We start from the raw sequence: 72,089 nt of genomic DNA, 5'->3' as shown, positions 1-72,089 counted from the left end.
TTCTTAGTGTCAGAATCTACCATGATGGCAATATCTAAGAAATCGAGGGCACTCATGCTGTGTTGGTGCGTAAACTGTAGAAATCTGTTTTGCTGATCAATCCAGTCAAAAAAATAGTTCCAAGGAGTGTTCGTTGCCTGTCCAGATGATAAAAATATCATCTATATACCGCCGCCACTTCCTGATGTGGTCGATAAATGGATTGGTTGCGTTCATGATGATGTTTGTCTCAAAACCCTCCATATACAGGTGGGTAACGCTCGGGGCCGGGGTCGCACCCATGGCCGTGCCTTGGACCTGTTTAAAAAATTCCCCATTAAAGTGGAAGTAGCTCTCCTTTAGCGCCATCTCTGTGCACCATAAAATGAACGAAACTGGAGTATTCTTTACCGTGTGGTCTCTTAGTAGTTTCTCCTCCAGCACGTCCAAGGATGCTTGTTGAGGGATGCTCGTATATAAGGCCACTACATCTAGGCCTACCAAGATCTCAGTGGTAGGGTCAAAATGTAAACCTTCTACCTCTGAAATAATCTGCGTGGTATCTAATACAAAAGAGGCCACTTTCTTCACCATTGGTTGGATGAATTTAGCGGCAAAACGCGATAGGGGCTCCAAAACTGAGTTCACCCCTGAGACTATCGGTCTCCCTGGTGGATTAACCATAGCCTTATGCATTTTTGGAAGGGTGTAAAATTGAGGAATCTGAGGTTTGTCTTTAATGAGAAAGTCACATTTATTCTGACTGATCCAGCCTCTTTCCTTGGCTTTCATTACTTTGAGAGTAACTGTCTTCAGTATGCGAAGAGTGGGATCTTCAGTGAGAGGTTGGTAGCAAGTGAGGTCAAGCAATTGTCGATTACATTCTCTTACATAATCAGCATGGTATGACCAGAAAGCTTCCCTCATCAACTTTACACCTGGTCAGAAAGTCCTGATCATGAATCCCATAAGGCCTAGGGCTTTACAGGATAAATGGTCAGGCCCTTACACAGTGGTGGAGTCACTGGGTGAGGTCAACTATTTAGTGGACCTTGGAAGGCCTGGACAGGCTCCAAAAGTGTTCCATGTAAATAGGCTGAAGGCTTTCATACCAAGAGTTGAAATCGCAGCACTGCTATTGGCTTCCGATGTTGAGGAAGAGGAGTGTGAACCTCTTCCTGACCTATTCCAAAGCAGTCCTTCAGATAGCTCCATTGAGGGTGTCCGAGTGGCCCCTCACCTGACTTCTGATGAGCAGGTTGAGGTGAAAAGTTTGCTTAGTCAATTTACCCCCCTGTTTTCACAGTCTCCTGGTATGACACCTTGGTGCAACATAAAATAGACACAGGAGACAGTGTACCTATCAAAAGTATGGGATACAGAATGTCAAACAAAGTACAGTCTTACATTAAGACGGAGGTCAACAAAATGTTGGATCTTGGGGTGATTGAACCCTCTAGTAGTCCTTGGTCCAGCCCTGTGGTTTTGGTTCCAAAAGCAGGTACTTCTGAATTGAGGTTCTGTGTGGATTACAGAGCTCTGAATGCTGTCACCAAGACAGATGCACACCCCTTGCCTAGAACAAACGAGCTGGTGGATACCTTGGGCGCCTCCAAGTACCTCAGCACGTTTGACCTCACTGCAGGCTATTGGCAAATAGCCCTTGCAGAACCTGCCAAGGAGAAGACAGTTTTCTCAACTCCATTGGGCCTTTACCAGTTCCGGGTAATGCCTTTTGGATTGAAGAATGCACCTACCACATTCCAGAGGCTTGTGAATCATGTGCAGAACGGGTTGGACAAATTCTGTCTTGCATATCTGGATGATATAGCAGTTTTCAGTGCCACCCGGGAAGACCATGTGAAACACCTTGGGATTGTGTTACAGGCTCTTCAGAAGGCCCACTTGACCATAAAGGCCAGTAAATGCCAGATTGGACAAGGCTCAGTGGTTTACCTTGGACATAAAGTAGGTGGAGGGAGGACACAGCCTCTACCCAGTAAAGTACAAGCAGTACAAGACTGGCCTACCCCCACTACACAGACCGAAGTGAGAGCCTTCTTAGGACTCAAAGGGTATTACAGAAATTTTCTGGCAGACTATGGCATCATAGCCATGCCTCTGACTGCTCTCACTACTCCAAAGAAACCCAAGAAGGTAACTTGGACTGAAGAGTGTGAGAAGGCCTTCAATGGCTTAAAATACTCCTTGTGCCAGGCCCCTGTGCTCAGGGCCCCTAATTACCAAAGACCTTTTATTGTGCAGACAGATGCCTCTGACACTGGGATAGGAGCTGTACTATCACAAGTAGATGAGAAGGGTAAGGAACACCCTACTGGCTTCATTATTTGCCAGCTTAAGGACAGAGAGCTCAGATGGTCCACAGTAGAGAAAGAATGTTTCTCTGTTGTGTGGGCCCTACGGACGCTGAAGCCCTACCTCTATGGGACCCACTTCACTGTGCAAACTGTCCATAAGCCCTTAAAGTGGCTAATGAACATGAAGGGAGAGAATCCAAAGTTGCTTAAGTGGTCCATAAGTCTTCAAGGCTTTGACTTCACTATTGAGCATAGGCCAGGTGTCCAACATAGGAATGCTGATGGGTTGTCCAGAATGTTTAACCAACCTGAACAAGAAACTCATCCAGGGGTGGATTAGTTCCCCCTGTCCTTAGTCTGGGAAGGGCGAGTGTTAGGAAAGATTTTATATTAGAATGTAGTTTTCCCTCCATGTGTCAACCCCCAAACATTTTGTTGCTGTTTTACACCCTGATCTAACCTTTGCCAGAGAAGCGCAGCCCTCAGCCGCCCTCCTCTGGGCTTTCGCTCACTTCTTATGGGGAAACTGACATGCCCTTAAGACAGTCAGTACTGGGACACTTTGTTTTCCTTAGTCCTTTCCTCATGTTGCAGTTTTTGTGCAACATCTTACAAGTGTGCAATGTAACTTACTTTAACGCACCCTTGGGTCTCTAGTCATTTCAAAGGCCCTAGAAACTCTCGCTGGACTTTTTATGAACTGTGCAGATGTCTCACGGACATGACTGGTGGCAGCTATCGTTTTTCTTATGTTGTGAATCCTTTCTTGCCATGTTATCCGCGCTTACCGTGTTTGGCACGAATAGGTGGCTTGGCTCCTGTCCTTTTGTCATCTTGCCCCTTCACCCTCCCCAGGTCGAGCCGACCCGGGTCAGTCCTTATTTGGTCATGCACTTTCCCGCGAAACCCCAAAGCTTTCGGGGGCTTCTGCATGCCTTGTGTGTGTGCCTCTGGGATGTGGGCTGGGATGTCTATTCCCAATACACAGCAGATCTCCCATTGGGCCCTCTCCGTTTTGGCGCGAAGGGAACTTTGGATAAGAGGAGGCCGAGAACACCACTACCATGTCGATCTCCTGAGTTCACACGAACAAAGGATAAGGAGCCAAGTGTCCTGCAACAAGAAGCTGAGTCGAGGAACCACTGGTGACCCGCTGGAAGATTTGGCACCCTGAGTCCGCTGTTGTCCTGTGAGACCCCTCTGCATCTGATCGTCTTAGAAGGTTTGCGAAGGCCCTTCAACCCATTGGAATAGTGGGACCAACTATTCTCGGCACCTTCATCAAACCCTGCAAGTAAGCCTCTTCGGAAATGTCCCTGGGCCAACCAGTGGGCTGACCATCTTACGCAGGACGTTTGCTCTGTCACCTTTGCGGTTTCGAGGAAGCCCTCCAAACTTGGTATACTGCTTGCTCTGTGTCCACGGCACCCTCACACTGAATTTCCTAAACTTGGCATTCCCAGGTCTGAAGTGAGACGAGTGCGCCCGGACCAGAGTAAACGCGGTTACCATGTTACCCTGCTGTGGCAACGACCTGTGCAAGTTCGCTGCACTTGTGACCCCCTTGACCCTGAAGCCTGCTACCGCGGAAACTACAGTGTCGAGACATCCTGATTGTCGCATTCGAACCTGCCAGCGAATTGGACTGTACTGGCAAAGTCTGGGTCTGCCTGCGTTGGGACCGGTGAGTAGTCCATACCCCAACAGTTGGCCCCTAGCGCAGGAGCCCATTTTTATGCACGAAGTGTCCCCCAAGGGCCCCTTTCCTTTCCACCGCTATTGCAAAATAGTGACTCCATCCCGCACTCTCAACCTGCCTCTGCCCGCAATTGGAGGTCCTGCTTGAAGAGTTGGGACTTGTTCTTCATCGACCTTATCCACCTTCCTGACCTGCTAGTGACCCTTGAAGAGACCCTATTTTGTCCATTGGCGCAAGCGCGTGCATATACTATTGAGCATAAGGCTCCTCTCTTCGTAGGGCTTGGACTGCCTCTTAGTTAGGTGTATTCTTGATGTGGAACTGGGTCTAAGGATTACTTGCACTGCCTGTTTCCCTCCCCATCTAGGTGGTCTACATATTTCGTGCTTCTTAATCCGTTAGACCCCTCTGGTCTTGTATATATATCGTGTTGATTGTGATGTGTTGGTTTACTTTAGTATTATTGTGATTCTTTGCTATGGTCTATATTACAAAGGCCTTGTAATAAATGTGTCTATATTTTTAATATAACACCTGTCTGGAGTAATTTGTAAGTGTCCTTGCTTTGTGTTCTCATTGAGGTCTTTCAGTCACCCTCACCCCTCTTGAGACTTATTCTTGACCGCCTGCCATAGCTACCCTGATTGGTCTGGCTTGTCCAGAGGTTAACCTGTTCAAAGAAACTAGTTTGGCCTTCTGAACCTCTGCCCCTCCAGGTCAGAGTTCAGAAATCCCTCTTAACAGTAACCCATGCTATAATCCAAACATTGGCCAACAGAGGAAACAAAATAAGCCAAATCACCAGTAAACCTCAACAGGCGGCCCATCGTCACAGCAGATTTTCCCCCTGCATTAGAGTCACCTGCAGAGACACCTTCATCGAGTTTTACTGAGAAACCAAGTATTAACTGGCCAACATTGAAAGCCACTTATATCAATAATAGAGAGAAAATGGTTGATCTCTGCTTCAGAGGACTCATGCCCGTGAGGGCTAAAGATCTAAATGAAATGTAGCCCATTCCCCTCGTTTTGCATCCTTGTCTTTAAGATGCTGACCCTTAGTTATCAGCTATATCCTCCCAAACTGATCGCTCCATACAAAAGTAGGCCAATACCTAGCAAAATGTTTCACGTAATGTATAAAACCGCTTTTTTATAGATTGGACCAAAGCCGCAGTTCCATCTTATATGCGGCAAGCGTGGAGGTAAACTACATCATAACTTCCCTAAACCCTACATGGCATTTAATTGTAATGTAGCCAACTTGGTGTATTGCTGTTCCATTATGCGTACCTGAAATGACATTGCCCTATTGAACTGAGCTTTAATTGTTAGAGCTTTAATTACATACACGTTAATAATACCTTTTAAAATGACCTCTTGCATCCTGTAAAGTTTATTTAATAAAAATATAAATGAAACACGTGTTTACTAAATAAAATGTATTGTGCATGGCGTGTTCATCTATATAACGTATCTCTCACAAAACAACAGGTGTAATCACATGTTTAATGCAAACAGTGTTCCTTTAGTGGAGCCATGACCCATAAACTGTATTTTGGAGAGAAAACCCTCCTGTTGTTACATGGAAAAATATATTGGACCAATCAAACTAAAGAGTAGAATGATTGGGTGTGTCAGTAGCTGAAGAGAATGTATCATAATCTCCATTTGAAGAGGAAAACACTGTTTAAAATGATGCTGCATGTATGGAAAGGCCGAACACACAGGAAATAGGAAGCATTCCTGGTAAATCTGCAGAGGAAAGGAGTTTGTCGGACAGGAGAAGTGCTGTTTTGGGGGTTCCAACTTGGAAATAGCTGATGGAAATCCCAATAAAGAAAGCCTTTTCCAGAGGGTGCCTGATGCAGATGTCTTACCCAAAACAGCACCAGATTCCTTGAGAGGGATTATGTAAAGCAGGGGGCAGACTAGGAGCAGACTAGGAGCAAAGCTTTTAATGTCTCCACCGACCACTCCAGTGCCTTTGAAAGACAATCCAAAAGTGAGTACAATAAACCCCTGTGCATTCAGATATATGTTCCAAGAATTAGTTAAATTCCCGATAGAAATGGAAAGTCCTTTAAGGGAATTATTTTCCATTTATGCCACTGAATGGGTCTGGGATGTAAGCAAAACTTTTTGATGGTAAAAGTAGCCAAATAAGTTAATTCCCAGGTTTTCACAAAAACAATTTATTCACTGATGTCTGATATGGTGTTCAGGAAAACAAACAAGGAGGAAGGGTAGAGGTGGGCACCACAGATATGTTGCATATATTTCAATTTTTTTTCTATGTATCAAGTCCTTAGTTATATAGATTGGTACGAGGAGCTATCAGACTGATATGATCCCATGACACTAGGATCAAAACGAACAGTACAAATGCAATAACCAGGTGCAACCACCTAGTTAAGTCTGACGCTCTCACAATGCTCAGCACATGAGCCTTTAATTCTTATTCACTTTGTCCATATAATTTTTCTTTTTTCTCTCTCTTTTCTCTTTTCACTTTTTACTTTCATAGGGTAGTCTTTCCCTTAATTTGGTAGATATACTGCATACTCCATTAATGATAGGATCCTTTATGTGAAATGCCAAAAAGGGTTTTATTCACACATTTATTTAGCCAAGAGTGGTTATTTGCTTCAGGCAGAAAAAAGACTCTGTGGTAACGATTAACCAATGCATTTCGGTGCTTAACACCATTTTCAGGACTGTACATAATGAATATTTACATTTCATACACCAAATCATACATTTTTATCAATATTTCATTATCATATTAAGTGCATACCATTCATTGTCAAGCGTATCCCGCGTCAAGATCAGAGGAAACAAAATAAAATAAAAACTCATCATAAGTTTCCTTTTCATTATTGATCTGGCTATGCAAGCATATTTTTTAGCTTTCCGTGCATGTAAAAGTGGTTTTGATTGTACCTTAGTTAAAGAGTCTATTAATTCAGAATTCAGAATGTACCTAATCATTTCTCAGATCATCCCATGATGGATGTCTCGTGGCAAGCGTAGTTACCTGTAACATATCTTCCTGTCAAAATACATTTTGCATACGATCGATGTCTACTTCTTTCTCTAACTCCACTTACCGAAGCGGCATGCATCTGCTGCAATCTTCACCGAGTGAACCCGTGAGGAACCGCAGCTCTTATATGCTTTTATATGTAACTATGGAAACCCAACTAGGCGTCTCACGACAGCAGCGAAGTGCTGACGCACCTACGCCTCTCGTCCCACCCTCCCATGGAAACGGTGGGCAGGACTTAGTTTCCATGTAAAGTATGTTACTTGTGATTAGTTCACTAAGAAGAAAAAAAGATGACAATAAACAGATAAAAATAAACCTGCTTCACAGCCAGCCCTGCAATTCTCTTTTTTAGTCAGTGCAAAAAAAACACTATTCGAGAGTTATCGATCCCAAGTTGAGCATTTGTGTGTATTTCTCTCTGTCAACTTACGTGTCCCTGAGAGCCACCAAGATTCTTTAATGCTACTCACTGCATTTTTCATTTCCCTCTGTGTTGGCACTACTCTACCATTGAGCATATTAATGTGCAATAATATCTAGTTGCTGCTTCAACATTATAGTATATAGTCTGACCTCAACCAGATCGAATTCAATTTCCTTTACTCTATATCATATCATCGGGGCACATCCCCCCTATTTCTTATGACAATATGCCTCTATTTGTGCCTGACCCATGTTTGATCTATATATTTCCTGTGTTGAATGAACTATATGTTTGTCAGGTACAATGTTCCTTTTATGGCTTTTAGAGGCACACTTACGTTATTGCTCACAATCTTAAACAATGGTATAACAGATAGCTAACAAGAAGTTTTTTTAACAAGAATTCTTTTCCTTTCGTTGAGACCTCTCAGTGTCAATGTTATAATCTGTAGTGCATTGGAATTACAGAAAGCACACACAGTTTATTTCCTTGTTGAGACCTCTCGGTGTCAATGTTCCAAGCTTGTCAATCCAAAGATTCTCTTTGGTCCAGCCTTTTTTGTATATGCTCGTGGGGGCCCCATTTCAAAACCACGTCTAGAACCTGGAACCGCATCTGTGCCAGTTTAGGTTTTTTCTCGTCCCAATGTCTCGCAACCACTGAATTCACATTATGGTTTCGAATACATGACCTATGTTTGTTCCATCTTACTTTCGCTGTTCTCTTTGACTGACTCACATAGTAAAGGCCACACAGGCATTTGATTGCATAAATTATGCTCTGTGTGTCACATGTTGCATAGTTCTGTAGTTTGATCCATTCTCCAGTGTGTGGATGGTTAATTGTGTTTCCTTTCTGTAGTACCCACAATTGCTGAAATTAATGCACTGGAATGTCCCAGTTGGTTCTGTGTCCTTTCTTACTGTGTGCCTGGTTTTTAACAATCTGTTTTTGAAGTTTATACTTCTCTGGTAGGCAAAAGTTGGCAGATCTCTAAATAGGTGTTTGACTCGTTAATCACACACTACCGTTCTGAAGATTTTCTTTATAATATTTTTTAGCATTTTACTTTGTTTGGAATATCTTGACACAAACACCAATGTGGCTCAGTTTTGGTTTTTTCTTTCATCTTAAGAAGCTCTTCTCTATTCAGCATTTCGATTTGTGCTCCTGCACTCTCTATCTCTTTTACAGAGGAGCCTCAGTTCAAACATTTCTTTCCCATTTCAGTCAGTTCTTGTATTTGTATTTGTATTTATTTATTTGTATAGCGCAAACCAGGCCCGGAGGCTACCGGGCGCATATCTTGAAGGCAATGGTTACATAAATTGCATACAGTGATTATATAACAGTCAATAAATATAGCATAGAAGTAGGCATAGGTAAGTAGTGCAGCGATACATGGTTTGTCGAATAGTACATCCATACATAGGTTATTGCATCACGTTTTAGAATGTAGCTTGGGCATTGGTAGTGACTAGCCAGCATTTGGCTTCATGTTTGAATAGGTTGAAGGAGGGGAGGTTTCTGATAGACAAGGGGACAGCGTTCCACAATTTGGCTGCCAGGACTGGGAAGCTAGATCCACCAGCTGTTTGGAGCTTGTATCTAGGTATCAGTAGGCTCTGGTTCAGGGTAGATCTAAGTGAGCGAGCTGGGGTGTAAACGGTGAAACGTGTGGAGAGATAAGTGGGGGCCAGGTTATTCATGCATTTGTAGGTTAGGGCAAGCGATTTTAGTGAGATCCTTTGGGTGACTGACAACCAATGAAGGTTCTTCCTAGTATCCGAAATGTGTGCAGATCTGGGAATGTTGAGGGCTGCCCTGATGGCGCTATTTTGTATGTTCTGGAGCTTGTCTAGGTTACCCTGATTAGTGCCCTGGTACAGTGCATTGCAGTAGTCCAGTTTGGACATGACCAGGGTCCTAGCAAGGGTAGTACAGTTGTGCGTGGAAAGAAAAGGACGACATGCTGTGCTCAGCTTGCAGGTATAGGCGGCGGCGGCCGCAACTGCATTTGTTTGTCTCTGAAGGGAGAGGGTGGAATCGAGGTAGATTCCCAACGTTTTGGTATCTTTGGAGACTTTTATTAGATTTCCATCGATGGTAAAGGAACTGAACATAGGGTTCAGCTTGTTTAGTCTTTGCTGAGTGCCTAGGATGAGGAGCTCTGTCTTGTCATCATTGAGACAGAGCTCATGTTGGCCCATCCATGTTTGAATGACATGGTAAACATCATTTAAGGCTTTCGAATCTACTGTGTAATCACCCGTGATGGGGATGAGTATCTGGGTGTCATCAGCATAGTTTGTGTAGGTGACACCCAGATAGTCAAGCACATCAAATAAGGGTTTAGTAAATACATTATAGAGGATAGGGGATACACACAAACCTTGGGGGACTCCGCAGGGGACTGGTGCGGGGTCGGCTGCGGAGGTGGGCGAGAATACACTCATCTGTCTGTTATCCAAGAAGGATTGAATCCAGTTTGTGGCCATGTCGGAGAAGTGAGCTGCAGTTTTTAGGTGGTGACAGAGGATTTGGTGATTAACCAGATCGAAGGCAGCCGATAAGTCTAAGAGTAGTAAGAGGGCTAGTTTCCCTTTATCTTTGAGATCCTCGATTTGGGTTTTGAGATCGAGGAGGGCAGTCTCCGTGCCGTGCTTCGGTCTGAAGCCGGATTGTCTCGTGCCTAGTAGGTTGTTTGATTCCAGGTAGTTCTGTATCTGGAGGTAGGCTGCTCTATCTAGGATTTTTAGAAGAAATGGGACCGTTGTGATGGGCCTGTAATTGGTTGGAACCTCTGGGTCTAAGGTGGGTTTTTTTAGGAGAGGAATGACCCAAGCATCCTTCAGGTTATTGGGGACCACTCCCGATTGAAAGGAAGCATTAATAAAAGTGGTGATAAAAGGGGCGAGGTCATGAGCCGAATCCTTAATGATCGGGGCTGGACAAGCGTCCCCTTGGCAGTTCGAAGGTTTTAAGTTGCAAATGATTTTTTCAACCTCCAGAACGGAGAGCGGTGTGAAGCTGAACGGCACCGGGGAGTCAGGGGTAGTTATTTTAGGTGGCCTGGTATTGCTAAATATAGGGGTGTGGAGGGTATTTTGTTTGGCATTGATTTTGGATTGCAAGGTGGATATTTTGTTAAGAAAGGCGTTTTGTATATTGTTGCACCAGGTGCTGTCCTTGGTGCACGTGTCCGGGGCGGGTGAGGGAGATTCTAACTCTTTGAGGATTTTGAATAATTCTATAGTGTTAGATTCTGCCTGGGATATTCGTGAATTGTATGTCTCCTTTTTGGCTTGTAGTATGGCCTCCTTATAATTAAGAGAGGTAATCAGAAGGGAGGCTTTATTAGTTGCGCTAGGGTGACTTTTCCAAAGGGCTTCGGCCTTGCGCTTTTCTTTGCGCAGAGCGTTGAGCTGCGGGGTGAACCAGGAGTTCAGGTGGGACTGTTGTTTGGCTTTGCGGATCTTTTGTGGAGCTATGCTCTCAATGGCAAAGGTCATTAGGCTGTTATAAGTGTCTACTAAGGCAGTAGGGTCCTTATCATTGTGCTGTGCAGCAAGAGTGTTCAGACAAGGGAGGATGAGAGGAAGCAATTTCTCCCTGGTGATATCTTTTTTGTTTCTGGTAGGTATAGCGGGGGCTATTGTAGGTGTGGGCTGGGGGTTGGTGGCTGGTAGGAGGAAGGTAATAACATGATGGTCGGACCAGGCGCAGGCATCGTTAGAAGTGACATTGGTATTACAGTTGAGGTCGGCTAGCCAGTCGAGCGTTCTACCTTTGATGTGTGTGGGGTCGCGAATGCGCTGCTGGAAGCCCAGGTTGGAGAGGGTGGTGTCTACTTCAGCGGCCAGGTGGTCCTTGGGATCTGAGAGGCCTAGGTTGAGGTCGCCTAGTAGCAATATCTGAGAGTTGGGCTTAGTGTTAGTTGACAGGGTGGAGGCAACATCATCAATGAAAGAGCCCAGTGGGCCTGGAGGTCTGTATATAAGGTGGAGTGTTGCTGTATTGGTAGGGGAGAGCGATAGTTTCACTGAGAGAGATTCTGCAGAACTAAGTTGTGTGTGGGGAGCAGCTCTCATAACGATTTTGTCACTATGTATAAAAGCGACTCCTCCTCCTTTCGACAAGTTGGAGTGGCGGTCGTTTCTAATAATGGTATAGCCCTTAGGTATGGATAGAGCGAGGAGTGGGCCAGAGGCATCATGTAACCAGGTTTCGGCAATAGCTAGGAAGTCAAGGTTCTGGACAGTGATGAGGTCTGCGATGTCAAGGGCATGAGCCGTGAGGGATCTTGCATTGATAAGGGCTCCCTTTAGTGCTGAGACGGGTGAGGTGGAGAGTGGAGGACTGGGCGTTGCGGTTGAGTTGGGCAGTGGGAGGGCAGAACGATTGTGCAAAGTACAAGGTGGTCTAGGCAGTCTAGTTCTAAGTCTGCTATTCCTTTGTTGTAGAGTACATGGAATGTTTGGAGTGGGTTTGGTAGCAAAGTGCTTGAGCCAAAGGGCTGGGTCATTGAGGTAGGGGTTCGATGGAGGGTCAGGATGGTAGAGCATGGTTGAAGGGAGAGTGGGTTGGCTGTTGTGGAAGGTCTTAGTGGTGCTTGCACGGTAGGTGGCAGCAGTGCAGGCTAATAGTCCTAAGAGGACTGTGAATATAAGGTCAGTGCTGGCACAGGTTCTTAGCTGCATGTCGCAGCTTGTATTTCTCAAGGGACTGAGCAAATCAGGTCAATAGGCACAGAACAGGGGCATCTAGATTCGAATGGTACAATTAGGCAACTAGCAACAGTGATGCAAATCAGGTCAATAGGCAAGGTGTAAAGTCAGCTAGATTTGGAGAGGCATAATTAGGAAGCTAGCAGCAGTGCAAATCAGGTCAATAGGCACAGTACAGAGGCATCTAGATTCGAATGGCACAATTAGGCAACTAGCAACAGTGATGCAAATCAGGTCAATAGGTAAAGTGTAAAGGCATCTAGATTTGGAAAGGCACAATTAGGCAGCTAGCAGCAGTGCAAATCAGGTCAGTCGATGCAGCACAGGGCATCTAGATTCGAAATGTTATTGGGCAGGCATTACAGAATATACTTGTAAGTCATGAGGGATGTAATGAGAAGCCCGAAGGAGCGGGGCAAATAAGAGATGCTCATTGTGCTGCGGCAGGTATAGAGAATGTGGACCATAATAGTAAGATCTGGCACGAACAGCAGTGTACACGGGGTAGTAGTACTTGGGAAAAATACAGCTTTATGCTGGGTGGATGCAGGAAGGGATCAGGTGGTTAATGTCTTCACCCTAGTTATTTAGTAGTTCAGTAATAACATGAGGTGCACCTTGTAGGAGGTTACCCACTGGCTCTCTGCATGTGGCTTCCCGAAGGGCTCAAACCAGTGTACAGAAGCACCGTTAACTCATATGGAACGTCAGCTATGCAGCTCATTCCGATTCCACTTGTTGGAAAAAGATCCCTTCGATAGAACGCGACCTTCTGAGTTTTCTTTATGCGCACAGTTGGGCTCACTGGGGGCAAACAGGGGCCTTTGTATGGGCCTTCGTAGGCGGCCGCCGGCGTTTCCGCCTGCCGGCGGATATGGCCGCTACTAAATGCGGCTAGTAGCTTAGCAACGGGGCACCAGCCTCGTTATGGTGCCGCGTCGCGCCCGACATCACAGGGTCAGGCAAAGGAAGGTCAGGCGGGCGATTACAGCGATGCCTGCTCTGTGCTCTGTGGGGAGTCCGTGCGTGGTGTAGTCTTCAGGATGTAGTCTTCAGGATTACTAACAATTCTTTTAACCCGCAACATCTGACTATACGGTACATTTTTAATAAGACTTGGCTGGTGGAAACTTAGCCGGTGTATAAGATTGTTCCTATCTTGCATCCCGGTAGATATTAGTCTTATATCCTGTGTCCGTTGCTGTAAAATTGACATCTACAAAATGTATTGACTTGTCGGAATGTTCATAGGTAAATTGTATCCTTTGATCTATTGCATTAAGATAGAGAAAGAATTCTTGTAGTTTTTCTTCTGTGTCTGTCCATATGCCGAAGATGTTATCTATATAACAAATCCATATTTCTATATGTTGTTGCCATGTTGGATGATTCAGGACATGGTCCATCTCAAATTTGTGCGTAAATGATTTGGCGTAAAGCAGTGCCATAGTGGCACCCATGGAGGTGCCTGCCACTTGCAAAGAGAACTGTTCTTTGTAGCGAAAGGAGGAATTCTCTCCTATGAATTGTAGGAGTACCAGGACAAATCCTTCTCTCAACAGTAGCCACTCCACAGCTTCTCTTCCCAAATCATGTGGTATAAAGGTATACAGATTTCTAACATTTATCGTGAATAAGATATGGTTCCTGTTGTATTGTATTCCATTCAGATGTTGTAAGAAGTGCGTGGTGTCCTTGAAATATGTACATGTCTTTTGAACCAACGGTTGCAGAAAATAATCAAAGTATTTTCCTAATGGTTGGAGTATACTGTTGATTCCAGCCACTATAGGCCTGCATGGTGGTTTGTTGGGGTCCTTATGTACTTTAGGTAAAGTGTAAAAGTGTGGTGTACGTGGATGATTATTCGTTAAGAATTTCCAGGTTTGTTGATTTATCTAACTCAGTTTTACAGCTTTTGCTAGTAATTCTTCTAAGTCCTTTCTAATTAAGACCGTTGGATCCATATCCAGTTTAGCATACGTATTAACATTGCTCAATTGTCTTCTACATTCACCATCATAGTCCTTTGTATTGAGTACCACAAGCGCTCCCTCTTTGTCTGCCGACCTAATGGTAACACTTTAATTGCTGTGCAAGTTCTTGATCTATTTGAGGTCGTGAGGTTTCATATTCTTATATCCAGAATGTTTTAAACAAACCTTTTCCAGGTCATTCATAGTTTGTTTGTGGAAGATTTCGACTGTAGGAATGTTTATTGTCGGTATGAAGTTGCTTTTGCAACTTTTGCCCCTACATTCTTTCATATGTCCTCCCTCTGGTTGTATGACTGTTGTTTCCTCTAGTTCATCAAAGAATACAGTGAGATTTAACTTTATTACAAGTTAATATAGCTCCACCATTGTGTCGAAGAGAGTACTATTGTATGTGGGTACAAAACGTAATCCTTTCTGTAAAGTGTCTTTCTCTTTTTCTGAAAGTGTACTTGATGATAAGTTAATGACTAAGTTCTCTGTTGTTGCCTCTCCAATGGTCCTTCTCGTAGTCTTTCTCTTCCCCCTCCTCATTCTCCTCGTCCGCTGTCTAAAAAAGGCCCCACTGTGCTAGGTTTAGTGTAGGCCTGCCTGGTGGTTTGTTGGGGTCCGTATGTACTTTAGGTAAAGAGTAAAAGTGTGGTGTACGTGGATGATTATTTGTTAAGAATTTCCGGGTTTGTTGATTTATCTAACTCAGTTTTACAGCTTTTGCTAGTAATTCTTCTAAGTTCTTTTTAATTAAGACCGTTGGATCCATATCCAGTTTAGCATACGTATTAACATTGCTCAATTGTCTTCTACATTCACCATCATAGTCCTTGGTATTGAGTATCACAAGGGCTCCCCTTTGTCTGCCGACCTAATGGTAACACTTTAATTTCTGTGCAAGTTCTTGATCTATTCGAGGTCGTGAGGTTTCATATTCTTATATCAGAATGTTTAAAACAAACGTTTTCCAGGTCTTTCATCATTTGTTTGTGGAAGATTTCGACTGTAGGAATGTTTATTGGCGGTATGAAGTTGCTTTTGCACCTACATTCTTTCATATGTACTCCCTCTGGTTGTATGACTGTTGTTTCCTCCAGTTCATCAAAGAATACAGTGAGCTTTATCTTTCTTACAAGTTTATATAGCTCCACCTTTTGGTCGAAGAGAGTACTATTGTATGTGGGTACAAAACGTAATCCTTTGTGTAAAGTGTCTTTCTCTTTTTCTGAAAGTGTTCTTGATGATGAGTTAATGACTAAGTTCTTCTCTGTTGTTGCCTCTTCAATGGTCCTTCTCGTAGTCTTTCTCTTCCCCCTCCTCATTCTCCTCGTCCGCTGTCTAAAAAAGGCCCCACTGTGCTAGGTTTAGTGGTTCTTGGGGCTCTTAAAGTGTCTGGTAGTTATCACACATTTTCAGAAGTTGGTAGTCTTCTTGACCCGACTTGGGAAACCGTAGTTTACATAAAAGGGAAATCCTGAGTAGAGATACTGCCCTTTAAGTGGAATAGGAAGGAGGTTAGTTTGTCCAGATTATTCCCAAGACAATAATGTCAATTTAAACAACTAATGTCATTTTTCCAAACAACATTGCACAGAAAAGAAAGGATTCGAGGGGACTCCTGATGCTTTGTAAAATGGAGTGTTCATCATTTTGAGTTTGTGTGACACTTTATGTGAATCAGGATTGTGTGGTCTTCAAGCTAAAAGCTTCAATCCTAAATCCAAACCTGTAGATTAAATAGCCCAACATGCCACATCCTCTATTGTATATATGTGCTCAAATAGAAAATAACAGTACCCTATATCTAGAGTAGAATTACCCTGACAATAAGAAAGTCAAACGTGAATCCAATGTTTTTCTCTGATAACACTTGTTAATGGTGTTAAAGAAAATCAAGTGAGATTTATATTGAAAACATGTTTTCTGATTCCAATACGTGTTGATGGTGTTAGAGAAAATGAAGATACATATATATTGTACATTTCCAATGAGAACATTAAAATGTTTCCCTTGAAATGTAATGCTGACAAGCAGTGTGTGACAAATCAACTTCCGGGGCACCAGTAGTCCAAGGATGAATATCGGTTTCTAAACCTTCAACCAGCACCACACCTCTACTACACCAGAAGGGATCCGAACAGATTGAAAACGCAAGTCACTTATAAATCTCTGTGTCCAATTTTGGTAATGTGGACGGGACGACAGGCTTATCTTTGAAAGGTTGTGGATCATTGGTTAGTTACAACACAGCAAAAATCCATTTATTACCCAATTAAAAAAAGGACTTTCCAGTCAACGTTGTATACACATATCAACTTTATTATTATCACAACAGACAGTTATAGCACACTACAAAATACAACCCACCCTGTAAAGGAATACAGAGGATAGACAGTTTCAAAGAAGGAACATGGATGCACTCTGGATACTGACAGGAGGATAGTTGGTATAGTAAACAATATCAACAGTTCAAGGATACTTGGTTTCAGCACAAAGAGAGCATTGAGTCATAAAATGTCATTAGGGGCCTACAGAGAAGGACCAGGGCAAAAGAACCACAATGTACCTTGTGCTGCAGATGTTCTTGGTGCATGACAGGGTCAAGTCTATTTCTGGGTGCTTTGCAGCTTCTGCGACAGAGTTCAAGACGGGAGACAGCTGCGGCATCATGCTGCAACCAGTTTGTGAAGCTGGATGGACAGTTGCAGGCTGCCCTACAAGGCTGCCCAGGGTTGGGAATCATTGACTCAGTAAGGGTCAGCAGTTCTGAAGCACTGGTCAAGGCGTCTCAGATGGCTTCAGCGATTGCAGAATAACAACAGTCAGTGGTGCAGTCGGTTGCAGCTCGAGGGTCTCGACTGGCTCGAAAATGTCCTTTAAGGCAGACAATGGGAGATGCTTGTCGATGCACTTTCTCTAGCATCTTCACTGGGCTTGTGTGATTCTTTAAGGTAGATGGCCCAAAGCTGAAGAGAGTTTTGCAGGCAGCTTTGTTGTCCTTCGTTTGGGTCAGAGACTCTCTGGCACTTCCCACCTAGTAAGCTTGCTTGCAGAGCCTAGCAGGGCATGCTGTGTGCTGGCTGGGTACCTGTTCTGTGGTGGCTGGAGGGTACTCTGGATTCAGTATCTCCCTCTGTTCCCTGGGAGATTTTTAAGAGATTGATCTTGCTTCCCTCTTGGAGGTCCTAGCATTCCTTTGCTGGCAGAAGATGTAAGGCAGACTGTACCTTCAGCCAGGCTCCAATGCTGATTTTGTCTTGTTACTCATTGCAAAGCCTTCAGATGATCTGCCAAAAGAGGTGCTCAGCCCTCTTTTAAAGCCAAATGGATAACAGGGATTGGTGTAGGCTGAGCCTACCTTAATGAACCAATCCTCGATCCCCACCAACAATCTCCTGCATGCGTGAGGTTACAACCAGAGTGCTTTGCAACAGGAAAGTTGAAGGGGTGAAAACATATACTACTAAGCCCAACCCATCTTCCTGTCTGTTGTGGATCAAAGGGTATTTCTGGTTAATGGAGCTCTCAGTGGTTCCTGATTAAAGCGTCAGGTCTCCCTTGAAGCTGTGGTGACACCAGATGCTCTGGCTCTGCCAAACCACATTCTCATACCTTTTGTGGGTATGACAACAGTAAACACACAATCCCAGACATGACATTTCACTGTCAATTGATACGGAGGGCAGGAGCTGGCTTCAGGTGACACAGTGCATGTGTAAGGGTGATGAGGTGTCCTGTCTCCTTTGTTAGTCTCTGCAGCCAGGCCCCATGTGGGCTTGTTTGAATTAAACTCAGAATAGTATGCTACACGGCTCAACAAAAAAACAGGTTGGGACCATGGATTTGTTAGTTAATTAGGCTGGCCATGGCAGGGGGAGGTTTCACCCTCCCCCTTCTGGAGATGCATTGTGTACTCCACCTGTCAGATGCTGACTAAATATGACATGGTGGACAGCACCTGTAGGCTGTGCCCACTCAGAGTACACGGGTCTATGTGTATGTCGCGCGGTTCACCTAACAAAATGTGAGCAGATTAGCTCCACACATTTTCCAGAGGTTGATCTACCATCATTCAATTTAATTTAAAACTTCAAAGAAAGCCCAGGCGAGCACACACCCACTGTGTGGATGGTCAGATTCCTCACACAGTGACCATTTGAATGTTATTTTTTATGCTGTTGTAAATGTTGTCTAGAATAGTTATTCAGACTTGCTTTTATGCAAATGGATGTTTGTGTGTATTATGGCTGTAATTATTAGCAAGACAATAGCAGGAATGTTATTTTTCTTCTGATGACATGCTGCCTCTATGTGTACGGAATATTGTAGGGGACTGCATCAGCATTCAAAGTTGGGGTACCACCATTGATTGTTTTTGTAATAAAGTAGGATCCTTAGGCACTTCAGTTAGGTTTCCAGTAAGATTGCTTTATTCAGTTACTTCAGTTACATAGGATAGCATATAGGAAAACTACTGGTACCCATCACCCAGGCAAGCACACTCTTAACTGCCTGGGTGTGGAAGCTTTACATAGAACGTTCTCTCACTCATTCCACAACATTCTCTCTTACATCACCAGGCTTATGCATCCATCCAAAGCACCATACAACAGTTTGATTTATTATTTTAAAATAAAACATAACATTCAGAATAAAAAAGCCTGTTTCTTGTGCCAGATTTTTGTGGTCAGATTATCAGGGAAGGGATGCTAGATCAGGGGTTTTTATAGAAAACGTCACTTACATTTCCAGACACACCCTTTCTAGGTAGCACCACCAATGTTTTCAGTGGGGCTAACATGTTTATACAACTCTTCTTGCATTAAACATTTCCTGTCAGTAATCCGCCATTTAAGTGTAGGGGGCTTTGATTAACATGATTTACATGATGAAGAGAACAGTAAAGAAGAGTTATCTGAATATATGATCCCTAAATACACACAATCTGAGCAATTCAACTGGTATTGTGCTACTAGTGCAAAATCAATCCATTGGTAATGATGACACAGAGATAAATACAATGCTTAGCCAGCCTCCTTTAGGTAATAAGAAGGCCAACATAAACCAATCGTTAAAGGTGTATCAGCTCATTAAGCTACCTTCATGCTCTGAGTTTAGCCTTTCTGATATATCTTGTAGATCCTCATCAGCAGGATTATTCATAAAGTTGAAAACACCATATATGCACCATTTACTGAACATTGGATTATGATCCATTATCCAACAAGATGTATTGTAGATCTGGCTGCCATCAGTTGATCAGCACAGATAAGAATGGGGAGCCACATGGTAGAAACTGGTTGGAGGCTTCCAAAAGCCGTCATAAAGGCTATTGGATTACTATGATAATAAAGGATAATAGGCCACGATATGGGAGAAGTACTGGAACAGTATTTTATACCAGTAGTGTTATGCTTATATATGCGCCTGAGAGTTGTTATTTTTCTTTTTATTGTAACAGAATATGGATACTGAAATCAGTGCCTACTGGCTGCTGGCAACACTAGCCCATAGGGCTCCATCTGAAATGGACACGTGCTGAAACACTGCCGTGCCAGCACTTTTGAAGCTCTCAGGCGCATTTGGTGAAGGCCACCTGTACCTCCATCTTGGATCATACTGGCCTAAGCCTGATTAGACAATGGGAACATATCCTCGGCCGGATATTTGTTAGGCGTCAGCACCACACCCCTCACCTGAGGAAGACAACAGCAGATATCGTCAGAACAGAGTGACTGTCCCGGAAGCAGAGAACCATATGGTAATGGGAGGGTGCATGTAAACTGAGGATGGACTAAGAATATTAACAATGTATTCAATTGTTGCACCAAGTGGGCGGCAAGACGCAAACAGATATTACCAGTGCCATAAGGTGGACCAAGACCGTGAGGGGATTTAAGGGAAGGCAAACTGGGGCTGGGTTGGGTTATAAGTTTGGCCTGTGGGCTGATAGGATGCTATATGTTTATAATGGTTGCAACCAGGCAATAAAAGTAGTCTTGCTTTGTCCATTTCCAATCCGACTCCTGAGTCCTTTTTGTATGATTTTACATTCATAGATGGTGCCTATGAATCAAAACTGTCACGCAACTCTGCTGACCGCCGGACCCTGAGAGCTTCCATCTGGACACCCCCACAAGCACGCAAAACGAAAAGGTAGGAGACCTACCTGAACATTTCCATAGGGGCTGGTGATTGGGTTGGTGAGAGTGCATGCGAAGTAACATTAGGAACTGAGGGTCCCGCTTGGGACCAGGAAATGGGCATAGCGGATGGGATGTATTTAGGGGATATGATAAAATGGGATGGATATTCTGGGTGGAGTATGGAGCATTGTTAGTAGTATTTGCATGTGTTACAGCTCTGATTATTTTAGTGCTGTCTGTCTTTTATTCAGAGATTAACATAACAGAATATCAAGGTTAGGAACGAAGCCCGGTACAACGCACAGGCGTTGGTTAAAGTAATGGGTCAGGGGAAAGGGCAAAGCCCATCAGTAAATAGGGACAAGAGGACGAGAGCATGGGGAGAGATCTTGTCCCTATCAAGGCCACTCTGTGCTGTCTTCGGTTATTGTTCTGTTTTCCCTCTCTGAACCACAAAGGATTGGAGTAAAAAAACCTGTAGAGTTGAGGCACCCGAGTAACGTGGCAAGTGAGGAGTGAAAGCAGGTTTGAATAGGGAAAGTAAAATGGGAAAGCAGCAGTCAAAAGAGGTGGGGGATCCCCCAAAGAGGTTGCCTGCCTACTATATGTTTAGACAGTTTAACCGTTTGCCTTTTTTGGATTCATGGCATTATTTGATGTGACGAAACAGACAGACTCAATTCCTGATTGAGGGAATGTGTAATTTAGAAAAACTGGGAGCCCTGAGATGGGCACTGGAAAAGGAAGGTACAAAAAAATAGATAGCTGTACAATGGGGAGAGTTCACCATGTGGTTGGAAGGGACCACAGCTAGAAGAGATGATGGGAAAGTTAGGGAATTAAGGGAGCATAATCATCGATTGAGAAGCCAAGTACAACATTTGAGGGGTGAAGAGCGATAGAGGACTGCTGAATGTGCCCACAGATATTCGAGAAGGAGAGAGACCGTTGGGCACGGACCAGCCAAGGGAGGATAAGAGGATTAGGATTGTAAGACACCAGAGCATATACTTGACTTTTTCACCAGCATGAGAAGACGACAGGCACAGGAGGGGCCAGTCATAGAAGAGAGGTCTCTTTTGGTGCCTGCAGGCCGCGAGGCACTGAGGTGGAGCAGAGTGGGGTCCATGGGAGTGCAAACATTCATGGCCCACCGTCCGCATTTGACCTCTTGGTAACAAGAAGTGGTACGATATATGGAAGGGATTCACATTCATTTGAAGCTCCACTCAGAAAAGTACCAACTGGTCAGGAGGATGGAGAGCAACAGCTGGCACTAGTTACAGTCAATGTACCATGGACACCGGTGGACTTTAGGACATTTCCTAAAGAATTCCCCAATATAAGGGAGGAACCACAATGGTTTGTGGAAGAATTATAGACAGTCATGCAGTGATATAACCCATCGTGGGCAGACATGAATCAACTTATGAGACTAGTGATGCCATCTGAGGTAAGACAATGATTAACGGAATGGGCAGCCTGGCCAGCCATTGATCCAGGCTCAGGGGAAGCCCTGATGCAGGCCAGAGATAGGTAAGTGACGATTGTCATGGAAGTATGCGCATCGACAAACTGATTGGGCAAAAATATTTAATTGTAAACAAATTATGGGCGAATCACCCGCTGACTATTTAGCTAGACTGAAGTTGGTGTTCACTCAGCACTCAGGTATTACAACGCCAGAAGACATGGCACAGGAAGCTATAGCGAACTCATTTGTTGCTGGGTTACTCTGGGATGTCAGATACAGCTTAAGAACATATGTATAGGACGGTAGAACAAGCCATTAATAGAGCTGGTTGTGGTGGTGAATCGTTGCATTGCGTCCCAAGATTTGAGAAAGGAGACATTTGATAACAAACCCAAGACATTACAGATGGAAAGCCTTGATGGATAGGTGCAGGGACAACAGCAGGTGGCTGGAAACTTTCAGGGGAATCATATGGGTCAACAGTCATTAGAATCAGCATGGGGGATATGGAGGACAGCAGCAGCAACTGAGGCAGTGGGGACAGTTTGACCAACTACAGGCATGTGAAGGCCAGGGTTCTCAGGTGTAGGGAAATTAGAATTATCAGCAGTCTACTAGAGCTATGGCACCAAATCCATTGATTTGTAACTATTGTAAAAAGGATGGACATTGGAAAAATGAGTTCCCATTCAGATCACCGAGCAGGCCACAGGTGAGCATATGTCCAAACAATGCACATATGCTAACATAGTGAGGGCAGGTCCAGAGACCGACCGCGCCCATGCGCCAGATGCCCCAGTTTCTGAACCCAAATTATTATCCATTCATCCCTGAGAAACAACAACAACAAGAGGGGAGATATGCTTGGATATTGACAACCAGAGGGGGAGGGAACTCTGGAAGCACTCATGATCCCAATTGACCAGGAGTGCCCGTATGTGCAGTGCCAGGTTCAGGGAATACCAGTGCAATGTCTGGTAGATACAGGGACAAACAGATCCCCTTTAGGAATGAATAGTTTTACACATTTCCCATGTCAGGGGAGGTGGTAAGGGTGGTAAGAATATTGAATACTATTGCCATATACCTGGTGATGGAACCACTCTCCATTACGTTGGGCCCAATTACCAATCAACATGCATTTCTTTTAAATCCCACTTCTCCCATGAATGTGTTGGGAAGAGATATGCTGTGCAAGATGACATGCACTATTTACTGCACTCCAGATGGGGTGTTTCTAAGTGTGCCTGTAGATAATGCACTGACTATGATGGCTTCACTAAGGGAAGACACAGAAGGGGGAGTAACAGAAATAGAGGAGCAATGGTCGGAGGACATATGGGAATTAATTGATTCAAAACCATGGTGTTTGTGGGCCACCCACGATAATGAGGTAGGATATATACACACTGTGGAACCAGTAAGGATAAAAGTAGATCTCTTTAAAAGGTTGCCTTGTACACTCCAGTACCCCTTAAAACCTGAAGCAGAGGAAAGAATCACCCCATTGATTGAATCATTTTTGAGTCAGATAATTATTGTTCTAATTAGCAGTATATGTAATACTCCAATTTTTTCCTGTGAAGAAGTCGGGAAGGAGGTTTATAATCTTTTAATTGACCTACATGCTATTGATGCCATGGTGATACCTTCTTTTACCGTGATATCAAATCCAGCGACCATATTGTGTATTCCAACAGAAGCATCACATTTCACGGTGGTCAACATATGTGCAACTTTCTTCTCAGTCCCCATACACAAGGATACCCACTAACTATTTGCACTTTTGCATAAGGGTGTCCAGTACACGTCGACCTGCTTCCTACAGTTATACACAGAGTTGCCAACCCTTTTATCAGAACAATTAAAGAAAGATTTAGGTGGTATAAAATGCCAGGAAAGTCATTATTAATCCAATATGCTGTTGATTTGTTAAAAGCCTCTCCCTCGTATGAGGCCAGTAAAGAATATACCAAAGTATTGCTACCAGCATTGGCAGAGAAAGGACATAGGGCTTTCAAAAAGAAGCTACAGGTATGCGCCCATAGGGTGCACTATTTGGGACATGACATTATGAAGGGATGCCAGATTGTATCTACTTCCCAGGTGATTTACAACATACCAAAGCCGCAGTGCTTAGTGCAGATGCAAGCTTTCCTCAGTGCCTTGGTTACTGTCTGCAATTGATCTCAGAATTTGCTGAGATATCTTAACCACGACAAGATTATACCATACTGAACACTGAACCATTGCAGTAGACACCAGAGGAGTAAGGGACTTTTACAAGAATCAAACGATTACTAGCTGAAGCCCCCACATTGGAATTACCAGATTATTTAAAGGGATTTACTCTGTATTGTCATGAGAGAAAGGGATTTGTTCTAGTTGTCCTCATGCAGAGACATGGGATTAATCACAGACCTGTAGAATATTAAAGTAAACAATTGGATCTAGTTAGGGCAGGAATGCTGCCTTATCTCTGATCGGTGGCAGCAGTATGTCTGGTAGTAGAATAAAGTGAAAATATTCTATTGGGTCCCCGACAAAGGTCAACATCCCACATGCGGTAGTATCAATATTATCGAAAAGCAAAATGCTGCAAATGTCAGTTTCCAGAGCTAGCAAATATTAAATGCTTTTGTTGAATTCTTCCAATATTACTCTGACTAGATGTTTGGTTCTGAATCCAGAATCATTGTTAACAACTCCACTGGAGGGAGAGCAACATGATTTCACTCCACACGATTGTGTGTCGGTGACGGATTGACTGGTAATGCCTCATGTAGATCTAACTGACGTACCACTGCCAGACCCTAATCTCGAGTATTTAGTTGACATGTCGTGTTTCAGAAATCAGAATGGCCAGGTGGTTGCAGGGTGCGCAGTATTCTAATAAGTATGCTTAAATGCATCATCTCATTTCTTCTCCACTATTATACCTATGTTGTACCAGCGTTGTGATACCTTCTCATTTGGGGACTACATAAATGTATAAATAAATAAATAAATACAAATAAATATATGCACCTGGAGAAGTAGTGGAGAGTGAAAAATTGCCACAAGTAGCATCAGCTCAAGTGGCTGAATTAGTAGCCTTTACGAGAGCCTGCTGACTCACCAATCCGTTAACATTCACACTGATTCGAGATACGTCTTTGGCATTGCCCACGACTTCTGTTCAACTCTGGAAACAGCAAGAATTAATGACATCAACCGGTACACCCATTAAAAACAATCATAATTTGTTAGGTTAGTTAGATGCGATAAGCTTGCCATAACAAATTGCTATCATCAAATGTGCCACCCACCAGGCACTGGATGATCCTATTAGTTGTGGAAAAAATGTTGTTGATCGAACTGCCGAATTGGCTGTCACCTTAGAGGGCAACAAAGTGTACATCTTGCTGGTGCAAGCTGTATAGGAGGGGACACCATATAAAACTTTAGAGGACATTGCGCATATGCAAGAGAATGCGCCTGCATATGAAAAAGACAAATGGATGAGAAAAGTGTGCTGGTTACATGAGGACTCCCTGCAGCGAGATGAATAGGGTAAGTTAGTGGGTTCAAAAATACTAGTGTCAGACCTAATCAGGGTGTATCATGGGCAGGCACATGTGCGTATAGATGAATGACAATGCTAGAGGGACAATCCTGGTTTGCACCAGAGTTTACAACTATGGGTCAAGAATACAGTCAAACATATGTAATCTGCTTACAAAATAATGTGGAGAAGAGTGTGCCGATCAGACACGGGGCACACCCTCCACCATACAGCCCATTTGTGGGGCTACAAATTGATTTTCTCCAACTATCGAAATCTAACTGGTGGTAATTTCTGCTAGCAATAGTCCACATTTTCTCAGTATGGGTGGAGGTGCACCCTTGTAGAAATGCAGATGCAGTGACTGCCGCAAACATTTTGATTCAGGAATTTGTGCCCAGATATGGGATACTGGTATGTATTAGCATTGATCAGGGAACTCATTTTGTTAATAACATTATCAAAACACTGTTGTCCACTCTGAAGGTCCAGCATAATTTGCTTTGCCCTCACCATCTCCAATCAGCTGGGGTAGTTGAGTGACAAAATGGAGCCTTGATGAAATAATTGGCCAAACAATCCCAAGGAACAATGTTGAAGTGGCCACCTCTGAAAACTGTACCAGATAATATGCAATTATCAGATGATCGATTGTTTGGATAATGTTAAGACTTTACTTTCCTCTGCCAGACTCATTCATAATCGGGTTCAAGCTGTTCTGCCAAGGGAAGCAGACTCTCCAGGTCATTCCTTACAGCCCAGCGGCAGTGTCCTGATAAAGATCCACCAGAGAAGTCTGCTCTAGCTACAAGGTGGAAGGGGCCCTACCTGATTCTACTGACTTCTAACTTAGTTTCCTTATTTTTTTAATTTGGTGATGTACAGGCCAGAAAAAAATAATGTAACCTTGAAAGATATACATTTGTAAATAAAGAAAGAGTTGCATATTCAGGGTGAAATCTTGTTGGAGACTGACCACGACTTTGCCCATGATTGTTGTGAGCATTTAAAACATTTGTAAATAAACAGAAAACATAAGGTGAAACTAGGGTTCAGGTTTCTTTTTTTTTCCAGAGCCATTCTATGCATGTTTAAAACATTTTTTTTTTTTTTTATAAATAAAAGCTCTTTTGAAACAAAAAGTAAAGAATGGCATTCGTGAAATTGGGGCTCCCTCCTATGAAGACAAGACAATGGCTATTTCTATGATCAAATCAGAAGAAAGACAGGAGTTGAAATACTTTGAGTATGGGAAAGAGAGCTATACATGAACCCCTATAATGATTCATTTAATAACTAGTTGTACCCAACATATCATATTTATTTTATTGATTTATTTTTATATTTGTAAAGCACCCAAACCCTGAGGCACAAGGGCACTGTTGCAACCAGTTACATGAAACAAACTTAGATGATGCCGTGTACATATTGTCAATGGAAGAGCATGTAAAGATTCTCAAGCGACAGGTGAAGATAAGAACAACATTCTCTCTCTATGCCTCTTGCACCCAGTAGTTGAGAGTGCGTTGTCAGGTGTGCATTTGCTACAGCTACCACAGCCATTAGGCACATCAGATTGAGAAGAGCAGCAGCAGATGCAATTCCCAAGGATAGAATTAACCTGGTATATGGAGACATACATGGTCATCACGTATGCCCTGCAGGAATGTCACCATCACACTGAGAGCACATGTATAGGGCCCGATTCATAGAATCCAGCGCAGAAGCATGCATATTCATGGATTTCCTGAGGCATCAGTACCTGTGGCACAATGAACAGCAAGAGTGCCAGTAACGCCCCTGTGCACATGAAAAAGGCAGTGAATTGCCTGATATGGCACAAGGCCCCCCCATCGTAATTGCGTGAAAAATCGGAGCATAACCCGCTCGCACCAGCCAAATTGTGTGGGAAGGGCCGTGGGTACCCCATCTGCACCCGAGCGAAATTGCATACCCCGCTTGCACCAGCCAAATCGCATGGAAAGAGCCGCGTGTACCCCTGTAAATTTGCTCCCCCGCTCGCACCGGCCAAATCGTGTGGAAAGGGCCACGTGTACCCCCGCGAAATCGGGTACCCCACTTGCATCAGCCAAATCGTGTGGAAACGGCTGCATGTACCCTGGCAAAATCACTCACCCTGCTCACACCAGCAAAATCACGTGGATAGGGCTGCGTGTACCCCGTCCGTACTTCAGTGAAATCGCATACCCCGCTTGCACCAGGCTAATTGCGTGGAAAGAGCTGCGCGTACCCAGCTTGCACTAGCCAAATCGCGTGGAAAGGGCAGCGCGTACCCCTGTGAAATCGCATTCCCCCGCTCGCAACAGCTAAATCGCGTGGAAAGGGCCACACGTACCCCAGCAAAATCACGTACCCTGCTCGCACCAGCCAAATCGTGAGGAAAGGGCCACATGTACCCCCGCGAAATCGCTCACCCCACTCCCAGCAGCCAAATCTTGCTGGGGCTACACATGCTCAGGATCCTGCAGTCAATGCAGGTGCCCAGGATCTTGCTGGGGCTCACGCAGGTGCCCCGGATCATGCCGTGGCTCCCACGGGTGCCCAGGATCATGCTGTGGCTCACTCGGGTGTCACTCCAGTCTGGAGCACCTCTTTGCCTTCACCGCCGGGCCCAGGGTCATGCTGGGGGTGTCCCTGTGGGTGTTCGTTTTGCTCCCACCAGAGCACTGTTGCAGCTTTCCCAATCAGTGTACTCTCTCCATGTCACCGCTGCAGGGCCCAGGATCAGGCTGGGGCTTTCCTCGATGTCACTCTGGATTGGAGTCCTACCTTGTTTGTTTTGCCGCCGGCCCGGGGTCATGATGAGGGCTCTGGCGGGTATTTCTTTTGCCTCCAGAGCGCCTCCTCCATTTACAGCCCGCTGACCCCGAGATCATGGTGGGGGAGGGGCAGGGGTCCTTCCCTCCGCTATGGTGGATGGGCCGGGGCAGCAGGCACAACCCGAGGTGTCATCCGGGTGTCCCATTTTCCTGGCGGCGGGTGCCGCGTTGGGCAGGCATGGCGGGTGTCGCATGGGTAGGCTGCCTCCTGCCTCCACAGCCTGGCAGATCATGCTGGGGCTAGGCTGTGTCCCACCTCGCCACCTGGCGGGGCAGCCGCCTCACCTCTTCTTTCTCTGTTGGGGTTGCCACCTCACCTCTTCTGCCTATGGGAGGGACACATCCCCTTAAAGGGGAAACACACATGGGATGGTTCACTACACAACAGCCAGCAGTTGTTATGTCGACGTGTGCGAGTGGCCACTTTCAGATTTTAGACGTTTGCCACAGGAGCACTCTACAACATAAAGTTGCAATATGCACATAGCACATGTAAAGAATACGCAGAAACATAGAGCCAATCCCATTGAAACACGCTTTGTAAATCAGGTCTACAATGTTTTTGATGCCCTCTTCCTTTTGTCTTCCTCGATCAACACTGCGCAGGGATTCTTTTTTTTCAAGCTTTGATTTAGAACGTCACTGCTCACGCTGCGTGCATGCGTCGGTGCAGCATCACCGCCAAGTAATGGCCTCGCAGGCTGCTTAATAATACAGTGCGCAGTTACCTTCCCTCACTCAAGTGGCGGGAATAATAAGACGCTATCTTCAATTGTGCATTAAAAATTGTTTTACAAAGGAAAGTGATAATCAAAAGAGCGACTGCAATTACGCTAGTATCATCTTTCTGCGCTCTTTCTGGCGAGTGTTTTTTTTTCCATTTCATAAAAATATGAATTCATATAAACATGTGATTGTATATGGTGCTCGGTGGAGCGAGAGATTCCACAGGTCTGCTTGCTCAAATGAGGTACACGAAATGCCAGAAGGCGACCTTTCGGTCCTCAAAGCTCCAATCTCAGAGACAAATAAATGTGAGTCATGTGCACGTGCTGCTATTGAGCTCCTCTGCGTGCGTATTACATGAATCTGTTTCATTTTAAGAATCAGCACAATTAGTGTGCTTCATCACTGCCAAAGTATATTGCGCAACATGGGTCTGTTTGATGTAGAGCCTTAGAATTGTCTGACATTCGCACAGAAATGCAAAATCTGCATAGCTTCCATTGAGTCGGTGGGATGGTTGAAGGTAAAACGAGCTACGATTTACCTACCACTCTCCGAAACAAATTCAATAGCATGCACTTTTCCTTGTCATCTCCAAAATCAGCATACAGAATGCAATATATTGAACTGAAAAATGGTATTATTCATTGCAATAGCAAAATGTATAAATGTTAGCATGTCCACGCTAGTGACCCTGAAGTTATGATTAAGTTACCATTCAAATAGGAAGAGCAGTGGTGGCTGATAACGTTGGCGGTGTTTGAGGAAGTCCCATGAAACTTTGCCTAAAGAGTATAAACCCGATGGTGAATGAATTTGGAAAGTTTTTTGCAGATACGTCAAAAGGGTGCAAAGTTCTGGAGAGGGTGGCAAACTATTTGAACCCAATACGACTTGAATCAAACTTTTTTTCGCGTGCACCAAACTTGTCTGAGGAGCAGTGGCCTGGTCCCAAATCATGCGTTTGCAAATTTGGTGTTAATGTGTTCCGTCGTTTTTTTTTTTTAAAATGCCCAAAAAGTAGGAGCAAAAAATGTGTGATATGTCGGTTCGGTCGACGGATTCACTTCTTTTTTTTGGTGTTTGCGGATGTCTCTGGACCAATTAGGGAGTCTCATAACATTCGCGGACATCGTATGCCGCCGCTGATTGGTCATTTGAGAAACGTGAGGTGTGTCAAACGTTTTGAAAAGGATGTCGTTTTGAATTCGCAAACTGCACCCGTTTGGTACTGTTCATGAAACTCAATGACATTTTGCAATAAACATATAGAATGGTACCATTCAACCAAGAGTGGGCAAAATTGGATGGGGGCTCGCACAATTTTCTGATGGCTTATATCTTTGGTGCCGTTTCACGAATGTGCACAAAGGTTTGCAAAAAGATTATAGATTCAACGATGAATGTTTGTGCAAAATTTGAAGGGATTTTGTCAAGAGTGGGCAAAATTGTAGGGGGTCCCAACAATTTTGAAGTCGGGATAGGCTTGAATGGGACTAAAAGAATTCTGCACGCAGCTGCAGCTCGAAGTGCTGGACTGATTTGCAGCAAACTTGTTTTTTATTTTTTTTAAGTGTCAAAATGTACGTACAACAAATAGTGATATATGTATGTATAACAATAGTGATATAACTTTAATGCCTCTGGACATGGAAAGTGGCCATAATGTCAGGGGCATGGTCGAAGGCCATGCCCCAGACAATCTAGCCACTGTCCATGGCCACCAGGGACTGGCTATGGGATTAAAGTGGGTATGGCCACAGTTTTGAAATCAGGATAGGTGAATGGGTAAAGAAATTTTGTTTGCGGCTACTGCCCAAAGTGATGGATGAGTTTGCATCAAAGTTGTGCGAGGAGCAGCGGCAAGGACGCGAAAGCATGCTTTTCGAAATCAGTCCTATGTTTTATTTTTTTTAAAGTGTCAAAATGTAGGCACAAAAATAGTGACATAACCTTGGTGCCTGGGCAGTGGGTCTGGCCTCTGGCAAGGACAAATATCTACTCTCATTTGCTTATTGGGACCTGCGGAATGGCCAAAGCCCTTGCCCTATGTATTGTGGGCACTAATCATGGCTGCAAGCCATGAATATTGGCCATTGGTCACATTATGGGGGTATATTGGACATCGGACCAGTATGCAAACTAGATGTCAGGAAGATAATGAGAGTGGTTTGGTCAGCCTGGGGTCATGGTCGAGCCTCACGCCCTAGGCAATTCAACCCTAGCTTGCATCACCAGCATGCACTGCTGAAAATGACACACATCAGTATGCCCTGCAAAAAATATCTGTTTGTTAAAGGAGGTTTATAGTCCTTTCATACATGTTAAAAGAGGAATTATATACAACATATACAGTGCTGTAACATTATGAAACATTTTCACGTATAGAAACCTATGAAATTCACTAAAAAAAGATGATGCTAAAGGGATGTTATGGTTAAGTTGCACTAATAAACACCGTTGAAATTCCGTGAAAAAAAGCGTTGTTATAGGGACGTTGTGGTTGCATGGTAAAATCGAAAAATCAAAGAAATTTGCCAGTATGGTAAGGTATGCAACCACAACTCGTGCCACCGCCATGCACTGCTGACTCACACCCAGGGTATCAAAGAAGACATCACAAATGACACAACATACTTTTCAATGAATTACATAGGTGCAACTTAACTATAATGTGCTGTTCACAAAGTTTTCAATGAAAGAAAAGAATATGTATATATATATGTATATATATATATATATATATATATATATATATATATATATATATATATATATATATATATATATATATTACAGGGCCTGCAGTAGCAGCCCTGTAGTTATGTTTAAGTTGCTCAACTCATAGAAACGTCTATTTTTGGGTGGTTTAAAACTTTGGGGCCATTTGACAAATTCTCTCCAAACTTTGCTTAAAAAAAGTATATGGCCACCTCAGAATGATTGTTCAAAGTTCGGTGTGTTTTTGTCTGGGAGGCAAAGTTATAGGGGGGATCACAAAATATGTGAAATCCTCACAAACACAATGGAAATAAATTTGCACATGCCTACAGCCCAAGCCGCTGGAGGGATTTGCACCAAACTTGCACAAGGTGCCGTGGCGTGGATGCACATGCTTGATGTGAGTCCGTCCAGTATTTTTTTTTTAAATAGCCAAAAAGTAGGTTAAAAAAAATGAATGATATCTGGGTCCTTATACAGAGTCTGCGGATGCCTCTCGACCGCCTCTCGACCAATCAGAGAGCAGGGTGACATTCGCAGACATCATACACACCCGATGATTGGTCAATTAAAAATGTGAATTGCGTCAAAATCTTTGAAACAGACACCATGTTGGATTTGCAAACTGTGCCCGTCGTCTGCGAACCATGTGGTAATAACATATTAAAAAATACAACATTTCACTTGTCAAACTAATGAAACAATTTCTGTGGATGTGAGGGGTGATGAGAATAGGATGGGATATGGCCAGAAAAAGGCAAAAATCTGGTGTTTTTTCTCTTATGAAGTCTGCAAACATTTTAGATGTTCAGGGACATCCATGCATATTTCTTCATTACAGGGTCAGTGAAAAGCAGTTTTTGGATGGTTTATAACTTTGGCGCTACTCAATTAAACTGCATGACATTTTGCAATATCATTTTAGACCTGACCCTGAATGGTTCTGCAAAATTAGAGGGGGTCCCAAAATATTTGAAAGTCTTATACATTTGTTGCGGTTTGATGAATCTGCACAAAAGTTTGCAAAAAGATTTTAGACCCAATGTTGAATGTTCTTGCGTGGAATGTTGCCAAGAGGGAGCAAAATTAGAGGGGGGCCTCAACATTTTTATATGGCTTATAACTTTGTTGCAGTTTGATGAATCTGCACAAATGTTTTCGGAAAGAATATAGACCCAACCTTCAATGTTTGTGCAAAGAATGGGTTTTGTCAAGTGGAGGGCTACGTTATAAGACTATTATTTGTATGTACATTTTGACACTTTTCAAAAAATAAACATAGACAGATTTGCAGCAATCTTGGGCAAGGAACATATGTCTGTGTTTTATTTTTTGAAAAGTTTCATGATGTAGGTACAATAAACAGTGATATACCTTTGATGAGTGAGGTACAGCCTGTGTCCATGGGCAGTGGCCTGATCTGGCTACTGCCCATGACCACGATGGACTGGCAATGGGGTTAAAGCGGGAATGGCCACCCGGGGATTGGCTATGTGGTCAAGTCTTTTTAAATTGGGAAAGGTTTGCAAGGGAAAAGAAAATTCTGCTTGTGGTTTCAGCCTGTAGTGCTGGACAGGATTGCAGCAAACATTCATGAGGAGCATCAGCAAGGGCCTCAAAGCATGGTTTTGCAAATCTGTCCTGAATTAAATGTTTTCGAGTGTCAAAATGTTAAGTACAAAAAATTGTGTTATACCTTTAGTGCCTGTGCCTGGCCATGAGCAAGCACAAATGTGTTCTCTGATTTCTTATTGGGACGTGCAGAATGGCCAATGCACTTGGTTTGAATGGGAACAAATATTCTACTTGTGGCTGCAGCCTGAAGTACTGGACTGGATTACAACAAACCTGCACGAGGAGCATCAGCAAGGACCTGAAAGCATGCTTTTGTAAATCTGTCATGTGATGTCATCAGTTACATCTGTGATGTCATCTTTGATGTCCTGGGTGTTAGTCTTAGCAGTGCACAGTGGTGGTGTGAGTTATGGTTGCTTAGCTTACCATAACTGGCAAATGGCTGGGTTTTTTCAGCTTTACTTGTAAGCATAACGTCCCTTTAACAGCGTTTTTTCACTGAATTTCATAGGTTTGTATTAGTGTGACTTAACCATACCGTCCCTTTTACCAAAATGTTTTCACTGAATTTCAAAGGCTTTTTTTTGGCAACTTGACCATAACATCCCTTTAAAAAACTTTGCAATATGGTATGGTTGAATTCTATTGTTGTGAAAAAAGCGTTTTCAAACTTAGTTTCTATCTTAGATTACCAGTTTAAGGTGCAGGGGAGGAAAAGTTGACCTGGCACAAGCCCACTGGTACATATAAGCAAACAAGAAAAGAGGATCCAAATAGGGAACCCTCCCGTCCCCTGCACACTATTTATTACACCGTCATTAGACAGTTATCAATACTTTTATAATTCAAGCAATGGTGTCTATTTCAGATTTCAGCGATTGTCAATGTCAAACACAACACTGATTGTTCATTTCATAAAGGATGATAGTTTAATGTAAACAAGAGTTATTATCTTTGTAGTGCAGATACAAAGTCCCAAATAAACGGCTTCTGTGATCAATTCCAATATTGCATGTATAAAGTTCAAGTTAAACGGCTGACACGTTTCGAGTTTATTAACTCTTCTTCTTGAGCCAAAGTTGAACTGTAAGGTAACAATATAGAGAGAAGTTTATAAGCATTTTGCTTGACCATCAGTAGTTAATCAACAATCTCCTTCAAAAGGCACAATCTATTTTTAAGGGCTACAGGTGAAACACAGTCAAGAAATTATATCATATTTGACACAAATATTAAAAGAGATTAATTGAATTGAGAAGAGATGAATGAGAAGGGTACACTGGATTTAAACATTGTGTAGCATTGTGGTTATTCTAGCATCAAGAATGCCTTATAATGCTGGAAGTCATTTCTCCAATCTTTGTGCATCTAATAAGGGTGGGTACACTACTCTTAAGAGTACTGTTCATTCACGTAATGATGGAACAACTCGAGTTGGTACGGAACACCTGAGTTCTGATATATTCCCTAAATCTCAGTACTCAATTTCTAGTTACTCTTGTTCCAGTGTTATGCTATCACCCTATGTCTACACAGCCATGGTAAAGTATTACACTATGATTAAGGCATACCTTGTGAGTGCCTTTGGGACTTCTTGTAGTAGTGTTCAAAACTTCTTGGCCTGTAGTTGGAGAGGTCTTCTACATCGTCACTTGAGTTTTTTAGAAGTGGCTTGATATATGTCGATTTGAAGATCCTCGGTACGGTCCCTGTTGCTAGTGATACATTTAGAAGGTTTCTGTAGTATTCTGCTGGCGTTCCTTGTGCGAGGATTGATTTGTAGATGTCTGGGGACAGGGATCCATGGGTGATCCAGCTTTCTTGCTGCGTTTTACCAGCATTGCGAATGCCTCTGCTGAAATTTCCAGAAAGGTTTTGAGTTTGTGCTGTGGTTCTGTGTTGGGTTCTTTTGGTTGTATCTCGTGGTTGGTTGATTGTTCTTGTATGGTTTGTCGGATGTCATTAATTTTTTTCTTGAAGTGGTCTGCCAGGTCGTTGCAAAGTTTCTCTGAGGGGGTTGGGATATTATCGCAGCCTGGTGGGTTTCTCATCTCTTTAATGATGTTAAACATTTCTTTTTGTGTGTTGGTGGCATTGGTGATTCTGTCATCATAATGCCTTCTCTTTGCCTTTTGAATTTCCTTCTTGTATGCGTGGATTTGTTTTTGGAATAGTGTTTTTTTGTCTGGGTTGTATTCTTTCCTCCGTTCCAGTTCCATCTTTTTGTTTTCCTTTTTCATGGTGCTTAATAGTGGGGTGAACCATATTGCCGTTGCTCTTTTTTTTGATGGGGTGAATGGTTTTTCAGGAGCGATCTTATCTATTGTGTCTGCAATCCATTTGTGTAGTAGTTCCGCTTTCCCGTCTAGGTCATCTAATTCTAGTTCTGTAGTTGAGGGCTTGGTTAATTCCAGTTGTTCGAATAGGTTGCTTTCTTTCACATGTTTCCAGTTTCCTTCTGTGGTGGCTGAGACTTTAGGAGGTTAGATGCATACTTTGGTGGGCATGGTGATTGTGAATCGGATGATGAGGTGGTCACTCCACAGTATTGGTATCAGCGGTGCCGTGGTGATGAGTTTTTCATTGGCGAAAATTGCATCAAGTGTGTGTACTGCCGAGTGTGTTGCCCCTTTGACTAGTTGTCGTAGTTTCATGGTATCTAGTTCAGTCAGTGAGTTATGGGAGTTGACGTGACTGTCTTCAAACCAGATGTTTAAGTCCCCTAGGATGATTAGGTGTTCGTGGTTGATGGCTAAATTGGTGATGGCTTCTATGAAATTGTCGACGAAGGTTGCATCATATGTCGGTAGTCAGTACACTAGTTAGGTGTATTACCATGCTTTCACAGTTGACGATGTTGAGTGGTTCATCCATTTTTAATTTCAGGTGTTCTTTGAATGCTATTGCAATGCCTCCCCTTTTTTTGTTTTTCCTGTTGATTTGAAGTCGGTTGGAAGGCAGCTTTGGAATGTGATTTTGTAGTTGTCGTCCAGCCATGTTTCTGTGATGAACAGGAGGTCAATGCCGTTGTCATTGAGTAGGTCGAAGATCTCTGTTGAGTGTTTTGACATGGATCTTGTGTTTATTAAATTGCAGTGAAGTTCGGAGGTGTTGTTGTTTGGTTTGGAATTTCTAGTAGAGGTCGTCTTCTGATCTGTGTTGAGGTTTCCTTCCTGGTTGATCTCTTATTGTGCAGTAGGTTTTGGGGTGTCTGCGTCTTTGAAGAGTTCCTCTAGGTTCTGTCTTGGATTTTTGTTTTCATCGGGGTCGTCTTCCGGGGGTTGTGTTTGTTGATTGGAAGTTCCTCTTGTTTTGGTGCTGTAGGGTGTTATCGCATCGGTCGGGTGTTTGTTGTATTTTGTGTTGTTCATCCTTCTTCTCCATGCTTGTAATAGGTTATTTGATGTTGCTGCTTCAAGCGCCGGGTTGGTTTGCTGTGGTGCCCAGTTGTCAGCGAGGTATGGAGTTAAGTAGAGGTATTTGTCTCTTCTCTCAGTGTTTGCTCGATTTTTGTTCCTGTCTGTGGGGGTGCATTCCGTAGTTTTCTTTCTTTGTTGCTGCTCGGGAGTGTTTGTTCTTTCTTCTCTTGTTCTTTCCCTTGGAATGGGTCGTTTGCGTGGCATTGTGTGGTTGGGAGTTGTTCAGTCTTTGTTTGTCAAGTAATGTCCAGTTGGTTCTATTTTGGTCTGGTTGTCTTGTGGTGTAGTAGTGGGTGTGGGGAGTTGTCCGCTACTAGTTTGGGCTTTGTCTGTGGGTGGTATTCCGTTGATGTTGCCGACTCATTCAGTCGCTGTCTTGAGATGGTAGGGGAGGTGGTTATGGGTTATAGGATTAGTCAGTGGCTCGCTTTAGTGACCGTCTCCCTGGACGCGGTTCACTGTGGTGAGCTAGATAAGTGGGTTTGAGAAGGGTATCTCCTAATTGAAGAGTGGGTTGTGGGGTGGTGCTTGTAGGAATAACGCCTTATGAGGCGTGGGCCCCTAATTGGAGTGTCACTCCACAATAGTTCACTAGTGGGTTTGTCTCACTTTAGGGTGAGTCGGTCAGCAACATTTGGGAGATCTTTATAGTGGGGGATGCGCCTATCAATGCAATCTAATTTCGAGCAGTGCTAATGGAGACAGATGCCCTTCTAGATCTGGGACATCTGCACAGTGGGTGAGAGGCCCAATCAATGCAATCTAAGTATCACAAAGTGCAGTCTAGACAGAGAACATCTTCTAAATTTGCGCAGCCTATATAGTGGGTATAGAGGCCTAGCAATGCAATCTAAATATAGTATAATGCATTCTAATCTCACATAGAGCAATTGGAGACAGAACCCCAGCTAGATTTGAGAGACCTCTATGGTGGGAGAGAGGTCCAGCAATGCAATCTAAATATTGTACAATGCAGTTTGGAGGCCTATCAATGCAGTCTAAAAACACACAGTGCAATTGGGGACATAACCCCAGCCAGACCTGGGAGACCTGTATATTGGGAGAGAGGCCTATCAACTCAGTCTAAATATCATCCAATGCGGTATGTAGGCCTATCAATGCAGTTTAGTATCACACAGTTCAATTGCGGGCAGAACCCCAGCTAAACTTGGTAGACCTGTATAGTGGGAGAGAGGCCTATCAGTACCATCTGAATGTCATACAATGCAGTTTGTAGGCCTATTAGTGCAGTCTAATATCACATGGTGCAATTGGGGACAGAACCCCAGCAAGACTTGGGAGAGCTGTATAGTGGGAAAGAGGCCTATCAATTCGGTCTAAATATCCTACAATGCAGTTTGTATGACTGTCAATGCAGTCTAATATCATACAATGCAATTGGGGACAGAACCCAGGCTAGACTTAGGAGACCTGTATAGTAGGAGAGAGGCCTATCAATGCAGTCTAAATATCATACAATGCAGTTTGTAGGCCTGTTAATGCAGTCTAATATCATACAGTGCAATTGGGGACAGAACCCCAGCTAGACTTGGGAGACCTGTATAGTGGGAAAGAGGCCTATCATGCAACCTAAATATCATACAATGCGGTTTGTAGGCCTATCAATGCAGTCTAATATCACACAGTGCAATTGGGACAGAACCCCAGCTAGACTTGAGACCTGTATATTGGGAGAGAGTCCTATCAATTCAGTCTAAATATCATACAATGCAGTTTGGACCCAGAGGGAGAGGGGCAATGGGGTCACAGTGTTCAATATTGGTTTTGCCAAGTGGTCAGGATTCAAGGGTGGAGCTGTAGCTCTCCCCCTATCCAAGCCACTCCTACCTTACTGGTCCTTGTAGTTGCTGGTTGACGGCTGGCCACTGGCTTCCCTTCTGATACCTCTTGGAGCCGCCTTTATTGGGGCTGACCTTGGCCTTAGGGCCAAAATGCAGGCTAGGAGACAGAAACTAGCAGCAGCACAACGGGGCAGCACTCACCTGGCTCCGGTGGAGATGGGGCTGGTGAGTGTTGCTCTGTGCCTATACTACAGGCACCAGGGCCCACAGACCAATGGGAGCAGGGGGGGCGGGATGGGTGGCGGGAGGGAAGGAAGGAGACTCGGGAGGCGGCGCGGGGTGGCGGCGGGGACACCACAGGGCCTCGGGGCCTAAGTGGAATACACAAGATGCGGGTTAGGAGACAGAAACCAGTCGCAGCACAACGGTGCAGCACTCACCTGGCTCCGGTGGAGATTTGTGTCAAATATGTTATAATTTCTTGAATGTGTTTCACCTGTAGCCCCTAAAAATAGATTGTGTCTTTTGAAGGAGATTCTTGATTAACTACTGATGGTCAAGCAAAATGCTTATAGATTTTTCTCTATTTTGTTACCTTACAGTTCAACTTTGGCTAAAGAAAAAGAGTTGAAAAACTCGAAATGCGTCAGCCGTTTAACTTGAACTTTATACATGCAATATTGGAATTCATCACACAAGCCGTTTATTTGAGACTTTGTATCTGCACTACAAAGTTAATAACTCTTGTTTACCTTAAACTGTCATCCTTTATGAAATTAATAATCAGTGCTGTGTTTGACATTGACAATCGTTGAAATTTGAAATAGACACCATTGCTTGAATTATAAAAGTATTGATAACCGTCTAATGATGGTATAATAAATAGTGTGCAGGGGACGGGAGGGTCCCCAATTTGGATCCTCTTTTCTTGTTTGCTTGAATTCTATTTTTGTGGCAGTGGTCCGTGTACAGATTTTTTGGGGCATGGCCACAGACCATGCCCTCAAGAATCTGCACGCTGGCCACTGCCACAGTAATATGTGTATAGAAATGATGTCTATTCTAGGGGGAGTATATAGTATTTCTAGTATGGTGGAAGGATATTATTGAAGTGCATGTATTATTTATAATCCTACCAGAATTGTGCACACTGCGAATGGCTACAGTAGTTTGTCCTCAGTGATTATGGCTACAACAATATGCTGATAGAAATTGATAGCTGTAATGAATGCTTAGTTGGGCTGTAATGTAGAATTGTAGATAATGGTAAAAAGTGTAATAGTTTCTCCTTAGTAATTATGGTTACGTGAATTGTAGACACTGGTGAAAAGTATAATAGTTTCTCCTTAGTAATTATGGTTACAGTAATATGGCGAGAGTAATTGATACTGGATGTGCATAGTTACTTGAATATGGTAACAAGGCTGCAATCTGTGGTTTCTCTGTAAAGAGAAAAACATAATTTGCTAAACAAAATACTTTAAAACATTTAATTGTTGTACATATATATTTACTTCTTTAACCCTCATAAATACTATTTTTGGTACAAAATGTGTGCGTTGTACACTTTGTTGTATTAACATGTAACCATTGGGTCATTGATGAAATAACTCTATGGTGGATTGAAAAATAACATTGTGTACAGATACAGTTTTTAGTATATGCATGGTTTTAAAGTTTACGTGTGACAAAATACATGTATCTGTTTGAAGTAGTTAGATACCCATTAGCGTATTCTAAATGTATTGGATTTCAAAAGTACTATTGTGCTACTATAGATGTGTTATGTAAGTATAAGTGTTACGGCATGTTTGAAGTGTATTGTAATGAAGGGTACGTTTCAAGTAGTTATATACTGATTGTTGTATTTTAACTGTATTGGAGTTTAAAAGTAATATTGTACTACTCTGGATGTATTGTGTAAGTATAAGTGTTATGGTATGTTTGAAGTGTGTTGTAATGAAGGGTGCGTTTAAAGTAGTTAGATATCCATTGGCATATTCTCAGTATGCATTGCAGTTATTAAGATTTATTACTGTACTTTAATTAGTACATTTGGTTTGAAGGAATATTAAGTAGGCATGTGTTAGATTTGCTGATAACATATGTTTTTAAGTAACGGAAATGTCGTTACATTCAAACCAACCACTTCTTTTTTCACATATGCAGTATAGTGGCATGAAGTGGTTGTGGCACCAGTGTGGTATATCATGCCTACTGTTGTGAAAGTTTTCTTGCTAAGTGATACTTGGCCGTGTGTAAAGCCAGTGAGATTACATTTATTGTTGGTACCATCTGCATTGTTCCTTAAAAGTATTAGTATGACATATTGGCCATGTGCATTTATTTGTATGCTGGAGCGATTGTCGGAATTGCAAAATGAGTACATTATGCCATGATTTGCATTCTGCAGAAGCTGGTGAAATGGATTCAGAATTTGGTATGGATGCATACACAAATTGTTCATTAGGTATGTGTTCTTGTGAAACATGGTTGCAGAGTGCTCTTGTGAAACATGGTTGAAGAGAGTGGGTGTATGTTTCTTGGGAGGATAGCTTAGCTTAGGGGCAACGTGCTCGCCTTGGAAGCAAGATGATGTGGAGCAACACAGGTTTGATCCCTGCGTCAGTGCTTAGAAACCTCTGTGTATTAAGCATGTTATAAATAACCAATTACAATTAAATGTATAAGGGATGTATTTGCTTTTTAATACTTGTAGTAAGTAGGTTAGAAATTCTTGTGTATCTTCCTCTGTGTTTATGTTGAATTTTAACATTCCTGCAGAGTAGTCCAATTCATGGTGTATACCTGAGACACTGTAGGTCCTGTCAGGATTATTTGTGGCATTTGTATGAAGGAAGAGTATTTACAAACACAGCTGGTCTGAGCCGTTTAAGTAAATGTTGTGAACATTTGGTGGCAATTGGAAGAGAAGATAGATTGCTACATTTACATAGCAATTTACTCCAGTTGTGTTGCTGAATTTAAACAGACCAGACAGATGTGCCTCTGTATCCTTTGTTGCGCTTGCAGTTGTTTTTCGACAAGATATATTTGTCTGTCTATTGATGGATCTGCAGTTGTTTTAGGACCAGAGAGTTTTGTGCTTGTGTAATTTGAAGGACCTGCAATTGGTCTTTGTTTTTTTCAGTGGGATTTCAGGGAGATCTAGTATAGCTTCTGTTTTTATTAGTTCTCTTTTTAAAGGTTTTGTTTTTTGAGGTACATCACATATATCTAGATGGGCGTGACCAGTGCACGTAGCCTGTTATATTCCAGGATGCAAGAAATGTCAGGGTTGACTTTTTTTGCATCAAAGTTAACTAGGAATAGACCATCGAGTGTATGGAGACATGAAAGTGCTACGTAACTTATACCTTTTTTGAAAACTGTGCTGCCAATGTCGATCAGTGCGTGGTCTTGAGTTAGACATTGCGACCTGTGAATAGTGACAGCATATGCAAGAGACGGAGAGAATTGTTCTCTGTGTACATACATGTCTTTGAAAAAAAGGAAACATGCTATTGTGCTGCTGTTCTTTTAACTTCTGAAAGTTTGTCAAATTGGATGTTGACAAACTGAATGTTTTTGTCAGGTGGATATGTTTGACAGCCAACAACTGTACCAATTGCTCGATCGACTAAACCTTGTTCTACGTCAAGGTACATTTTAGAATTACTCAGCAATTTAGACACAGAGTTCATAGTTTTTCTAATTTAGCTGTGGTGGAGATACATTTTTCTAAGCTATTTAGTCGAGCTGTTGCTTGTTGACACATAGGGAGTGTCATGCTATGCACTTCTAGTTTGTCTGAGGAGCCAATATGGACTATGTTTTTTCAACATTGGATTGTTTCATTGGGTACATCGTGCAAGCATTGCCATTAAGCACAGAAGTTCATTGTTTCATGGTATCAGGGGTGGATGTATTTTGTCCATGTAGCTCATGGATTACTTTGCTGTTTAAAATGGATTTTGCACCTTTAATAAGTCAACCATCTCTTTTTAAAATGTTAGCATAGGTTAGATCTGCAGACTGATGCATGTTTGAGGTAGTTCTCTGTAGCGAAAATATCACTAGAGATTTACATTCCCAATGCTGCTGAGTGTATTACAGCACTCTTTGGGTCCTAATGTTTTGAATATGGGTTTACCTTTTAATGGTTTTAACTGTAGAGGGTCTCCAAAAACAATAATGTATTTTCCGCCAAATAGTTCTTTGTAGTTGGTTTTTAGGACTTCCTGCATTTGCATTTTGAGATGAATTAAAGCCAACATGAGGTTAGAAACTAGCATTACTTCATTAACCAGGAGGACTTTCATTTGTCGTAGAATTCCGTGTACTCCAGTAGCATCTTATGTTGACAATTTGTGGTATTCTAATTCGTTTTGGCATTTCACTGGGAGCAGAAGTAATCAGTGAAAAGTTACACTTTCAATGTTGTAGGCAGCTAGACCTGTTGGGGCTGTGAAAACAGCTAAAAGGCTGTCATATGTTAACTCTTGTAGAAATGTCCTGATTATTTTAATTACAAAGGGTTTGCCCGGACTAGCTCCACCGCCTACATGCAAGAGCAGAGGTTTATAATTTTTATAGCCACAAGTTTTAGTTTCATGTTTTAGTCCATGTTCAATTTCTGCAGTGACCTTCGAGTAAACAGTGAGTTCATCATTTAGCTGTGATTTGAGCACTGACAAATCTTCTTCAGATTGTTCAGATTGATAACTGGTGTTTTCTACTTCAGTCATGGCTATTTCTGCTTTATTTCGAATGTGTGGTTCTCCAAGTTGTTCTTGGCTACCTGCAAGAGAGAGTTGACTGCCTTCAGGAGTGTCTTTACCTAGTAAAGTTTCAATTTCTTCCTCTTGTTGGCAATCATTGTACAACACATGTTTGTATTGGTTTACATTGTTTGACATTTGTTGTACTGTTCTCATTTGCCTTGAATGCAACTTCAAATGTGTAATGGTCACCTCACAATTCTTCTTCTTTTCACCAGGATTTGAATAGTTGTAGTAGGGCCATGTAATAAAGTTCTCTATTTTTTAGATATTTAAACAATAACTTTACAAGATTAATTAGGCTGAGCTTGGTAAATTTTACTAGCCTCTCTTCACAAGTTGAGACTGAATATTTGCAAGTTCTCTCATCTGGCATTAGATTGTTTTTGTAGGAGTAGTTTTGGGCTATGTCGTACAGGCACATGTTTTCCAAAGTAGTACTTTTGTTTGGATAGTATGTCAGTTAAATTGTTTTCTAAAATGTCCTGGCTGTTGCGATCATTTGTTGCTATTGTTTCTATCTCTTGGTAGGATTTTAGTACCCTTTTTCATAATGAAGCTGGACCAAGGTTTAGCCAGACAATGTTTTCAGATTTCCCAAATAAGGCTGTACCTGTTAAACGATCTGCAGCTTCGTAGGACCCACATTCTCTACGTGACAGCATTTTGATACCAAAGCTGTGCAATTTCTTTGACAGGGTTATTTCAGATAACATGTCACCCCAAAGGTATTTTAGCTCTGTCTTCCCAGCTTTGGTGAGATAGGCTGTGAAATATCTTGCAACTGCAGTGGAACTGTCTGCAATGTATTGAATGTCTACATTTGCATTCCACAAGAGGGCAATCATTGCATTGCAATCATTGATGTACTTGGGTGCCTCATCTTGTTTAATGTTATATGTGTTTTTAGGGGATTTCCCTTTTACACTTTGTTTACAGAAGACATCAAACTATTTACTTGTCCTTTGGTGGAAACTGGTTGAGGGAAGTCATAGCGACATTTGTTGTAGTATTTACCTTTGTTTTTATATCAACATTAGCAGTATTTGCCACACTTATGTTTTTGGAAATGTAAGATTTGTGTACATAAGCCACTATGTGTGGCTTCTGAAGGGATGCCACGGGTGATGTATTTTTCAATAAATTATGAAATAGTGGCATCACTGTCATAGCAAAATTTGGGAGCATCTTTTATCCACAAAAGCATATGGATGTGTGGTGCTCCTCTGGATTGGTATTCTTTTCTCAAAAAGAAATGTTCTTCTCAGAGTGGAGGGGTATTTTATTGCAGATGAAGTGCAGCATGGCAATGAAGTGATGGTGAAAGTATCTTGAAACATTGACAGGGTCAAGCGAACAAAGTTTCCCTTGTGTTTTTATGTCTATTCTTTCTTTATTTTGGTTTGCAGGGACTAAGAACTCATGCAAGCCATCCCATGCATACTCTGCACAACTTAAAGTAGCAAACCATGTGGGTGGGACTTGGTTCCTTATGTTGGATGTTGATGTTGTTATGTATGATGTTGGAACCAGTATTCCTTTGTATCACACATGTTTGCCAAGAGGTTTGTGATAGTTGACTGCAAATCTTCGTGCTTCTCTCTTATCTTTTGAAGGAGTAACATAGGTGACATGTTTAAGAAATTAGAGCCTGTTTTTAATGTGTGGGCAACTCCATAACATAGAGTAGCTAGTTCGCTTTTGAAGAGGAGGTGGATAATGTATTCTACATTTTGTATGAATCTTTGGTTTTCAGATTACATTCCGAAAGAACTGTATTCTGATACACTAATTTGCATGTCTCTTCTTCCTTTTCCTGTGGGAAAGAGTAGAGGAAAGGAACATGGTTCTACACCTTTCTCCCATATGCTCACTGGAGATCCTTTATCTTGACATATTTGATATGTTTCTAATGCATCTTCTATGGTGTTTTTGGAGTGTAGTGGGTGAATTGTATAGTGGTCTAAAATGTTGGCTGCAGTAACAGGATCTATACTTTCAAATTGGCCAGTTTGCGGTGAATGTTGAATTATTTGAGTGGTTTCTCTCACGTTTTCTTCTAAGCCTATATCTTTGTAGTATTCGTTATTTTGTTTAAGATATTCTAGAGCTTGTCTGACTTTGTTTAAGTCAACTAGTTGTTGCCACATTTTTTTTTTGTTGGTACACTTTAACTAATACAATTAAATATTGTTCCATTGGATATCCTCATCCTAGAGTTTCTACATTTTCTTTAAGATCTAAAGCAAATATACTACTTTGACAAAAATTGGTAGAGGGTGGGCACTACTAGGTTGCTGAATATTCTAGTCACTAAGCTTGTACAAATTCTGTGATGTACAAATTATATTTATTGAGCATCTTGGTCGACAAAACCTTGGCACAAGGATATGAAATATACACAAAAAAGGTTCAAAGTTGCACCTGAACCAACCAAGTGCTCTCTCCGTCCCCCGATCACAGCTTGAACCAAAATTTGCATCAAAAATCAAATTATTTAGATACAATGTTCCTCATCATTGAACTGCATCTCTCATAAACAATATTTTTATAACTCAGTCATTTTATTTCTTCTTAGAAGGCAGTGCACGTTCAAATTGAGTGTCCGAAAGTCAATGCATTTCGAATATTGATCCATCTTTAGGGCTAAACACTAATACAATAAGTCAGAAATAAATAAGAACAGCGTGGAAAGACAAGACAGACATCGAGAAAAAGCATTACAAAAACAACAGTTCGCATTTTATTGAGTCCCCAGCTAATTTGAGAAATATATATTTGAGTGTTGGATTAGTCAACTGGTTTACCTTAATGAATCAGTTGGAATGTGCGCGACTGTAAAAAGACAACAGCAGAAGTGCCACCACGTTAGCTACATTTATCCTAATGTTGAGCAAAATACATCAACAAAAATAATAATGGTACCTGAGTCTTCGTAATGACCTCACCGGGGTTAATGGCCACGTTCCACTTTAGGATCGATATAAAGGAACCTAAAGAGAGAAAGCTTAAGTATGTAATTTACAATTAGAGGTCCCTGTAAAGTCGGCCCCATCTACCATTCACTCCTTGTTTAAATGTGCTTACCGATAAGGCTGAGTAGAAACCTTACAGCAAGGTCTCTAGCCTCCAAGCAACAGCGCCATGGAGCTTGCATGGCTGATGCCTTACCTGAGGATGTGCTGTTGTTGACACGCATTGTGATGTCACGCATGGGACCACGTTGTGACATCACAGTCACTCACATCCCATGCGGGTGACTGCCTGGGAATGACAACAGCTACAAACTCTACCCAATAAGTCACATTAGACTTGTTAACCTTAAGAGCTAAAGAGATGTGTGCTGCGTATGTATTGAAAAGTACTGCTAGGTACTGCTCATGTATGGCAATGTAAAAGCATGAGTAAACATGTGGTTGCTCAGGCATATAAATATGCTGCAAGGTTTGACGTAGTGCTATTATTGAAGACATCAACTTAACAGTGTGTTTATCCGTGGTGGTCTAAAAAATGCTCACAATGACAAAGATGTATACATTATCATCATAAACTGCTTGTGTTGAGCAGTGTTATTTCTAGCAGTGTAATGTTTACATGAGAACCACGGGTTTTGAATTACTGGTACTAATTTGCCACAAATGCCTTTTAATAATTCAGATGGAGGCAATTTGGCAGTTTTTGGTCCAAGTCAAATTTTAGCTTGAAATGGGTGTGCTGTTTAATTATGAATAAGTTTTTAGTGCTAGCCCATGATGGTATTTGGTTGTTGTCATGCTTTGTGTTCCATTATGTGCAAACTATTGAGGGGTCAGTTATTTTGTATTTACTGCTTTTAGGTATAAAGCTAATTGGAACCATTGGGATTGGTTATTGTCCTTTATTTTGTCTTTTGTAGCCCATATCTACTATTTTGTACTCTTTTTTTTATTTTTTATAAAATATTCTGCGACAAAAGACACATACATACACTTTGCTATTTCTTGTTTGTATGTGTGTGTAAGGAGGTTGGAGTTTGTGATGTTTTTGGTAATGTTTTCTAAAGTGTTTGAATTTTGTAAGTAAACTTAAGTATTTAGTTTGGATGTGTTCTATTTCTCGAAGGAGTTCTTTGGCTGTTCCATGTAGAGAATATTATTTAATGTTTGCAGTTGTAGAGTAGGACTTTTTGCATAGTGCAATCTATAGACAAGATTTTGCATAGCAGAATGGTGTGTAGCTAACATTTTCATGGATGGAAGGTGCTTTGCAAACAGTTCTAGCAATGCAGGCTAATGGATGTCCTTGCAGTGCACTGTGGATACATTGTTTATAACGTTTTAATTCTACTTTTGTCTTTTAGTTTTACATAGTGATTGATGAAGTGTCGTAAACATTTGAACGACTGTTGGTGTACAATACATATTGTGCTGCAGGTCTATGTGAACACTGGATGACTTGTTTGGACAAAAGGAACATTTGGTTGAAGGTTTGTGGGTGAAGATAGAAATATATAAGGGTTATTTTGCCATAATGGTGACTGCTACCACTTCATAGACTTTCCCATTATTGTAAATGACAAATTTTTTTCTATGTTGTGGTTTATAAGCCTCTTCATTGAAATATGGATCTGTGCTGCTTGTGTGAACCCATTCATCTTCACAGAAGTTTGAAAAGATATCTATATTGAAATTATGCATGTTTAGAAGTTGTTTCTGTAGTGTAATTCATTTATTTATTTATTTAGTGGTTTCATTCTGTTTAAAATAAATATAAATAATGTTTTCTTTAGTTTAAATGTGCTGTCAATCAGAACTTCAAGGATTTGTTTTCTGTGGTAGTTTTTAAGCTAAGAACGTGACTTCTTAGATTTTTTATGAGATTGCTACGAACTCTACAGTGAAACATTGTTTGTAAAATTGACTTTTTGGAATGTTTTACTTTGGCTATGTTAACATTAGTAGATATAGCGTTAGGTTCATTTTTAGGTCTAGTTTCTTTTTACACCTTTTTTAACTTTTTTTTTAAAGTGCTGACTGGTTTATTTGTGTTGAGCAAGGTTTAGCTGTTCTGTTTGAATGTGTTCTTTTTTTGTAAACTTTCTTTATTGAGATTTTAAAACATGCAAAAAAAGGAATAAGAAACGGCAATACAAGCAAACTGAGAAACATAATTCAAATAGTAGCATACTTATTATAATAAACTTAAAATGCAGGAATGGCAGAGGAAAGAAAGGGCGACTGAGAAAGAAAAAGTAAAGTGAATAGCGGAGAGGGAAGAATAGAAAGGAGAAAGAGAGGAAATGTGAAGAAAAAGAGAAAGGGAATAAAAGGGGGGACAGCAAGAGGCAATTTGCATACATATATAATTCATTAAAAACATTCCATATAATTGACTTTCAACATAGCATAATATTTGTCAATTTTCTTCAACCTGCGGTAAGTCACTTTCTCTCTACTTGAAAGAGTGACTAAATCTTGCAACCAACTTCAATGGTGGGCCTGACTTCACCTTCCAGCACTTCAAAATCTGCTTCTTAGCTATCAATAATTCCTTGTAAGTCCAAAAGAACTGGTCAATAGAGAGCTGATTACCAACCAGGAATAAAATTAGCACACACACCAACCGTGTGTGAGGAAACAAAACATCCAAGATAAGCTCCAAACGCTTCAGGACATCATCCCAAAAACCAACGACTTTCACACAGGACCAGAACATATGCAAACCAGTACCGGTGTTCAATTTACAGTTCCAGCACGTGTCATCTTGCAGCAGTTTACACCACTTCATTTTTTAAGGCTTCCAGTAAATACTGTGGACAGTCCTCTGCTGAGTGTACCTCACATCTAAGACAAATGTGTATCTACAAGGTCCTGCACAGATACAACTCCAATCTCCCTCCATTATGTCAAAACCCAATTCCTGCATCCAAATAGCCCTTCCTTGCTCTGAAGGAACACTAGCTCTCACCTGCACAATAAGTCCATATTTACATGTAGAAGCCGATAAAGGTGTGTTTTTTGATAAATGCAATAATGGAGGGGCATCATTGTCATGAAGCGTTTAAAGGTGCAAAAACACTCTCGAATACTCTGCAGAGGATACGATAACAGGAATCCTCTGATATATGCAGTTTATACTTAAACCTAAGGAATTCAAAGAAAGCATTGATACTCCATTATGTACCTGACCCAGTCGCCAGATGCCAGCAGACTGCCAAGAGGGCCACGAGAGAGTATGATTATTAAAACACAACGTGTATTCTTCCAGATTGAAAAATCTAAACTTAGTAAATATTTAATTCCAGAATTTTTGCAACACCTTTTCCAATATTTTAACATATGCCTAATGAAAGGTGTGGATTTATTTGCAGCAATCTTTTTATCCATACTAAGTAGACAGTCTAAGGGGATCGGCCGCAGAACATTCTTCTCTATAATTAGCCAGTTCGGGGAACTAGCAGCATCATCCCTTAACTAGAAATGCAAGGTGCGCAAGGCGAAGGCTCGATGATAAGATATTATGTCCGGGAATCCAAAACTACCTAAACGTACCAGTTTCATAAGAACATCCATTGGGATTCAGGATCTACCCACTCGCCACATAAGAAATGACACAAAACTTGATTAATGTCATGAAGCAGGTCACCCGTTAAAGGTAAAGGGAACATACTAAAAACATAAAAGCAATTATGGAAGCAGAGTCATCTTACTTACATTGATTTTGCACCACAGCGGTAGATGCAACCTTTTCCACTTCAAACATAGCACTGATAGCTCTGCTAGTTTTATTCGAATATTAGAGGCCAATAAACAATTAACATACCTAGAAATTTCAATCCCCAGGTATACGAAATAGTTTTCAGCCCAACTGTCCCGTTCAACTCCAAAAAGACCCATGTGACACAATGCTGAAATTGGGAAGATCAATGTCTTAGATACGTTAATCTTATAATCTGAAACCTTGCCAAAAGTCGTCAATGTTAAAGTAGTTCTTTGAAGGAAGGCTCTGGATCTGAAAGCAAGACTAGAAGGTACTACCCATAAAGCAGAACATTGGAGACGGATTCGCCCATCATGATACCCTTTATACCCACAGTTTCCCTAATTGCGACTGCTAGAGGCTCCGCAAACAGAGCAAACAATAAAGGGGATAGGGGGAAACCCTGCCTGTTTCTCGATGGATACAAAATGTTTCTGACAAACAACCATTTACTATTACCTTAGCCTCTGCATCCTTGTAGAGAGCAGCAAAAGGTTTCATGAAACGCGGGCCACAATGCACTCTTATTAGCACTTGTCGGTGAAAAACCTAGCTAACCCTATCAAAAGAAATTCGGCATCAAGCTGACTGAAGCAAGGGGTTAATTGAGTCACTTTTCAATTGAATAACATCTAGCAACGCCCTCAAATTATCATAACTATTTCTCCCAACAATGAAGCCTGTTTGGTTCTGATGGATTAATTTTGGTAATAGCGGATTGATCCTAACAGTATACATTTTTGCTAAGAGTTTTACATCTACATTCAAAAGAGAAATCAGCCTATAATTACCACACATTGAGTGATTTTTACCAGGTTTTGGAATCACAGATATCACTGCAGATCTCATAGAATCAGCCACTTTCTCGAATTCAACAATCTCTTTGAAAAGATCAGCTAGGAAGGGGGCTAACAGGAAGCTAAATGTTACATAAAACTCATTTGGGAACCTGTCCGGAGCTGGACATTTACCACATGCCAGTAGCCCCATAGCATTCTCGATCTCCTGTGCCGAAATTTCTTTTTCCAAGCATAGTTTATCATCTTCATTTAGTTTAGGGATAGTTTTTTTTATCAAGATAGCTTGACACCTGCTCAACACTTATATACCCTTCCTCGCAATACAATGATACATAAAATTGTAGGCGTACATAGTCCGCTTCATCCTTCTTATTCTTTTAACAGCCATTACTAATTATGGTCCCACACAGAAAGGCCTTCAGCGCATCCCAAATAGTAGGTAAACTATTAACTGAGCCCACATTATCTTCAAGAAGAATCGAAATTTCAATGCTTATTTGATCATAAAATCTTCATCGGACAATAAGCGCGTATTACTCACCTCCCATGGAATGATCCAGTTCCAAGAACACACACGCATGATCAGAAATCACAATTTAGTCCATATACGAAACCTTTGCAGCACTGTGTATATCCCTGCTAACTAAAAAGTTATCTATCCGGGAAGAAGTACCATGCGGAAATGAACAACAATTATATTGCCTTTTTGTCCGGGTTTAAATTGCGTCATATATAATGGAAGTCCTAAAATCGCATAAATTGCAAGTCCCCTCTGGCCCTCTCCTCTGCATAAGAGCACGACAGTTCTGACTTATCCAACACCTTATCTAGGATTGTATTGAAGTCCCCCCGCTATCAAAATTGTGCCTGCCCCCATGTTCATCAGAATATCATCTGATTTATTAGCGCAAGGTTGTGCAATATTCAGGGCATAAATGTTGATGAGAATAAAGCACAAATCTACCATCCGACTCAATATCCACTCTATCCACAGAAAATCTTAAACTCTTCCTAAATAAAGCCACCCCTGTCGAGTTGCTTGAGCGCTAGAATATTCTCTCACAAATACATTATTCAAAATGTACTCCTCTTTTTTCCTGCTGTAAATGGGTTTCCTGGAGCAGGACAATGTCCGGCTTCTTTTTATTTCAATAATTGAGCACCTTCCTCCTCTTTTTCTATAAATAGTTTTAATAGCGGATGACTATATGGCCTGTTCTTATTTTTATAGGCTTTCTTTTTTGTTTGTTTTCTTACAGAGTTGCTTTTTTAGTAGACATTCTGTTGTGTCACTTGGAAAAAAGAAAGTGTATGCTTGAAAGTTGTGCAATGTTTATGCATGCCTTTTTGTATAAAAATGATGAGTATGTGGGTGTGATTGTAGAGGGATGAAAGAGTGCCGTGCATTTCTGTAGTGGGATGATAGGTGTGGTTAGGAAGGTTTACAGAGTAAGAGGTTATATAGGTGTGATGGTTTTGGGTAAATATGACATTGAAATCGGGTGGTGTTGTTTAAAATAAGTATATTATGTGATGGGAATGGGTGATAAAGTATTGATAGTAGAATGTGTTGAACAATACGGATGTTAGTGAGTAAGGGAGTGGTGGTGTCATTGAATAAGTAGCAATATTATGCTATGATGAGGAAAACACTGGTTGCTGAAATGGTGTGATTTACTGTACAGGTATGAGGGTTGTGTGTGTAATTGTAAAGTGGGGAATAAGAGTCCGTATGAGGGGTAATGTGTGTTAGTAATTTGGCATTAAATGAGCGTGAACGTTTTGGGGTTGGAATTGAGGACTTGAGGTAGATGGGGGTATGGAAGAATAAAGAAATACAATGTGGTATAGAAGTTTATGAGAAACAGTTGTGGTGTTAGACAATAAGGAATTGGTGGTCTTGAATAAAGAGCAATGTTGCGATAGGATTAGAGATAGGATTAGAAATAGGGTGACTGCTGCAATGGAATGAGTAAGGGTGAAATACAATCTTGTTGAATAGAAAAGAATGTGTTAGGCTAATACATAGTGAAATGAAGATGTTTCAATTAGAGAGATATTCATGCTGTATTAATGTATTTACTTTGTAGGACGTGAATAGTTTTCTTTATTAGGTAGCTATGTTTGTCAATCTTATTTTTTCCTGTCATTGTAAACAAAAGTTAGTTTATATATGTGTAATGGTTAAGTAGTTACAGTAGCACAGATTGATATTTATTCTGGTAGGAGGAGTTATTGGACAAAGGAGTGAATAAAGTTGTCTTTCTTTTGTGTGGAATGAGAAAGTATGTTAACTATGTTGCTACAATCTGGGGCGAGTGGAAAGTTGTAAGATATTAGTACTAAGGGTACAAATTGTCATTTTTTCACTAGTGGAAAGTTTGCACTAGGGATCATATGGAATGGTATTGGCAGTAGAGCAAAGTTTGCCTTGATGCAAAAACGCATGAAAAATATATTTTTTTGCACTTGGGCAATTTTTGTTCTGGTGCTTTTAATATGGAAACTGCCCTTGTCATGGTGCAATGGATTTGGAATGTGTTCCAGTGTTTTTAGAAATAGGGCAAACTGTGGCCTAGTGGTAATACCGTGCAGCTTTGCTGTTGCAGCAGTGTATGTTATCCGAATATGGTGTGTTATAGCAGTGGTTGCAAAACACTAATGCTTTTAATGTAAGGAAAAGTGTTGCTTTTAGGATTGCCTTTTTTTAGAAGGAATGTATTCAAGGGGAAAATACATAGATACATTGGCACTTCTACCATGTTTCTGTGTTTTTGAAGTAAGGAACATGCATCTTCAAAATATTGTAGCCACTGTTTTAATTGGCACTTGTTGTAATGAGGTGTAATATTGTGCCACTATATGAAATGTGGTTGTACTGGGTTTAAAACACTGGACATTTATATGTAAGGTAAGACTATCCATTTTAGTAATGCCTACTTTAATTTGCATTGTAGTAAGAAACATACCGTGTGTAGGTACAGCAGTAATACGAAAATGTTAATAATTTTGTAAATGAAAGGAAATGCAGTTGGTAAACATTGGTGTGGTACTATTAAGTGGTAGTTGATGTGTGCAGATGGGGAATAGTGGCACTAAGGTACGTGATAAAAATATTGGAACATATTACATTTATTACATTTATAGGTAAGGAAAAATGCTGTTGTTTTAAAAATGTTTATTTTTAGGAGCATTTTATTGAAAACGAAAAAAATCATATGTGCATTTGGAGCTGCACCATTTGTAACTTTTTGTTTTACAAGTAAGAAGAATGCACTTGCAAAAGATTTGTATAACACTGTAAGTGCAGTTGCTGTGGGGAAGTGCAATTTGTTGCAAAACATGTAAGTAACTGCCACTTAATGTGAGCAAGTGGAGAATGTTGCAGTGCATGACATTTGATAGCAGTGGTTAAAAAAGAGCATATGCTTATTGAGATGCATATTACAGAGTAAGTGGTAGCAACCATCTATGTGTGTGTGTATGTTACATGGCTTGCAGTAGTTATGGTTAAGTTGCTAAACCCATAGCAAGAGCACTTTTTGGCTGGCTTATAACTTTGCTCCCCCTGGACGAATCTTCACCAAACGTTGCAAAAAGAAGTATATGGCCCACTCTGCAAAGTTTGGAGAGGTTTGGTCAAGGGGGGGTAAAGTTATGGGGGGTCCCAAAATGTCTTTGTTTCCCATAGACATAATGGGAAAAAATGTTTGTTGCGCCTACAGCCGAAACCGCTGGATGGATTTTCACCAAATTTGTGGCAGGAGTGGCGGCTTGGTCCCAAAAGCGTGCTTTTGTTAATTTGGTGTAAATCCGTCCAGTAGTTTCTTTTTAAATGACCAAAATGTAAGTCAAAAAAATGTGTGATATCTATGTCCGCTCCGTTGACTCACCTTCCTGTTCGGTCCCCGGACTCGCCTCTGAGTGGCTAGAAAAATTTGCGGACTTTTGTATGGTCCATGGACATCAGGGACTGAAATGCCCGCCATCTTGGATTCGCTGACTTTTTGGGGTCCTCGGACAGCATGGTGAAAACATTTTAAAAAAGCAGCATTGCACTTGTCAAACTCAACAAACAATCTCTGGGGATTTTGAGGGATGAGGATTGGATTGGATATGATCCCCCCGAAAGTCTGCGAACACTCCAGATGTCCTGGGGCAGTCCTGTGGAGTTCGCGGACACTTCAGATGTCCTAGGATATCTGGACCTATTTCTGCATTACAGAGTTGGGGAAAAGCAGTTTGTGGACGGCCTATAACTTTTGCGCCACTCAATGCAACTGCATGTAATTTTGCAATTCTATTCTAGAACTAATCCTGAATGTTTTTGCAAAGTTTTGTGGGATTCTGTCAAGAGTGGGAAAAATTAGAGGGGGGTCCCAAAATATTGTAAAGGCATATACATGTGGTGTCATTTGATGAATCTGCACACCATGAAACAAAACATGGGCGGATTTCAAGCAAATTTGTGAGGAGCATTGGCAAGGACATTAAAGCATGGTTTTGTTTCTCTATCTAATTAATTTTTACTTAATTTGTACTTAGTTGCTGCAACTTGTCTTCGTTCTTTGCAGCATTATCATCTTAATGTTTTTCTTGTTCCATGCCTTTCATCTCATGAACAAATTCCTTAATTTGAATCTACAAATCAGTATACTCATTGAATCTGTCACATACTATATGCCTTTGCTCCTCACTTGCCCCCAGATCTTTGGCAACTTAGCCACCTATACACACATGTGCGTATATTACAAAAACATTCTGTTTTGGTAATTTCCCATTATGTGCCTTTCAGACCTATTTTCATTCCCCAATCTAATTTGTAACATGTCTGATGCACGTTGAGGCCATTTTACATTTTCTTGCCTTGAAACGTAGCACACAATTGCCTTATAGCAAGACCTCTACTTTAGGCCACTTTTAGCGCTATATGGACCCAATTTGCAATCGGTCCGACACATGATTTCAGCGCTTTTTGACACTTTTCGCACTTTACATTCCCCTACTTTCAAATGCAGAGTGCATGCTTGCCTCACAGCAAGACTCCCAACTGAGGTGATATTTAGCGCTTCTTGGATACTTAAAGATTAAATTGTGACCTGCACATACCTTTATTCCTTTCAGAAGCGTTTATCATACAACTAGGCTCCCATTCACCGAGGCCACAACCGCACAGCTTCTCTGAACTGACATGTCAACACTGAGAGACACGTCAGCACATAGAGGTTTGGTGCCAATAACCAATCGGGATAGAGACGTTGAGAGGCTCGTCTCCTGTTATCCAATCACAGCATGATTTACACTCAGCCCTATCACAGGCGTCCATGTAGCCTGCCCCTTTCTTCCCTCGTCTTCTTGCTCTCATAATGTGTTTACAACACGTCTGAGCACTGTTTGATGGATTGACTCGGCCATATCGTAGAACCATGGAACATTTACATTCAAAATAAGGTAAGAATGTATACTTCACCGACATTTCACTTGGTTGATTATGTTCCCCAAACTTTGCATCTCTTCTAATACGAGGCGTATTTCACCCACGTTTTTGTTGTTTTTCTCCAGATATTAACGGAAAAGCAACTGCAGAGACATGAGCCTAGCAGACCATTGTCTCCCATTCTCCCATGCACCTGAATTCGGGGGTTAACCGGGTTTGATTACACAGTAGAAAGAACCTTCCTACCACATTTTGGACATTTAAATCAAGATTTGAGGTAGGCGTATTTATATTACCAACTACTTCTTAATATTGTTTTGACCATTTCTTGACTAATCTTGACTCATTAGTCACTAGTGGTACATGCATGATTTTTCATGCATCCTTTTAATTTTTAATTTATTCTTAGAGTTCGGCACCACGTAAGACAGGAGTCTCTTTACCCATCACACAACAATTTCAGCTGCAAAATTCTTCATCCAATCTGCCATTGTATGGACTAACCTTTCTGAGAAGAATACAGCCTATCAGCCAGGTATTTGGGGTATAGTAATTTTTTGCCCTTAGCAGTTTCTAATTCCAATTTTAACAAACAGCACACTCATTCTAGCAACAGTGTGTTCTTAATTATACTTTGACAAAGGCTCAAATTACTTTTTACAGAGGTTGTTTTCACCACCTCACCCTTTGTGTGATGTTGCTTCACCGCTGAGATTATCCTTGGTCTATCCCCCAGATGCTCTGCCCCTGTCATTTCGGTTAGCATTTCATCTGGCTATCATAATAAAGTTACAGTCACATTCTCTGGCAGTTTGCCCTATGGCTCAAACTTACTCTACAAGCAATCTTGACAGAATTTAGTATCCAAATCATAGATTTATCACTATTTTTTTGTCTGCTTCCCTACAGGGTCCAGTTGTTGTTGTTTTTTCGCTCTGAGGAAGGCAATTTTTGGAAGTTAATCGCCAGACAGGTGGCTCATTTGCCAAAACGTGTCCTCGATGTCTATCTACATGTGTTGATTATTAAATTATGAAAAATGTTTATGTAATGACACCTACACGTTGGCAGACCTGTTTAAAGTCAATACCTAAATTCACAAAAATTTGAGTGGAGGTATTTCCTCACAAACTTATGTCTCACCCACTGCATCTAAGGCAGATATCACTTTTTCATTTTACTATTACTAGGTAATGATTGTCTTTGATTTATTGTCTATTTTTCTGTTTTATCACTGTCTAATTTTAGACTTGTTCAATAACTGCAAGATTGTTTCTATTGTTTTATTTATTTTTATGTTTTTTGTTTAAAACCTCGAAATTTGAAACCCAATACTTAAATAAATTTTGTTTTTTCAAACATTATGATACGATCTCGATTGCTTTTAGAGTCTGTGATAGCCACTAATTTGTTGTTCAAGTGATATCGTATAAAATACACTCCATATTCAAATCATTATTCTAAAAGAATTTGGAAATGAGATTACCAACAGTTTGGATTCTATTGTTATTGGTTTGTCAGTCCCGCTCCAGTGCTGTGTCTGGGACACTCCCATATTTTTGTTTTAAAGTTATCAGCAACCGCTTTGCTTGGGGAGTCTATTCTCCTTTTTTGATTAACCCGTTTTAATTAGGGTTTCTGAATATACACATTCATTGTGTATTCTCGGATTACTGATTCTTTCTTTTATTTTTGACTGTACTAGGCTACACTTTGGATTTTCCTCTTCAGTGTGGCTTCACCATTTAGGGTGTGCTGGTTCAACATTGCAACAGCATAATAGAATGGCCGAAGTGCAAATGTTTAGCTACTCACTTGAACAAACAGTGGAAGTCATTAAAGGGCCATCGATATTTGACCCCACCGGGTCCAATGCTGGTGCGCCCCAATTAACATGCTGTGATGACTTGTTGAAACTTAAAAAGAAACATTTTAGAACAGAGCTGCATGGGCACTTTCTTCACGAATACCTCAAGGCAGATACCATTCCAGCAGGTCTAATTGTCCATAATGAGCCCTGCCTTTTCCTAACTGACAAAGAGTACACCACAACTTTCAGTCACATAGCAATTAAATGCAGTTGGGACCTGATGGTCCTAACTTTCACAACTGCTCAGAGATTAAGTTTGAAATACAAAAAGAACTAGATCAAGAGGAAAAACTTTTTTGGGAGAATAAAGCTATTACCAACGCTCATGATCAGCTCCAAAAAAACAATAAAATTTTCGAGGATTTTAAAACGGCTACAATTACAAAAAAGACAAAAAAATGACATCAAAACATTCAGGATTTCAAGTTTGATAGAATTTTTCCATACACCACCGATGAATACATAGATGCTGCCAAAAAACAGTCAACATCTCAATGAAAAAATAAAGGGAGACACAGTGGGTATCATTTCGAATTCTAGCAGCAGCAGTTCTGACGACCAAGCCCGTTATAATCAACAACAACAACAACAACAGGCATTCGGAAACGATTTACCGCCCCCTCCTTTTTTAAACAGAGGAGGGCCAGGAGGCCCATTTTGGGGACAGCAATGGTTTCCTCTTTATGCCCTGCCACAACATCAATTCTGAGGCTGGAGATGCCCAACCAGATAACTACCTGTCACCAATAGATACCAATTTGAAACTTAGCAAATGTAGATCTGACATTGTCCCAAATTTCAGTATTGTCCAAAGGGCTATCATTTGTACCGACAGAACCGACGGACTGGTTCGAAACCGAACTGGAAATGCACGCTTTCTCAGAACTGTTCGCCTTAGAGTCTTTTTCAATAAATTTCAAGTCAAATGAATCAGACATAGATACCGGTTTGCGCGTTCCAACCATTTTCAAACCACAAGACAATGAAATGCCCAAAGAAATCCTCACTTTCGGAAAATGCATTTTTAGAGATCTTGCAAAACTTAAAAACTAAAGGAAAAACCTCTCAAACATATTCTTTCCTTTCAAGAACATCAAGCTTTGGGTGAACTATCCAAAGATTCCTCTATCATAATAAAAACCAGCTGATAAGGATGGGGGAATAGTAGTAATGTCAGAAATCCACTATCTAGACATGATGAATGAACTTTTGCAAGACCAAGAGATAGCAAGTGAAGAACAATACGCCCAAATTAAAGTCCCTTACTATAAGCCAAGGGCGCATACCGACAATGTATGCACTCCCGAAGATACATTATAACATGGAAAGGCCGCCCGGCAGACCTATAGTTTCAGGCTGCATTCACTCAGAAACTTATCTTAGGGAGACCGCTCACACGATTAAAATCTTGGAAAACCATGCTTTTGACAAAACTACTCAAAGATTAGTAACAATGGACATTCAGTCCCTATATACTAGCATACCTCAAGACCAGGCAATCAACTGTATGTGAGATTTACTCATGGAATTTGACACACAAGAACAAGTTCCACATAATTTCATCCTAGAATTCATGACATTAGCATTGAATAAAAACTATTTTGAATTCAATGGTCAGTTTTACCTTCAGATCAAAGGTACAGCAATGGGGGCAGCATTTGTCCCAAGTCTAGCGATACTGTTTATGGCCCATTTTGAATCACAGCATATTTTATCCATTACCAATCCCTATCACAACTATATAACCAATTGGAAGAGGTATATAAATGATATCATTCTCATTTGGAGTGGTTCAGACTCAGACTTGGAACTATTCATAATCTGGTTAAACAATCTGGACACAAATATCCAGTTCACAATGGAATCCAGCATGAAACAGATTGCCTTTCTAGGTCTTATCATAAACGATGAATCAGGAAAATTAAAATGCAGCCTGTATCGAAAGACAAGTGCACGTAACACCTTGCTGCATTATTCTAGTAACCATTCACGTCACCTACGTGACAATCTGCCATATGGACAATTTCTCCGTATTCGGAGAAACTGTTCCAATCTAAATGAGTTTTATGAACAATCAGACAATTTGAGTGCCTGACTCATCGAAAGAGGGTACCCAAAATGACTCATTAGCAAAGCAAAGAAGAGAGCTTGTTTCACTGACAGGGATATATTACTTTATCCCGAGACAGTACTTAGTCCACCCTCTGGAACGGAAAAAGCTAAAATGACCTGTGTTATAACCCACGGACCACAAACCTTCCAGATTAAGAAAGTGATTTCAAAATATTGACCTATTGTAAAACTCAGCCTGCCTGATGCTCCTTTGCCCAGGTTCGCCTTGAAAATGGCAACAAATATTAGAGACAAACTAGTACACTCCAATTTCAAGCAAGACCCACCAAGAATGGGCCTTTGGGACCTAAGAACCATTGTGGGCCATTTTCCATGCGGATCTTGCTGGGTTTTCCGGTTTACTAAAAAACTGAAAGAGTTCAATATTGGCACCAAAATATGGAGACTCTCCTCTCTGACCAACTGTAAAACCAAACAGGTGGTGTAGTGTATCGAGTGCCCCTGTGGGCTACGTTACGTTGAACAAACTTCTCATCCTGTTCACATCAGGATCTCTGAGCACCGTTCTGAGTTTGTGGATTAAAATAGACGGCATTATTACCGTTGTGTGAAAATATGGTGCATTTCAAACATTCAGATATCATTATATTACATTGTCGAGGAACCAGTTTATCTTACTGGAATATCCTTGCAGTGCCACGAATGATACGTTTAGGAGACAAAGGGAACTGTTTCCAGCTCCAAAGATTATTTCTTCACTGATAACTCATTTATTTAACTGAATTTCATAGGTTTTTAGCAGCTCAACCTAACCATAACACCCCTTTAACAAAGTTTTTTCACTGAATATAGATATAGATAATATACATTTGATAAATATTTACTAGGATTTCCTTAGTTTATTTACATATATCATAGAACATACTGAGCCCCATACCTTGTGGTTCTGATGTCTGCGGACTATGTGCATGTCCGCGGACAGACTCGGCCAACATCAATACTATCCAAAAACTCCGAGGGTATCTTACATTGTTGTATCATGCACTAGAAACACTGAACAAGTTCAAAAAGCAGCACCTTACATTTAATAATAATAATAAATAAGAAGTGGAAACTGTATATGTAAGACATCAACCGTCCATTTAAATAGCATATGCACCAGAATGGAATATACCAAAACAAAATAAATATGCCTCCAACATAATTACCTCACAGAAACTGCACAGCAAAAAGCGACAGCAGACCTACACAGCAGTAACAGCAAAACCTACCAAGAAACTAGTAAGTACAGTACATTTATTTTATATATTTATAAACGTTCTGTATTAGGTACACTAAAACTAATATTTTTTTTTACACAGAAATTTCCAGTACTTTGGAATGGCTGGAAGAAAATTTCCCATCGGATGAAATGAGTGAAGTTACCTCAAACAAGGTAATCTCCCTCAATTTTTGTTAATGGGGGGGTCAGAGTCTCGAAACGGGAGAACACCATTCAATACACTATACAAAAAATGAGACTCTTGACTACCCCCTCATTGTGGAACCGGGATTGGGCTGGTGATATGTAATGTCATCTTAGTTAATAACTTCCCATTTGCTGAGCCGATCACACGTATCTAAACAGCATTATTGTTTTGGAATTACTCAATACAATGCACTACCACATGCTGTTTGTGCACAACAGAACACGTTGCTTGTACATACTTAAACACACACTGAAAATCACTATTCATAAATACCTCCAATATAAATTTATTGTTAAGACAAATTTAGAAACATTTTGAAAAACTTTTTGAAAAAATTGATAAAACCATGGAGAAAAGAGAACATACAAATGTAAATTACAATTCATCACTGCATGGTCAACTTAATCCATTTCTAAAAACAGTATCATCTGTTCGGGGTTAATTGCTTCGATTAACTGACTTCATTTACTTAAGCAGTATACCGATACACGACTTCAATTTCGTATAGTCGTTTGTCAATTGTCGACATGTTTCGGCCCTTCTGGAGATTAAGGCACTATCTCTAGTGTCTCTACAACCAATAATTTCTCGGCCTTATTCAGGACAGACAATTTCATTTTGAGCAGATGGAAACCTCTTTTATATACCCCAAGAGGTTAGCACAATCTAAAAAAACATACACAGTTGTGAGCGACAGTGAAGCTGTGAATACACAGTAATGCATTGTTTCTCCTGGTGATCACAAATTCATTCCAAATTTTTTTTTCACAATGGGATAATTGTTACATATCTTTCTAAACAGCATATTATGTTCACCCCAATAGGGCACATCAGACACAACATGCCACCAAGCCCAAACTTACATCCCGGATGGACATGAGCTTCAAAAACGGCTACGTCTAAGACTGTCGCACACAACTGTGTATGTTTGTTTTTAGATTGGACCAAATGAAGAAGAACGCAGCCATATTTGCCTCTGTGCTATATGAGAAAAAATTACTCTGGAGTTTGGAAACATGTCCATGACTCTCCCAAGTCCTTCTTTCATTGCAAATTGCAAAGAGATTCCAGACAAATGTCCTGAACTGTTCCCTCCACAATGAATAATATTAATGTCTGGATGACACTGTGTCATCAAAGTAGCACAAAGAGGTACCAAATCCAGCCACTTCATTCCACACACTCCATCCCATGCCAGTGCACTTCCACATGAGGGAATCCAAGATGTGCAACCACTCCACAGCAATCTGTATGCATCTCCAACCAATTTATCCACGAATCTCCCAAAATCCAAACAATCTGCTTTCTGAAACAAACAGCCATAGCTATGTGCTCTCCTCTCAGGAAAAATAATTTCTGACAAACTCTCTACTTACACATCACACCCAGTAAACTTTATTGACCAATCCCTTGCTCTGCTAAATCTCATTTGCATACCTCTGAACCTCAAAATCCCAGTATGTAATATGAACTGTTCGCTGACAACCGCGGTGTTCACGGACAAATCGTAAAATCTGAGAGTGGGGAATGAAAATTTAAATAGTGTACTCCATTTCCCCTTTGAGGTTGGCTCTGAAAAGATGCTTCAGAAACACCTTTAATTTTGTATTTTTTCTGGGTTTTTTTCTTATATTCCTCCAAATATCTTCACATTAGCTTCTCCAAAGCAATCCTTATATTCCAAAACAGCATGGCATTTCCCAGGAAAGATAAAGAAATGCCATCTGCTTTAAAGTAAACAACATTACCAGCTTCAATGTTGTCATTATTGCAAAAGAACAACCCAGCTCTAATCCTAAAATCCAATATGGCTTGGTTGATTAAACACCTAGCAACATTTTGCTGAGGACAAAAAAACACAACTATTGTCCCATACTTCCCTAGGTAACAAAGCAGAAAAAATACCCTTGGCATTTGGAAGGACATTCATGACTGCCTGAACCAAGTTTTGCAGATCTTGCAACAAAGGAGGGGCACTGACAAGGCCAAAAGCACAGCACCACAGTTCAGGACAACTACATCTGGACTATTGAACCTAGCCATATCCTGACAAACTTCCAACATTGCCTGCAACTTAAAACCAGGCACAGTGCACCACATCACCTCCACTCCTTTTATGTCAAAATTGTTAGCCACATTCCTAGATTTAGCATACTTCTTCAAACCATTCACAAATATATCTGCAACCACCAAAACCCTGACTTTCTCAACCTCTGCCATCTTCACTACACACAGCCTCTTTCAATACAAACCACAACCTCAGCACCTGATTGGCTGATCCCTACAGTCCTATTTACATGCCAAATATGTATAGAAGTCATGTACGTGGCACACCCTGTCTACGGACAGCCGCGGTGTCTGCGGAGAGTGTAACAATGGGGCAGCCCTTCTACCCTTTCCACTTCACTCTCTGCACCATTCCCTCATTGGCTACTGTTAAGCAGTCACACAACCATCCACCAATCACATGCAAGAACTCTACATCTAACTCCATCATGACAGATCAGCACTTTATCTGTTCTATTGATCACTCTCAGTACAATTGGGCTGTGACTGTAAAGGACCTACAGCAACAACTATAATAAAACGCCCCAAGATTTCTACATGCAGATTCATGCACATCCACATACATGAACACAAACTACAGGCATGAAAACCTTCTGCACAGTACATGTACAACTCTTGAATGAATGCATATAAACAGAGTAACTGCCACTTACCCTGTATAACCTGTAAAATAAACATACTGTAATTTCTCCAATCTGCAATGATCAAGTTTCACTTGCAAACCTGTCTGCTCTCCAAATTTTTGTTTACACACACAGTGTCATTTCATATTAAAAGATGAGAGAAATAACAGTATAATTGTGGGAAAAGACTCAGTAGTGTTTTATAAAATTACATCTAATAACACAGCCTTAAGAAGGCAAGTGTGCTCAGTACACTTACTATTATATTCATTTGTAAAGCATGTTCAACTAACAGATTCTAAGTAAAATATACAGGATGCACATAGGCAAAGGAAAGTACATGTACATACTATGCTCAGTTATCAGAAAACACTACTACTGCAAAAACAAAAATCAATGTCTACATTAACAGTGCTATAAACACACATATTAACTAAATTCTTTCTTTTACAATAGCAGTGAAGACCACTCTCCTGAAAAGCAGAAGTGTCTAAAGTACGAACATGATTTTACAAGAAACCTACTCTTTCCATACAAAAAAGTAAGTGCAACACTACCATGATGTTCTGAATGTTACTCAAACACACTAGAATTCTAGTATTGTAGAACAAACTAGTGTATTAACCCTGTACCATTAGATTTAGTATTAGTGCTTCCCCTAACAAGCTGCATACTTTGTATTGTCATCTGAACCCCAGTATAGTAACACACAAATACAAAAATAGCCTTCCCAACATGATGTAGCTGCCCATTGCACAATCACATACCTCCACATACATCCTTGCCATCATACTCAGACACTCATACACAAAGCAAACATACACTGCACAACAGCCCAACCCACACTTTCTTTTTTCCTGTAACAGACCCCAAAGAATGCCTACCAAAAGCAACTCCATAGAAAGCAACGCAGAAGTAGAGCAAATCAAAATAAAAGTGTCCAAAATAAGCATCCATCTCTAGCAGAATTTGAACAAAAAGTTCAAACAAAACAGCTAATACAGTCATTAAGCGAAACAAAACAAGCTTCCAGTACAGAAACTTTGCCTCCTCTTTCAAAATGTAAAACAAAACAGAAAGTGATTAGCAAGACTTCAGCTACTACTACTGCTTAACACTGCACCTATAAATCTTGATGTGCTGGCAAGTAACCATACCAAAAAAAACATTTTACAAAAAATGTTCCTCCACAGAGTCCTTCAGAACCTTATAAAACAGGAGAGAAATCATGCACAACCCTTAAAACCTACCGCAGAAAATGTATCCTAGAAGATCTCATAGACAGTGCAATCCTTCTCAAAAGGACGTCATTTATTTAGTTTTAAACAGAATTAAACCACTAACAAAACTAACTACTAAACTACAAAAAAGACGTCTCAATAAACGGAAAATCAACAAATATAGCTTCTTAAATATCTGTGGAGGTGAATGGAGTCACACCACGAGCACAGAACAATATTTTAATGAAGAAGCATACAAACAAAAGCAAACAAACCCAATTGCCATACATAGCAGTGGACAAGGGTATGAAAACTTAATAATACCATTATGGAACAAGAAACGCTGCTCACAAAAATATCCCCAGAAAACTCAGTATCACCTCTCCATTCCACTGAACATCAATGTGTAACATTGCCAAAAAATCTTTCAAATCTTTACGCCAGTTCCTCAAACAGTATGTAAAAAGCAAAGACAAATTCAAACTGAAACTACTACAAAATATGGATGCCTGACCAGTGCACAAATACACAGGACTACAGGGACATTCATTAGCCTGCATTTTAGGACCTATTTGCAAAAGCACATTCCATCATATTAAAATGATATCAACACATCATTGAACTATATGAAATCTGGTCCAAAAACTCTACTATGCTAAAAGTCCTGCTTTAGCACTAGCCAATTTAAATAACAATCTTCTACATGGTACAAACAACTACTCGAAGAAATAGAGCATATCCAGAGAAAATATTTTGGAAGTGAAAGCCACTTACAAAATGCAATCGCTTTACAACAAACTAGCAACTACTGTATAAATAGCAACCTTCTATTACACACATACAAAAAAAAATTATTTAAGTTTAAAAGTACATCCGCTGAAGTACCAAACCATGTGTGTCTGTGTTGCCGTAGGACTTTTTATAAAAGTAGCACAAAAACTATAAACATAACATAAAAAATAGAAGACAATGATAGAATAGAATAGAAGATTCCAAATGGTTCCAATTAGCTCTCTACCTTATAGCAGAAAACAAATACGAAATTACTAACCCCTTAATACTTTTGCACTGCAAAACTTGACAACCACCAAACCCCTTCACAAGCTATCACAAACATCTTGATATTATTCCCACTGCCAAAACCCATGCAACAACTAAATTTATATGAGAGCATTATAATTCAAACAGTGCACCCATTTCAAGCAATAATATGCCATCAACCACAAACAGCAAAATTAACTGCCTCTGGATTAGTTTAAGGTGTTTGTGGCAAAGTCGTTTATTTACCATTAGATCTCAAAGAAAATGTACACACTCTGGGAGTGCATCATCCAATAGATCAATCTTTAATTGTCATAGTAAATGGTGTACCTACAAAAGACAAAACAATTTGGCAACAACTCGTGGACTTACATAAAGTTAGATAAGCCCTGCAATATCTAAAAGACAACAATGAATACTACAAAGAAATTAATATTGAAGAAAACCTGAGAGAAGCTATTGAAATAATTTAAGAGTTATCAGAAACTGGTCAATTTCAACTTCTAGATCCTGCAACTGAATCCAATATTTTAGACCATTATACAATTCATCCATTACACTCTAAAGACACCATAGATGATGCACTGGAAACGTACCGAATGCGACAAGCCAAAGGATCTCCAATCAGCATATGGGAAAAAAGTATAGAAGCACGTGCCTTTCCTCTACTCTTTCCTACTGGAAAAGGAGGAAGGTACGATGATAGACCCACACAAATAACAGCATCAGAATATCGCTCTTTTCGTATGTATTCTGACGACCCCAGATTCACACAAAAGGTGGAATACCTATTCCACCTTCTCTTTGAAAATGAACTAGCAACTCTATGCTACGGAGTTGCACACACATTAAAATCAGGTACCCATTTTCAAAATATGTCAGCTACGTAATTACTACAAAAAGTGCAAGAAAAATATGAGGTTTTACAGTCAAGTATTATAAATCTTTTAGCAAACATGCGTGGTACAAAAGAATACTGGTTGTGGCATCACAGAGATGTACGCTGTATGATAAGAAACCTTGGACCACCCACTTAGTTTGTTACATTAAGTTGTGCAGAATATACATGGGAAGATGTACACGATTTCCTACGCATAGCAAACAAAAACAAAATAAACATAGATATAAAAACACCAGGAGAACTCTGCTCTCTAGATCCTGTAAATGTATCAAGATATTTCCATAATCGCTTCATTGCTATGCTACACTTTATGTGTAATAAAACTGTTCCTCCCCTTGGAGAAGTGCAACACTTCTTTTGGAGAAAAGAATACCAAGCCAGAGAAGCACCATACATCCACATGCTTTTATGGATTAAAGATGCTCCTAAATTTTGTCAGGACAGTGATACCACTGTTTTGCAGTTTATCCAAAAATATGTCACTTGTGAAATTCCTTCACAAACAACATATAGTGATCTTCATGCACAGATTTTACAATTTCAAAAACACAAATGTGGGAAATATTGTCGTTGCATATATAAAAACAAAGGAAAATACTACACCAAATGCCGCTTTGGTTTCGCTAGACCAGTTACAACAACAGGTCAAGTAAACAACTTCATGTCTTCAGTTCGACATAATGTCAAAGGTAAATCACCTAAGAACACATATTACATAAAAAGAACAGACACATCAAAATATATCAATGATTACAATGCAATCATTGCCCTCCTATGGAATACAAACATAGATGTGCAGTACATTGCAGACAATTCCACTGCAGTTGCACGGTATGTCACAACCTACTTAACTTAAGCAGAAAAAACAGAGCTTCAAGACCTCTGAGATGACATATCATCTGACAAAACACTGTCACAGAAATTGTACAGCTTAGGCATAAAAATGTTCTCTCATAGAGAATGTGGCTGCTATTGATCTGCAGACCGTTTAACCAGTACTGCCTTGCATGGAAAATAGAAACAATAGCCAAAAATGATCCCAACAGCCAAGGAATTTTGAACAACAATTTACTAGACACATACTGCCCAAACAGGAGTACCACTTTGGAAACCATGTGTCTATACCACGTAGCCCAAAACCTCATATAAAAAATAATATAAAACCAGATGAAAAGAAAGGTAGATACAGACTGGCAAATTGTGAAGGCTGCTTAATGAAACTTACCAAACAAAGGTTAATAAATCATATCATATTGTCATTAAAAACTCCTCAACATAAAGAACTGTATTATATGTCCCTGCTACAACTTTTTAAACCATGGAGAAAAGAAGAAGAGTTACTAGATACCTATGACTCCTATGAAGACGCTTTCAAAGCAAATGAAAGTACTATAACAGATGTAAACTTTACACAGTACAAAACGATGTTGCACAATGAACAGCAACATGAAGAAGAACTCCAGGCCCAACTAGATGTGGACACTCCCGATAGTAACCTTCTGTAACAGGAAGCCAAAAACCACTTGGAGAGCCACTAATAGCAAATGAGACAGAATTAGTCATGACAGAAGAAGAAAACACCATGTGTCAGTATGAAAAATCTACAGAAGACTTTACTTACTGAAATCACAACTAAACAATGAGCAGCTTAGTATTTTCCAAGAAGTAACAACACAAATTGAACATGGTGTGCAACATGAAAATAAAAACTGTACCTGCCAAGACTACAAACCTATAATGCTATATGTCAGTGGTCAAGCTGGTTCAGGGAAAACATTCTTAATCAAAATCATCAGCAAGTTCCTCCAACAATTCACAAACAACAAACCGTCAGCTGTTGTAACTGCCCCCACAGGTTTAGCTGCCTATAACATAGGCGGTGTCACTTTACACCGATTACTACTCCTTCCAGTAGAACACCAAAAAGATGAGACTATTACAAACTTTCTACAGAAGCTGCCATGGAACTACGCAGAGTTTTCAAACAAATGAAAATGCTACTAATAGATGAGGTGAGCATGGTCTCCAACTTAATGTTGGCTTTAATTCACCTCAGATTAAAAGAGGTCTTCAAAACAGACTACGAAGAGCTCTTTGGAGGAAAACCTATCATTGCTTTCGGGGATCTTGTTTAATTAACACCAGTGAAAGCTGAATCTAATTTTAAAACCTTAGGGCACAAACTGTGCCGTAAAACTCTTGGCAGCATAGGAAATGTCAACCTTTGGCAACATTTCCAATATAGAGAATTAACTGAAAACATGTGCCAGGCTGCAGACTTCACTTACGCCAACATTTTAAAAAGTGTTAGAGTTGGTGTACTATCTAAAGAAGCACAATCGATATTAAAAACCAGGCACATCCGTGCACTCTATGGCCATAACTCATGTGCTGCTGATGTCATGGAACAATTAGCACACATAAATTTCAATTGTATGTCCTTGATGTCAACTCTTGCAAGCTGTTCAAAATTCAATGAAACAATGTTTAAAAAAGAAATGCAACCAATAATTGAAATTTGCTCCACAGACTAACTGGACCTACATGGTATGACACTACCCATGTGCCAACAAGCCACAAGACTAAATACCTTAGAAAACTCTATCTCCAACACAGCAGGTTTGGAGAAAATATTAAAATTATCTTTAAACTGTAGAGTTATGCTTAAACATAACCTTGACGTGGAGCAAGGACTAGTTGATGGAGAACTTGGTACAGTTGTCGGCTTTCAAACATACCCATGTGACAACAACATTCAGTTTGTCAATATTCTCTTTGACAAACTAACAGAGGTTAAAAAGATAGGATGCTCAATAGCCCTCTTCCTTCTTTTCAAAGACATGTATGTGTAACGCTCACCTGATTCTCGCAGAGGCGCCGGTCTTGACTGGGCGACTACCGTATCTTCAAAGGTGATGTGTAGCACCCGGTTGGCTCTTTGGGCTGGACCTCTGTGCACTGTATGCCTGACGTGTAGAGTAAGATGTCTGCAGATAGAAAATATGGGGTTAATGAACTGGGGTTATTGGGGTGTCCCTATCTCTTTCCTCTTCTCCTCTCCTGTAGACCCCCAAAGGTTAACGCTCTCACCTTAGGTAAGTGAATGCCGAGCTCTCCATCTGCCTCGGGGCAGGGTGCTGTAACCAGTTTCTTCACTGGATAGGTAGCGCAGGCCTCTTGACTTCAGAGGACTGCTGTCCGTCGTTTACTGCACGAACGGTAAGTTTCGAGTCATTCAAATGTCTTTAAAGTCTTTAGTAATGATGTCTCTTGTTTTGCAGGGTTCCGGCGATGGCGGATGACGGGCTGAAGTGAGTTGAAGATGGAGCCCGTGTGATGAATAGAAGCGCCTGGAAGCACGTAAGTAAGCGCTTGTTGCCTGCTTCACTATGCGCTCTAACTGTCTTTTTATTTTGCAGGTACGAGTTCGGAGCGGCTGCAGGGTGCCGGAATACCCACTGGATTAGATGTGGAAAGGAGTAATGGCACGTGAGTATTAAAGTTCCCCAATGTCTTTAAACGCACCTTGTTTTGTCTTTCAGATGCGGGATGCAGCGCCGAAGGCCTCCGGAGCGTGCGAAGAGTTGGTAAACTTTTGTCTTTCAGATGCCGGAATGCAGTGTGAAGACCTCCGGAGCGCACGAAGAGTAGGTAAGCCTTTGCCTTTCAGATGCCGGAATGCTAACCTGTTCTTTCTTGTCTTTATAGGTGTTGCTGAAGACTGGATTCAGGATGGTAAGCCTTTGCCTTTCAGATGCCGGAATGCTAACCTGTTCTTTCTTGTCTTTCTAGGTGTTGCTGAAGACTGGATTCAGGATGGTAAGCCTTTTTCCTTAGGCCCAGGACCGGATGCAGAAGACACGATGAGCGTTCTGCTGCAGAGGTTGCAGAATAACGCAAAGCAAGATTCATCCACCGGGTGTGGTTTAAATAGCCTCCTGTAGTGCTGAGGTGTCTCCTTCCACAGCCACGCCTAAGTAAGAAAAGAGTTCCTGGTAAGAAAAGAGTTCCTGCCTTCCAGAAGAGTTCCAGTGTTCTGAATCTAGGGAGTGGCTCCAGCCCCACCCAACAGGAAAAGTAGTTCCAAACAGAAGAGGATCAGAGGCTCAACTGGCAGGCAAGTAAGCAGCATGGTCTGCTGAAGGTAAGTCCACCCAAGCATTATGAGCCCGGCGCTTCCAGCGCTGGGACTTGGCATATTTATGAGCCTGGTGCCACTGGCGCCAGGACTGGGTCCAAAAGGTCCCAATTGGGACTGGTTGGCACTCGGAACCTGGGTTATGGATCTGCTTCCAAGGGAGTTGGGAAAACCCTGACCTTTTGGAAGCAGAGATCATGACAGTACCCCCCCTCAAGGCCCCTCCCAAACCGGGCTTCTCCGGGGGTTTTGGCTTGTCAGGAAATGTTCGGTGAAATCTTTTGATTAGGCGAGGAGCGTGGACATATTCAGCAGGTTCCCAGGATCTCTCTTGGGGGCCGTAGCCTTTCCAGTCAATTAGGTAGAATAGTTTAGATTTGGAGATCTTGGAGTCCAGAATGCTTTTGACTTCAAACTCGAGTTCTCCATCCACTAGGATAGGTTTTGGAGATTTGGTTAGTCGGGTTTGAGGTTGCACGGGTTTTAATAGAGAGACGTGGAAG

The sequence above is a fragment of the Ambystoma mexicanum genome, chromosome 4p (genome assembly GCF_040938575.1).
Source record: "Ambystoma mexicanum isolate Mex_15411 chromosome 4p, UKY_AmexF1_1, whole genome shotgun sequence".
NCBI lineage: Eukaryota > Metazoa > Chordata > Amphibia > Caudata > Ambystomatidae > Ambystoma > Ambystoma mexicanum.
Note: the sequence above shows the minus strand (reverse complement) of the source record.